The sequence below is a fragment of the Malania oleifera genome, chromosome 3, assembly GCF_029873635.1.
Source record: "Malania oleifera isolate guangnan ecotype guangnan chromosome 3, ASM2987363v1, whole genome shotgun sequence".
In the NCBI taxonomy this organism is placed as follows: Eukaryota; Viridiplantae; Streptophyta; class Magnoliopsida; order Santalales; family Ximeniaceae; genus Malania; species Malania oleifera.
Genome location: NC_080419.1, coordinates 99,121,013 through 99,193,101, shown reverse-complemented (window position 1 = coordinate 99,193,101; position 72,089 = coordinate 99,121,013). Strand labels below are relative to the sequence as shown.

The following is a 72,089-nucleotide window of genomic DNA, read 5'->3' as shown; positions in this document are numbered from 1 at the left end:
TAGAGTAGATGCAAAACAGAGACAACAAAATACTCTAAGATGAGTATAAATTGGTGGTTTTGAAAATAAAACTTTGTATGGTGTTTTATTAGAGAGAAGAGGAGAAGGTTTTCTATTTATTAAGTAAGCTGTTGTGAGAACACATTCACTCCAGAAAACAAGGGGGTAAATTTGCATGGAATCTAAGAGATCTTGCCACATTTAATAGATGTTGATGTTTACACTCAACTACACCATTTTTTTGAGATCTAGCAACATATGTTTGTTGATGCAAGATTCCCTTAGAAGAATAGAATTCAGGCATATCAAACTTAGAACCTGTATCGGTCCTTATAGTTTTGATATGAATATCAAATTGTGTCTCTATGAGTTTAAAAAATATTTGAACTAGAGAACTATTGTTAGATTTATTTTTCATTAGATATACCCAAGTGCAACAGAATGATCATCCACAATTGTAAGAAAATATCTCAAACCAGTAATTGATTCAACAGTGAAAGGATCCCATATGTCACAACGTATCAAATCAAAAAATTTATTTCTAATCGAATGACTAGTACTGAATGGCAATCTTTTATGTTTTACTAATGAATAGACATTACAATTGAATTCTGAATGAGTATGTATATCAGGCAACATCTTTTGTAGTATTTGAATATTATGAAGAGAAGGATGACCTAGTCTAAAATGCCAAAGATCAAAAGAAGGATGATTTACAAAGGAAGTGAAATTTACAACATAAGAAACACTAGAATTTACAATAGATGCTTGCAGCAGACATAGTCCAACTACTTGCTTAGCCACTCCAATCGTCTTCCATGAGTGTAGGTCCTGTATAAAACAAGAATGAGAAAGAAACAATAAACAACAAGAATTTTTTGTGAGTCTTTTGACTGAAATGAGGTTAAAAGAGAAAGATAGAACATACAGAACATTATGAATAACTAATGAATCTAATCTTTTCACAGTTCTAATATGTGTAACAGGAACACATGTTCCACTAGGCAATTTTACTTATGTGTTTTTGACAAAGGTAATTGTAGTGAGATGTGAAATAGAACTGACCATGTGATCAACAGCAGCACTATCAATTATCCACGAATTTGGATGCTTAGAAATAGAATTAGGTAGATTAATCATACCTGATAAACTCAAAGGGTTTGAAGCAGCAAATGATTTGCTTATAACATTTATGGCTGAGGGTTGATGTGTTTGTGAAGAGGGTTTTAGAAAAGAAAGAAGTTGTTGGAACTGTTCTTTAGTGAAAGGAAATTGAGGATTTGTGGCTGCACAATCTAAGTTATTGGAAGATAATGAAACTTGATGTGCAGAAGATGTCTTGGTTTTTGAATTCTGACGATATCCAGGAGGATATCCATGTAAGTTGTAGCATTTTTCAACCGCATGCCCACTGAAACCACAATGAGTACAAAATGGCCCGGGACGTTGCTTTTGATGATTCTTGGCCATTGTTTCAAGAACATTCTTACTGAATAAATAGGCAGTCTCAGTCATCAAAGATGATCCCACCACCTTTCTTTGCTTTTCTTCTTGTAAAAGTGAGAGATAAAACTCTATCAATGGATGGCATTGGATCCATGAGTTGTATTTGTCCTCGAATATATGTAAATGAATCATTTAGACCCATAAAAAATTGAACAACATATTCCCTTTGATGTTGTTAAATTAATTTTTTTAAAGCTCCACAAGAACATCTTGGATTACAAGACCAGCTAAGAATGGGTTTCACAATAGAAAATTAATCTCATACAACTTTCAACTTTATGTAATAAGAACTAACAAAAAGATTGTTCTTGAACTAATGAAGTAGATCTTTCTTAAGTTGAAATAAGTTGGGGCCATTACCTTGCATGAATCTGATTTTCAAATTCCTCCAAACTTCTTCAGCAATTAAAGAGTTGATAACATTGGCAGCAATTTCTCGTGTGAGAGAATTCAAAATCCATGAAAAGAACCATATTGTTGCAATGAAACCATAGAATGTACAATGGATCAGACTGATCTTCATGTTGAGAAATGTTTCATCCACAAAACCTGTTTTGTTCTTGGCATTGAAAGCTGTTAACATTGATCTGCTTTATGTATAATAATTCTCACCATTTCAAGGTTGAGAAACCAAGATTGAACTAGGACTTTCTCCATGATGGAGAAAATATGGATTGGAAAAATCTTCAATCAAAAAACGAGAACTTTGCTTTGATACCATGTTAGAATTGAAAGAAGGGATATATTGTAGGAAACAAATAAATAAAACTGAATCTTGGAGGGAAAAACAACTCTCCAACTTGTATTTATTTCTTGTATATCTTACATGTACATCATAGACCTCATATATATACACACAGGATTCTAACTAACAAAAACTTTAGATTACCACTTTACCTAAAAGCTTAAGCTGTTAGGTTGTGGGCCAACAATGTATATCAAGTTTTAACACTCCCTCGCACGTGCAGCCTAATATCACGTGGAGAAATAAACACATAATAAATAGCACCCATAATAAGGAATGTAATTTAAAAAAAAAAAATTGCGGGCAACAAGACTAGAACCGAGGACCTCTTGGTAACCGGCTCTGATACCATATTAGAGTACTCATCCTCAAAACCTAGGTGTTAAGGAAAGAGAGGTAAAAGGATCTTATATTGACTTTGGAACTGCTCACAAAGACGATGTGGGACTGGACACATAATAATACTCTCCTTGGAGTCCATGGGGGAAATGAGGCAAGAAGAGCCTATGGGGGGAAATGAGGCGAGGAGAAGTCCAACCCACTGAGGAGCCAAGTAGCCCGAGGCCTAGCTCTGATACCATGTTATTACCACATGGTATCAGAGCTAGGCCTCGGGCTACTTGGCTCCTCAGTGGGTTGGACTTCTCCTCACCTCATTTTCCCCCATGGGCTCTTCTTGCCTCATTTCCCCCATGGGCTCGAGGGAGAGTATTAGTGTGTGTCCAGTCCCACATCGTCTCTGTGAGCAGTTCCAAAGTCAATATAAGATCCTTTTAGCTCTCTCTCCTTAACATCTAGGTTTTGAGGATGAGTTCTCTAACAAAAACAAATAACTGCTAAATTAGCAAGAAACTAATGTTGAAAAAATTGAAAAAACCAACTAAATAGAAAGGAAATCGTCGACGGTTATAGGGCAAATTGTCAACAATTTTAGACAGAGAGCAAACCGCGGATAAAATCATTTGTAACCGTTGACAGTTTGTGTCCTAAAACTAAAGATAGACATAGATTTAATAGTTTATTTTAAAGGAGTTAATTAAAGACTACTAGATTTGATTTAGGGATAATTCATAAGTAATTAGGTACCATTCGTAGAACGGGTGTGTAGGGGGTGCTAGTATATTTTTCTTGCATAACTGAATTTTCGATCCCAACTCTGGTAAAAGCAGACTGTAACTATTGGTTCCTTAGATTAGGATTAGTTTAAAGACCAATTAATGAGTAGTAATTAGGTGATTTAACCGCACCTAGATAAATAGCAAGTTAGTGAACTCTCCATCAAATTTTCAATATTATTATTTCTCGTCATTCCAGACCCTTCTCCGAAGTGTTGCGAAAAAAAATTATATACAATCTCATTTTAATTATTCAATCTCTTACCCCTTCTGATATATTCTTATCAATATATTCAAAGGATTTATTATTAAAGTATCTTTATTAAATAAAACTTGCGTTCGAAACATAGTTTTGGAAACAAATTTAAAGTGAAATTTGGTCCATGATTTTAAATCCTGGACTGGTGGACCCAACCACCAGCTAGGTTATGTACATACACGTGTGAAACATAATTACTTAGCATTAATTAGAGTAAAAAATAATTAATAATGCCTAGAATAATTTTTGTATGACTTTTTGTACATGCAAAATATTTTTGAAACTTATTGCATATTAATATATGAATACTAATTATTAGACATCTTAAGGCTTTATTCAAATTAAGGATTTTATTTGAAAATAGAAAATTAAATTAAAGTAAGAAGGAAAATTATTTTCTACTATTTTTTTATCATTATTAAAAAACTATTAAAAATGAAAAATTGATCTTCTCTTATGACAAATTAAGAAAAATTAAATGTTAACATAATGTGTAAAATTTAAATTTTGTTTTATTCTTATGTATTTTAATTTTATTTCTTACCTCTTGAATAACCAAACATGAAAATATAAATTTTTTCATTTTCGTCTCATTTCTCTAATCTTTTACAAAAATGTGAAACATGCCTAAATGGTAGTGAAATATATTTATTTAATCAAAAAATTTTCTTTAAGAATAAATAATTTAATAATTTGATTAATTTGTATGTACGCATATGCATTTGAATATATGTAAAGAGGTTTTTTGATAATTAACTTTTTCAATGTTAATGTTTACAGAGTGAACATATTGAAAAAATCCGATCCCAAGTTTGACTCGGACTATTTATCTACTGATAGCATTTCCTTATTTTATTTTTCGTAAAAGTGTTGCAACCAAAAATTGAACGACTTTCACGAACCCTAATCACGACCACCTGAAAAGAGATAAATAAGTAAAGCTTGGAGGACTTGGGGTGTAATGACCCGAAAATTTAAAATAATTAGAAAATATAATAAATGGAATGGATTAATAAGGGAAAAGGAAGGATTTTTAGAAGGAACAGTAGGCCTCGTCGACGAATGTCCTGTCCTAGTCGACGAGTGTCTTTCTAAAGCTCATCGACGAATCCAGTTCCTCGTTGACGAAGGAATCCCGAGAAAGTATATGTTGAAACTCTAAATTTTGGCAACAAAGGTGACTTCTCGTCGACGAACCCACGTGTCTCGTCGATGAAGCTCTACCTATAAAAAGAGTTTTCTTCATTTTCAGCGTGAAATTTACGAACCTTCTTCACTGTCTCTCTCTAAAAACAGTATCCCAACCTTCTCTCTTCGATTTTGGGCTGGTTTTGACCCGGTTTGACGATCTGGAACTACCATGAGGTTCGTAGGATCATTCTCTGTAAGGTTGTAGGAGCTAATCGTTGGATTGTGAGGTTTGGGAAACATCCCAAAATCAGGGTAAGTGAGTTATTTTGGGATTTCCTTAATGAATAATGTTATTTGGAGTTTAGGAAGTAGTAAATAAGTATTTTTCTTAAGATTTGAGTTAGTTGGAATTTATTTTAATTAAGTTAGGATTTTTGATTTAGGGTCCAAGTGAACACTGCGGGTATCGGTTCGAGGATCCTACCGGTGTAGTTTGAAAGTCAGGTAAGGGGGAAATTTATGTATTAAATCAGGTTTTTATGAATTAAAATGGATTATGTGTTATTTATGTATATATGTTTTAAATGAGTATAAAGTGTCAACCATGAAACTTATGTTTTCTGAGCCTTGAATTGCCTATATAGCTATGTATATGTGAAAGTAAACGAATGAAAGTGAAAGGAATTTTTTGAGGAATTAAGTAAGAAATGGAATATATTTTTAGGATATAAATGTTAATTATGCATTGGCTTATTTTGTAAGGAATGTATATGAATTTTATTGTTAAACTGTGTGACATGAGATTCTGTGCAAATATATATATTAAATGTATGAGATGCAGGCTAAGCAAGTAAAGTATTGAGAATATAATATGATATGGACAATGTTGCTTGTGTATGTTAAATGCAACCATGTAAATGTAAGACAGCTGAAAGATAGCCATATTAGCAGATCTAGTACGTTTCTACGTAGACTAACTGATGACAGCTAATAGGAGCTGTAGTAATGACAGCTAAAAGGAGTTGTAGACTAAATGATGATGGCTAAAGACCAGCTATAGTACGAAGGAAAGAAATAAAAATGCAATATAATGGCAATGAAATGATAAATGAATGAAATGACAAATGTGAACGATGTAATGTTGATGATTACGTAAAGTGAAATGCAATGCAATATTTAAGCTATGAACTTGAACAGATGTGTATGATTGAATAATGACAAAAAGGACAATGCATTATGATATTAGAAGTACCTATGTACGTAGAACATGTTATGACTGGGCGGGGCGTACTTTTCGCTTGAGGGTTTGCTGAGAAAGGCGAGTGCACTAATAGCTTTAGATGTGGTAGTAGCTGCATAACGTACTAGGGCAGAGGGAACCTACTTGTATGGGCGGGTAGATTTTCCTATCCTTAGGGCCTTTGCCAGTAAGCTATTGTTGAACGGTGTGAGTATGAGATCAATCTAACACTTGAGGGCTTACTGAGTAAGGTGAGTGCCCTGGTATGCTTTAATAGTGACCTTAGGGTTACCTAAATATCAGAGTAAAGGGGTGCTACTTGTATGGGCGAGTAATCACCCCTATCCTTGGGTAATCTCGTGGGTTAAATCTTTACTTGTGATTGATTAGGTTGAGAGAATGTTTTCAATATTATGTTAGTGATTTGCAAATGTATTTAAAAAGATATCTATATACCTTATGTTAGCCACACGCTGTTTTAATATATATACTTCTTCCCTTACTGAGATGTGTCTCACCCGAATATGAATGTTTCTTTTTCAGGAAATCCTTGAGGTCGGGCTTAGGAGCTCGAGGGTATTTTAGCATTTTTGAGGACTATATAAGAAAGGGTATAGGTCGAGCATATTTTGGGGATGTATATGTTTATATTTTATGTCTTTATGTTTTATGGCTATTGAGTAAGGATGATTGTGAAAATACTGAAATGTTCTGGAGATGTATGTATTTATGGAAATGCAAGTGATGGTTGGTTTTTATGGATTTATAGATAGAAAATAGAAAACTCTGGTATTACGGTATTATGATATATGTTATATGGAGATTACATTTATGTTTTCCGCTGCGTATGTTATGGATTATAAGGATATTATCTGGTATAATGCACCGGACCCGGGTTTAAGGGTTTGGGGCGTTACATGGGGTGTACTTTGGGGGATCTCTCTGATGCCTAAGTCAAGGATTGGCTAGAGAGGTTTTTTATGCAACAATAAAGTAGAGTTTAGAATGAGATACCTTAACCTCTTCTCTGAATCCCCATTTATAGTAATGGAGTTTGACCCAAGGGTGATATGCCATTTATTGGCGAATTATGGTGCGAGCATGAATAGCTCTGGTTGTTACAGTATTGTCGTAGATTGCTTTGGTCATCATGGCACTGACGTCAATTGCTTTGGCCGAGCAGTTGACTTATGTGGTAACTGCCCTTATCAATGCTGGGCTCTAGTATCCTTTGGAATTATGATAAGTGATATATTTGGGGTATATCGGTTGCCTTCCCTTCAATTTCGAAATTTTGAAGCTTGTTTCCAAAGTTCAAAAGTTGTCCTGTCTACTTTTTTATTATTATTTTTTTAATTTTTTATTTTTGGCGAGCTATCTCCCTATATTTGGCTTTCCGAGCCAGAGGGCTTACCGAGCCAATGTTGGTGGGTAGACGGCTTATCCGAGTCAGTCTTATTGTAATTTCGGCTTAACCAAGCCAATCGATTGCTTGTTACGCGGCTTGCCGAGCTGATGTTGGTGGGTAGTCGACTTATTTGAGCCAAGATATAAGCAGTGTCGGCTTTTACCGAGCCAGTTATTGCCTAGTATGTTGCTTTCGAGCTGAGACCATTGCAATGTCGGCTTATCCAAGTTGGTTATTGATGAATATGTTGCTTCCGAGTTGAGACCATGGCAACGTCGGCTTATCCGAGCTAACTTTTCTGTGTATGTGGCTTCTCGAGCCGATTGGAGCAGAGTCGACTTTTCTGAGTCGATTGTTCCTGGGTATTTTGTGTCGAACTATTTTTCGAGGGGTATTTCGTGCTGAGTAGTTCTTTAAGGGCATTTTGTGCCGAGTAGCTCTTTGCCATGCTTTTTGTGCCAAGTGGCTCTTTGCAAGACTTTTTGTGTCGAGTAGCTTTCCAACCAATTTTACCTTACCTTCGTGAATTTTCGCTCGTCATTTGGGCATATATTTCTTTGCCTAATGAGTTGTGCTCATCTTTTAAGCTGTGCTAATCTTTTGAGCTATGCTCATCTTTTGTGTTGAGCGGCTCTTTAAGAGCATTTTTCGCCAAGCAGTTTTTTGCAATGCTTTTGTGCTGAGCAACTCTTCGGGAGGCTTTTCGGTCTATTTCTAGCTTAATGAGATGTGCTCATCTTTTTTTGCCATTTTTGGCCTAACGAACTGTGCTCATATTTTGGATCGTTTCTCAGCCTCACAAGCGTTGCTTGTTATTTGGGCCAGCTCTTCTTTTCCTATTGAGTTGTGCTCATCTTTTGGACAGTGTTTGGGCCTCATGAGCGTTGCTCGTCAGTTGGGCTGGTTATTCTTTGACTAATGAGTTGTGCTCATATTTTGGGAAGTTTTAGGGCCTCACGAGCATTGCTCGTTAGTTGGGTCAGTTCTTCTTTGCCTAATGAGTTGTGCTTATCTTTTGGGCAGTTTTTGGGCCTCACGAGCATTGCTCGTCAGTTGGGCCGATTCTTCTTTGCCTAATGAGTTGTGCTCATTTTTTGGGCAGTCTTCCAGCCTCACGAGCGTTGCTCGTCAGTTGGGCTAGTTCTTCTTTGCCTAATGAGCTGTGCTCATCTTTTGGGCATTCTTCGGGCCTCACGAGAGTTGCCTGTCAGTTGGGCCAATTCTTCTTTGCCTAATGAGTTGTGCTCATCTTTTGAGAAGTCTTCGAGCCTCACGAGCATTGCTCGTCAGTTGGGCCTGTTCTTTTTTGGTAATTTATCTACTAGAGAACCTTATTGTGATTTTCAAATGATAAGGCAAGTTTCTCTCATTGTTTCATTATTTAATTAGAATAAATGCTGACACCAAACAACCAGTTGTGGGTTCCACAGTGTCGTTTTCATTATAATATTTACTTCATCATGAATTTAATTGTATGCAAAGCATAAAAAATTAAGCTCTTGCTTAAAGAAACCAGCTTGAAGTCCATACCTTGAGAATCAGGCAAGGATGACTGGCCCAGCACTTCAGTACAACCGTGCATGCTAGCTAAATGGGTTATGCAAGGCTCTATTTGAGCGAAAACCACTATGACATGGAATTGAGGCCTCCCTTATCCGTTGTTTCATAATATCAATTAATTTAGGAGTCGGGAATTTTTTGCGGCTCTCAACATTTAGTTCAGACTTGCAGTCCTTATGTGGGGAAAAAGGCACCATGCCATGAAGCAACTTCACTTCCATATGTTGTTTCATACAAGAACAACAATATCTGTGCAAGAAACTATCAATTGCAAACATCCGAGCAACATTGGTATCTTCTAAACAAATTACGCGAGTCTCACTCAAATTCCTAGTACGACTAGATTCTGCAGGCTTGGTGATTTGAGAAACGATTGCATCTCTTAGTAGTTTGAATGCAAGCTTGATATCATTTTGTGTCACAAGAGATGGGCTGTAGTAATTAAACTTTATTTGAAGAAGAGAGAGTTTATGGACTAAAGTTGAAATCTTTCGCTGCTTTAGTGACTCGTTTCAAATCAAGAGCAAACGCCGCATTAAGCCCTTCAATCAATGCCTTTAGCTTTGTGCATTACCGGCTCAGTCCATTCCCTACGAGCGGCTTTTGAAGATCGATTATTGGATTACCTTTTGGATCCCAAACCGCCATGCTAATCTTGTGAGCAACACCTTGGAATTCCTGCCGCTCTCTTCGCTAACCGAGCCCTTGAAGTATAACCTAAAAGGCTCAGAATTCGCCAAACAACCCTCGCCGTATGGCCTCTTGTAGTCATCCCTGCAATCTTCCCACTCATCCTCTGGAATCTGCTTGATTTTGTTCACAACCTTATGGTCATGGATCAAACGCTCGAGATTGGTATTCCCTTTCTTTGTCTCTGTCTCGCTTTGCTCGCGATCGCGACACTCCTGCTTGAATTGGTTGAGTTCTTAGGACTAGTGGGCGACGAAGACAGAGTCTTAACCATTGATATTCGAGGCAGTGGAGGCAGTGAGGACTTGAGTGCTGCTGTCGGCTCCATTCATTCGATAAGGAACACCTGAAAAGGAAGGTCGACATTCTTGCACTTGAGAGAGTGGCATACTAAAGATCTGAAGGTCGTGTGTTTCGTTCATGCTCACCAAAATTTCCTTAATTAAATTCCGCTGTGATGTCGGCCAAAACGATGACAGAAACACAAAAATTTCCCCTTTTAATTCTCAGTTCCTCCAATGGAATCATCCCCTTGTAGCAGATCTATCGAGGTTGAGGTTGTTGTTGGTGACGAAGAAGATTTTATACCCGTTCAGACCCCAAATCGGGTGATCCATCGATTTCAAAATTGAAGATTTTGAGTTTGATGGTGTTGGAAGCTCTCCATGTCATTTGATGAGACTATTTCGGATTGAACGAGCAACAGCTTTTAATATGATGCTTCATAGTTCGACGGGGGTGGATGACTTTATGATGAGTTCCAGTTTATGATGGAGATGAAGATGTGTGAGTTGTCCTTTGTTGTTCAATTTGAGAGGTATTTACAATTTTTTTTTAATTTCGTTGGGATTAAAGTTGTGCATACAAATTTATTTGAATTTAGTCGCGATTGGAATTTGGTCCAGGTGGATTTGTCTTAAATGGTTTGGATGTGTGTACACCAAGTGTTCGACTATTTGCGGCAAAGGATTTTGCAGATGTTCAGTTCCTCTTTCCCAAAATTGGTTGATGCACCATTTTATGGTTTCTCAAATTTTCGTTCTGATCGGAGGATATTTACTGGTCGGAATTCCTTTAATTCCAGTTGGTGTTTCTATTGATTCCATCACAGTTCGGAGAATTGCCAATGGTCTATTGTTCAAATGCAGTGTTGTTTTCCGTAATAGTGTTTTGGAGCGTAATGATGTCTGTTTGGTAATGTTCATTCGTGTCAACAGTTCTTCCAACCATTTTGATTTCAAATTTGGATTTCAAATTTGTCTTGAAGCTTCCCATTGTGTGAGCATTGCTTTTATGGAGTATATGGGTCATTGTACCTCCTGTCAACAAATTTTTTGTTTATTAAAGTTGTCAGCCATGATGAGTCTTAAGAACCAAAATCAGATTGGATTTGTGCAGATGCGCACCTTTTTGGATTTGTGCAGTTGCTAGGTTGGATGCAACCATGATTGGGTGTGGTTTTTTTCTTTCTTGTTACTTAAACTTGACCTTTGTTCAATCAATTAAATGACTTGTAGAACATCCTATTAATTATTATTAGACATTAAGGTGGAACTTTTCAAGCACTGAAACTGTGGCATCCATTTGTTTTTTTTTTTGTGGAACTATTATTGTATAATGGAGAAAATCCATACCTTAAGAATCAGGCACATTGGCTACATAAATCTTGTGCATTGAAACATTCAATTGTAGTTGGATTCGCATTAGACCCGAAATTTCCCAATACCGAAAGCTGGGTCTCAGTTCTTCGTCCGTTAATTTTCTTACTTGGCTTCTTCAACGCGAGCAAAGCGCCAACGACGTGCTTGAACTTGACAAACTTGTTCCCTTTACTTTTCCCATTTAAGGCTACAAATGGAGAGCTTGCATTGGGTAAGGTCCCAATCGGTGGCGGATCAGATGGTGTCAAGTACGTCTAAGTGTCAGATGGCGGCGTTTCGGACGATCTCGATCGAGCCAATGCATCGACTTTGAATTATTTCATGTAGTCATGATCAAGGATTGAAAGAGAAAACCTTTTAAGAAGTTCCCAAAGATGGCGCCAACTATTGCAGCTAAAAATTGAATGACCTTCATGATCCCGGATCATGACCACCTGAAAAGGGATAAATAAGTAAGACTTGGAGGACTTGGGGTGTACTCCGGGGGATCTCTCCGATGACTAAGTCAGGGATTGGATAGAGAGGTTTATTATGTGACAACATTTTTTTTTAAACATAATAAATGTCGTCTGTCTGCAATACTGAAAATAACATCCCAGGCTCAAATAGCACTGAGGAAACTCTGTCTATCATATATATCTATGCAACGGTACATAAAAACTGGGAACTGCTATATACAATACAAAATACTAGAAAAGTATACTATTCTACATTATATTTACAATACAAAATACCCAGTGACGTCGCTAAAATCTGATCATTATCCCATAACACGGATACCTCAAAAATACCTACCCTTCCCACAAGGGCAGCTCAAGTCAATCTCTACTCGCGAGCCTGATCTGCTCGCCTAGTTGGAGAGGATCTCCTGAAAAATGGTAAGTCACTGGGATGAGACAACGCTCAGTAAGTGGAAATATGCTATTAATAGTGTGTGGTGGCTGAGTTAAATAATTAAAATACTGAAATAATATTGTAATCTGAGAAAACTGATAAACTAAACAGAATATATCTATCTACCATGTAATCTTTAGGATATAACTGAGTATCCGAGTTTACTATCTGAAGGTACTGCTAATATTATAATAATATAAGTTGCTGCTATATGATATATCTGTACATAGGAACTTCTGCTATACCCTGGGATCTGTATATCATGATATATCCCCTCATGATAGGGTTGTGTGGCCCGAGTTTTCACTATTTATAGGGTCAGATTCGTCGACGAGACACGTCACCTCATCGACGAGTTCTTCAATAGTTTCGTCGATGAACTTCCTCCCTCGTCGACGAATTTCAAACTGCCCAAAAACCTCTCTCAGTATTTTCTCGTCGACGAGATGTGGCTTCGTCGATGAGGTCCTTTATGCGCTCGTCGACGAATCCCCTGAATTCATCGACGAGACCCTGTGCAAAAATCCCGGGTTATAATCCTCAAAATGCAATGTCGTCGACGAACGCTTTGTGTTTGTCGATGAAGCCTACTGCCTTGTTCTATTCCTGTTTCCATTTCTCTCTTTGTTTATTATTCAAATACCAATATTTTTCGGGTCGTTACATTCTCCTCTCCTTATAAAATTTCATCCTTGAAATTTACTTTCTGTATCTCCATTTATCATCCCATAAAGGAAAAGGGGTCTACTTATTTTATTTTCTGCCCTCACTTGTGGCGGAGGAATACCGTGGTTACATTTATGTTCTGGGAAATTACATATATAAAACTAAAAACTATCTACTAGCTAAAATCAATACATGTACCTGCAAAAGAAACTATCTAACTATTATATTTTACCTGAGTACCTCTATACCTTTTGGAACAACTGCGGGTATTTCTGTCTGATCTGCCCCTCGAGCTCCTAAGAAGCTTCCTCTATAGCGTGATTCTTCCACAAAACTTTTACTAACTGTATTTCTTTAGTGCATAAAATCTAAATTTTTCTGTCCAAAATTTGTACTGGTACTTCTTCATATGCTAATGAATCCTTAAGATTCATATGCCAATGAATCCTTAAGTTCTATCTCTGCATAGCTAAGGATGTGGGATGGGTCTGGGACGTATTTCCTTAACATAGTAACATGAAACATGTCATGAATTCAAGCCAAAGTTGGCGGTAAAGCTAGCCTGTAGGCAACTGACCCTATTATCTCAAGTATCTCAAAAGGGCCAATATACCTAGGGCTCAACTTGCCCTTCTTTCCAAATCTCATAACTCCTTTCAGAGGAGCTATCTTTAAAAATACTTGATCTCCCACATCAAATTCCAACTCTCGACGGCGAGTGTCTGCGTAGCTTTTCTGCCGATTCTGTGCTATACTGATTCTTTCTCTAATTAATCGGACTTTGTCGGACACTTGTTGTATTATCTCAGGACCCAAAGCTCGCCTCTCACCTACCTCATTGCAGAAGAGAGGAGAACGACATCTCCTGCCATACAGTGCCTCATACGGAGCCATGCTGATACTAGACTGGTAGCTATTATTATAGGTAAATTCAACTAGTGGTGGAAATTGAGTCCAGCTACCCCCAAAATCTAGTACGTACGCACGAAACATATCTTCTAAGGTCTAAATTTTCCTCTAAGTCTGGCCATCTGTATGAGGATGGAATGTTGTACTAAATGCTAACTGTGTACCCATAGCCTGCTGAAAGCTTTTCCAGAATCGTGAAGTAAACTGAGGATCCTGGTCTGAAACTATGGATACTGGTACACCATGGACGCTATCTATCTCCTGAACATATATCTCTGCGAGTCTGTCAATGGAATAACTGACTTTAATAGGGATAAAATGGGCAGTCTTCGTCAAACAATCAACAACTACCCAAATTACATTCAATCCCTGCCGCACTGGTGGTAACCCCAAAACAAATTCCATAGAAACATGGTCCCACTTCCACTCTGGAATAAATAATGGCTGCAACTGTCCTGCTAGTCTCTAGTGCTCAGCTTTAACCTACTAGCACGTCAAACATTGTTGAACAAACTCAGCTATCTCTCTCTTCATTCCACTCTACCAAAAGTACTCTCGCAGATCCCTGTACATTTTAGTACTACCAGGATGGACTGTGTATAGTGATCTGTGAGCCTCCTTCAATATAGTTCTCCTAATTTTGGTATCCGCGGGAACACACAGCCTAGTACGGAAATGCAGAGCTCTGTCATCTGATATGCTAAACTCCTCTCCCTGACCATCCTTCACTCTAGCCATCACCTCTACCAACTCTGCATCATCTCCCTGAGCTACTTTAATTGTCTCATATAGGGTAGGTTGTATAACTAGGCTGGTAATAAAATCCTAAGGACTATCTTCTACCAACTCTATGCTGAGTCTCTCTAAATCCATCAGGATTAGGTGCTGAATCTCCATGGCTGCTAGTGCCGGTCCCATTGACTTTCTGCTCAGTGCATTTGCTACTACATTCACTTTTCCTGGGTGGTAATTAATAGTACATTCATAGTCTTTAATAAGCTTTAACCACCTTCTTTGTCTTATATTCAACTCTCTCTGAGTGAAGAAATATTTCAGACTCTTGTGATCTGTATAAATTTCGCATTTCCCCCATATAGATAATGCCTCCAGATTTTAAGAGCGTACACTATTGCAGCTAACTCTAAGTCATGCACAAGGTAATTCTTCTCATATTCTTTAAGCAGTATAGAAGCATATGCAATAACCCTACCGTGCTCCATCAATACGCACCCAAGCCCTTTTAGGGATGCATCACTATATATTACAAACCCGTCCTCTCCTGATGGAATAGCCAACACTGGAGTTGTAACCAATCTTTGCTTCAACTCCTGGAAACTCTGCTCACAGTCATCACTCTATTCAAACCGTACATTTTTCCTTTTAAGTCGCGTCAACGAACTTGACAAACTGGAAAATTTCTCTACGAAACGTCGGTAATAGCCTGCCAATCCCAGAAAACTCCGAACCTCTTGAACATTTCCAGGCCTCACCCACTTAACCACTGCCTCTATCTTACTTGGATCAACAGATACACCCACCTCAGAAATCACATGGCCCAAAAAAGAAACCTTTTTCAGCCAGAATTCACATTTCTTGAACTTCGCATATAACTTTCTCTCTCTCAATGTCTGCAATACCAGCCTCAAATGATGCTCGTGCTCCTCAAAACTCCTCAAGTAGACTAGAGTATCATCAATAAATACAACGACGAACCGGTCTAAGTACTGATGGAACACTCGGTTCATTAAATCCATAAATACCGCTGGTGCATTAGTCAATCCAAATGGCATCACCAAAAATTTGTAGTGCCCATATCTCGTACAAAACGCCATTTTTGAGATGTCCTCTGCTCTCACTTTCACCTGATGGTAACCCGACCGCAGGTCGATTTTAGAATAAACCTGGGTCCCTTGGAGCTGATCAAACAAATCGTCGATCTTGGGAAGAGGATATTTATTCTTAACTGTTAATTTATTTATTTTTCTATAATCTATACACATTCTCATGGTTCCGTCTTTCTTTTTCACAAAAAAGATTGGTGCTCCCCAAGGTGACACAATGGGCATGATGAATCCTTTATCCAGTAATTCTTGCAATTGATCCTCCAGTTCTTTTAATTCAGCTGGGGCCATCTAATAAGGAACTCTAGATACTGGCGCCGACCCCGGTAGAAGATCCAAAGTAAACTTAACTTCACGGTCTGGTGGCAAACCAGGTAATTCCTCTAGGAATACATCTGAGAAATCTCTAACTACAGGGACATCAGGTTGTGTTAGTTCTTCTTTCGGCGACTCCTTAATGTAAGCAACAAATCCTTGGTAGACTTCTTGGATCAATTTTCTCACCTGAACAGCTAACGCAAGCTGTGGCGAAGAACGTACCCGCAAACCAAGAAATCTATATTTTGGCTCGCCTGGAGGTCTGAAAATCACTTCTTTCAAATGACAGTCAACACTAGCATGATTATCTGCCAACCAATCCATACCCAAAATGATGTCAAACCCCTGCATATCTAATATCACCAAATTAGCTGGCAATATCTTTCCCTGAATTGTTATTGGAAATCTCCTGAGTACCCTTCTACATTTCACCACTGACCCAGTCGGCGTGGCAACAGCCAACCTAATATCTAGCAACTGTGCCTCATATCCCGTTAACTTAGCATATACCGCAGAAACAAAAGAGTGGGTGACACCTGTATCAAATAAAACAATAGCTATAAATGAGAAAGCAGTAAGGGTACCTGTAACTACGTCTCCAGCTGCATCGGCATCACCCGGCGTCAACGGGTACACTCTCGCCGGTGCCGTATTCCTCTGCTGTCCTCCACGGGGCACTTGATAACCATCCCGTTATGGTCTGGGAGCTGGTGCCTGAGCTGTCAATCCCTAACATGACCAAGATCTATGCTCGGGACTCCTACATTGATAGCATACATCCTTACCCATCTTGCATTCACCCGGATGCCTGCGGCCACACCTTGGACAGACCGGAGCAGCCCGTCCACCATGAAATTACCACGGCCCGTCATCTGTCTCTAACCACCTCCATAGCGATCTCCTCTCCATGACCCTCGGCTAGAGCTCGCCTGCTAATCCTGAGGCGCAGACCTCTTCCTCTGACCTTGAGCTGCAGCACTCCTCTGCATACCACTCTCAATAACAGCAGCTTTATCCACCACTTCGGAAAACGTCTGATCTCGAAAGCCGATAACTTGCTCAAATAAACTCTGCTTTTATCCCTCTTCAAACTTCCTGGACTTTTTCTCTTCATCTGGTGCTAAATGTGGGGCGAAACGGTATAACTCAAGAAATAGTATAGCATACTGTGTCACCGTCATCAACCCCTGAGTCAGATGTAGAAACTTTGCTGCCTTTGTACTTCGAACGATAGTAGGAAAATATCGCTCAAAAAACAAATCCTTGAATCGACTCCATGACACTGGCACTGGATTCGGCCTTTGCTCCTCAATCATACGCGCTGATCTCCACCAGCGCTCTACCTCTCTTGTTAGTTTAAATGTTGCAAATGCCACTTTCTGCTCGTCTGTACATGCCAGTACGGCTAAAGTCTCCTGGACAACCTGTATCTAATTCTCAGCCACAATCGGGTCAGGTCCTCCAACAAAGGAAGGAGGTCTCTTCCGCGTAAACTATTCAATCGTGCAGCCACACTCTCCTCCACTCCTAGCCATCTTAGCCATCACCTGCCGAGTGATGCTGCGCAGTACAACATCTGTATCTCCACCTCCCATACTAGAGGGTCCTGGTCTGTCACCTCCAGCATCTATACCACTGCTACCCGGATCCATAACTGAAAATACAGAAAACACTATTTTAAAATCCTATACAGATCTACTTTACTCCACCCAACTAAAACCTCAAATTCACTATTAACTATTTCCCTTACTCCTATCCCAAAATCCAATCCTGCGACCCAAACACACGACTCATCGATAGTTTACTATGATTTTCCTGAAATTGTCACCCCAAGAAAAGCACAGAAACCACCACGATAATCTTGTATTCAGACCATTGAACACAACCTCAAATTCTTTTTCTATATTCTGGTATTGTATCCGCTGCATTCTAGAGTCTACAGGACCTAGCAACCTAGGCTCTAATACCAAACTGTAACGTTCCCTTTTCAGGCGTTGTCACTTTCCTTATGGGCCTTGCACCCGTGGAAAAAACGGGTACCATCCCTCAATTCAGTAAGCCCCCGGGCGGAGAGTCTTACTTCGCCACAATCATTCATAAGCGAGAGTTCCCGAGGATCGAGGTAACTAGCCCTTTACTTTGATACCAAACTGTGACGACCTGCTATTAATTCAACATTTTTTTTTTCTAAACATAATAAATGTCGTCTGTCTGAAATACTGAAAATAACATCCCAAGCTCAAATAGCACTGAGGAAACTATGTCTGTCATACATATCTATGCAGCGGTACATAAAAACTAGGAACTGCTATATACAATACAAAATACCAGAAAACTATATTGCTCTGCATTATATTTACAATACAAAATACCCAGTGACGTTGCTAAAATCTGATAACTATCCCATACCACGGATACCTCAAAAATACCTACCCTTCCCATAAGGGTAGCTCAAGTTAATCTCTACTTGCGAGCCTGATCTGCTCGCCTAGCTGGATCTCCAGAAAAATGGTAAGTCACTGGGATGAGACAACACTCAGTAAGTGGAAATATGATATTACTAGTGTATGGCGGCTGAATTAAATAATTAAAATACTGAAATAATACTGTAATATGAGAAAACTGATAAACTGAACAGAATATATCTATCTACCATGTAATCTTTAAGATATAACTGAGTATCCGAGTTTACTATCTGAAGGTACTGCTAATATTATAATAATATAAGTTGCTGCTATATGATATATCTGTACATAGGAACTTATGCTACACCTTGGGATCTGTATATCATGATTTATCCCCTCATGAAGGGTTGTGCGGCCCGTAGGCTGTACTTATTCTGGTCGGCCTTCCAGGTAAGTCAATCTCTATCATCCACCAATTTGTGATGATCTATGTAGATCCTGGCCCATTGCAATCACTCCGGGCTATCGCAAACCTCTGTCATTGTCTAACCGGCTACCTCAACCCAGCATGCTGTGGAGACTGCAAATCTCTACTAGCACGGTTAGACGAAATCCACATGCTATCTGAGTCATGTGGTTGCACGTGTCTGAAACTAGCAACGGTACCGTGCTCTGCTGTAATCATATTTATTTGTAATTTCCACAGGGATCTGATATCACATGATACTGTATACATATATATAATATATACTCATCTTGCTGATTTTAACATGATTTCAAAAACAACCATAACACTATATTTCTAAGCTATATTGTTTGAGATATCTGACTATAATATTTATATAATTTCTATTTGTATCATCTATGCTTTCTTTCTGAACTATCTGTAATATATGTATAAAATATCTGTATATAATATTTGAATATTCTATGTATGATATTTGTGTGCTTTGTATATAATATCCGTATGCTCTGTATATAATCTCTATACTTTGTATATCTGCTGTAGCATCTTGATGTTATCACTGTGTAATCTGTCTGAGTGTTATGGTCTAGAAATCATGATATTATGAAATATCTGAATATCTGTATATTTGAAATACTATAAAATCTATATATGTAGGGTACTATAACAACTCATGCCACACATTTGAACAAACGTAGTCTCATGCTCAATTTCTATCATTTTTGCTATAAAATAATATTCATAATTCTCTGGAAAATATCAAAAATACATGCTTGAAACACTCATTCATAATATTCTGTATACATAATAAAAATTGCTAGCATAGCATATTTCCCTTACCTTAATTCTGAAAAACCCCTATTAAATTTTGGTCCTATACCCGCAGGGTTCCTAACTCAACATCCTGAAAAAAATATTCCCTAGAACAAAATATTAGTATTTCCTTACCTACAACATTTCTCATAACTACAAGGAAGGCATAATCTAAATAAAACACCTTACCTTGGATTTGGGATGAATTTGAAATCGACTCTCCCCATGATCTACTCCGGCAGACTTATAGAGAACTTTGTCGGGAGTATCGTGGTAGCCTCAGATCTTTGATCCGATGAGAAATAGGCCCGAAAACAAAGAGAGAAGTGAGAGAGATCGTATGAGAGAGAGAGAGAGAGAGAGAGAGAGAGAGAGAGAGAGGAATCCTAAAATTAGATAAAAATTTGAGTTTTCACTATTTATATGGCCAGATTCATCGACGAGACACGTCACCTTGTCGACGAGTTCTTCAATAATTTCGTTGACAAACTTCCTCCCTCGTCGATGAATTTCAGGTTGCCCCAAAACCTCTCTCGGTATTTTCTCGTAGACGAGACGTGGCTTCATTGATGAGGTCCTTTATGCGCTCGTCGACAAATCCCTTGAATTCGTCGATGAGACCCTGTGCAAAAATCTCGGGTTATAATCCTCAAAATGCAATGTCGTCGACGAAGCCTACTGCCTTGTTCTATTCTTGTTTCCATTTTTCTCTCTCTTTATTATTCAAATACCAATATTTTTCGGGTCATTACATTTTATGCAACAGTAAAGAAGAGTTTAGAATGAGATACTTTAAGCTCTTCTATGAATCCCCATTTATAGTGATGGAGTTTGACCCAAGGGTGATATGTCATTTATTGGTGAATTATGGCGCGGGCGTGAATCGCTCCAATTGTTACAGCATTGGCGTAGATTGCTCTGGTCATCATGGCTCTAGCGTCAATTGCTCTGGCAGAGCAATTGACTTGGGTGATAACTACCCTCATCAATGCAGGAGTCTAGTGATTTGAACCCACAAGCTCCGATTGCACACGATAATCTGCACATACCAAGCGGACCCATCACAAGAGCTAGAGCCAAGATGGTCAAGGAGGCTATGTAAGGACTAATTGAGAAGTTGCTTGAGCAAAAGTCAATAAGGGCCATGGACACTAAAGAAAAGGACTTTCTTGAAGAGCCTAAGATGGTAAATTGTCTAAAGACGTGTGAAACTGGAACCTTAAGCCAATAAGGGTTGTATGGAGAATTTTTATGGACTAAATAGTGGGTCAATTGTGTCAATTAGGCATGACATGTGACTTGCACATGTTTCATTAAATGACATGACACATGACATGTGACTTGCACATGTTTCATTAAAATGACATGGCATGCTTAAGGTTATGTGGGGTTATTTTATTGGCCAGATTGATGTCATAGCCTATTTTTATTGGCCGAATGTCATAGGTTTCTTTTATTTTCTATAAGTAGCCAACTCTCTATTGTATTAAAGGATGATTATTTTTGGCTGAATACAATTACAAGTGAGGTTTATTTCTCTTCAAGTTCTTCATTGAACTTTCACCGAACTTATCAAAGGTGCTACCTTTGTGGCGTTCATCCATTAATTTGATATTCTTGGTTTGTGCTTCACGTCAAGCAATAGGTCAGGGATCCAGTGCCATGTTGAATCTTATTTTGGGTTTGGGGTTTTGATAAATCTGATTTGGGGTCTCCAGGACGTTCATTCTTGGGGTTTTTTATTTCATTTGCGTCATTATTTTTTTCTTGACTTCTTTTTGTCTTTCCTTCGTTGTTTTGTGTCTTGATTTAGTTGTTTTCATTGATTTAGTTGCGTTTGATTTGTTTGGGATTGGTTCATTAAAGAAGTAAAAGAGAAATCCTGAGTGGTAAAAGGCAAGAGTATGTAAGCGTATCAAAGGGAAAAAGCCAAAAAAAAAAAAATGTGTCAAAAACACGAGCGTTAAGTGTCATTGTTTGGAGGGTAAACACGTAAGGGAGTGAGTGAGGAATTTTTTTTTTCTCTCTAATATCCTTTTTGCAGGTTTGAAATTATGAGTAAAAAGGTGGTTGGCGCTGAAACTTCCAGCAAAGGTAGAGAGAATGAGAACCCTCTACAAGACTCATTCTTCACCTTGCAAACCATTTAACAACAGTTTGAAAGACTCAATACAGTTTTTGGGGAGTTTAGAGATAGATTGGATAGACAAGACGCTGTAATTGATTGACTAAGAAGAGGGCAATCCAATGAAAGGCGGCGAAGGCCATGATGGTATGGGCAAATTTGCTTATCGAGGTGCTAGGCAAGAGCGACAACCTCGATGGGAGCTAAGGGGTCCAGATAACATCGATAGAAACATCGGAAGCATCAAAATGAAGATTCCTCCTTTTCAAGGGAAAAATAACCCAGATGTATACCTTGAATGGGAAAGGAAGGTTGAGCTCATTTTTGAGTGTCATAACTACTCTGAAGAAAAGAAGGTGAAATTGGTAGCTGTGGAGTTCAACGACTACGCACTGGTATGGTGGGATCAAATTCTTCTTAGTACGCGTAGAAACATGGAAAAACCTATTGAGACGTGGGCTGAAATGAAGGCGGTGATGAGGAAGCGATTTGTACCAAACCACTACTACCGTGACTTACACCAACGTCTTCAAAGCTTTACCCAAGGTACCAAAAGTGTGGAGGACTACCACAAGGAGATGGAGATGGCTATGATTCGGGCAAATATTGAGGAAGATAGAGAAGCTACAATGGCACGATTCTTATGTGGGTTGAACCGGGAAATTGCTAACATAGTGGAGTTGCAGCACTATGTGGAGTTAGAGGACATGGTGCATATGGCAATGAAAGTAGAGAGGCAACTCAAACACAAGGGTGGAAACAAGCATGCTACAACAACTTCGGCTTCCCATTCCACATGGAAACCGAATTGGGGGAAATCAAAAGAAGAAATGGTTGTTTCCAAATCCAAGGAAGAGAAGGAGAAAGGCAAAGACAAAGTTGGTAGCCATGAAAAAGGTATAACTTCTTCTCAACCTAGTAGGTAGAGAAATACCAAGTGTTTTAGGTGTTTGGGGACTGGCCATATTGCATCACAATGCCCAAATAAAAGAGCAATGATTATGAGAGATGATGGTACTATTGAGACCAATGATGAAGAGAGTGATCATGAGTCCATGCCTTTACTAGAAGATTCTAGTGATGTTGAGTATGCTGTCCATGGTGAGGCATTAGTAACTAGGAGAGCTTTAAACATGCATGTGGTAAAAGATGAAAATGAGGAGCAGTGTGAGAATATATTTCATACTCGATGTTACATCCATGATAAGGTGTGTAGCATGATCATCGATGGAGGGAGATGCACTAACATAGCTAGTACCACATTAGTAGAGAAGTTGGGGTTACAATGCATGAAACATCCTAGGCCTTACAAACTTTAATGGTTGGATGAGTGTGGGGAGGTTAGGGTGAATAAGCAAGTGCTGATTGTATTTCAATTGAAAAATATTCTAACGAGATTTTATGTGATGTGGTCCCTATGCATGCTAGTCACATCTTATTGGGCAGGCCATGGCAATATGATCGACGTGTCACTCATAATGGGTTCAAGAATAGGTATTCCTTTATAAAAGATGGGAGGAGTGTGACCCTTGTACCATTGACTTCTAAGCAAGTGTATGAAGATCAAGTGAGATTGAAAAGAGCAAATGATGAGAATAACAAAAAAGAGGCTGAGAATAAAACAAAAGGAGAGGTAGAGAGCATTGAAATTAGAAAAAAAAAAAAAAAAGTGGTAAAAATGAGGGAAAAACAACGAGAGAGGAAAAAGTGAGTTTGTATGCAAAAGAAAAATAGTGTATGAAAGCTTTTTATGCACAAAGACCTCTAGTTGTACTTATGTACAAGGAGACATATTTGAGCACTAACGAACTCACCTCTTCCTTGCCTAGTGCTATTGTTTCTTTGCTGCAAAAATACAAGGATGTCTTTCCTGTTGACGTGCCCAATGGTTTGCCACCAATTAGAGGAATTGAGCATCAGATTGACTTCATCCCAAGGGCTACGATTCCCAACCGTCTAGCCTATAGGAGCAGCCCCAAGGAGACTAAGGAACTTCAAAGACAAGTTGAAGAGCTGCTTGCCAAGGGGCATGTGAGGGAGAGCATGAGTCTGTGTGCGGTACTCGTGCTACTGGTACCGAAGAAAGATGGATCATGGAGGATGTGCGTTGACTGTAGAGCCATCAATAAAATCACTGTAAAGTATCGCCATCCTATCCCTAAACTAGATGACATGTTAGATGAACTTCATGGCTCTTGCATCTTTTCTAAAATTGATTTAAAAAGTGGCTACCATCAAATAAGAATGAAATCGGGCGATGAATGGAAAATTGCAGTCAAGACAAAGTACGGTTTGTATGAATGGATAGTTATGCCCTTTGGTCTGACCAATGCACCTAGTACTTTCATGCGCTTGATGGATCATGTGTTGCGTGCATTTATAGGTAGATTTGTTGTTGTCTACTTTGACGACATCCTAGTGTATAGCAAGAATCTTGATGATCACTTGGATCATTTGAAAGGTGTACTAGATGTTCTTAAAAAAGAAAAATTGTTTGCTAACCTAAAGAAATGTAATTTTTGCATGGAAAAGGTTGTTTTATTGGGTTATATGGTGAGTGCTAAAGGTGTAGAAGTGGATGAGGAAAAGGTGAAAGTAATGAAAGATTGGCCAACACCTAAATCTGTGACTGATGTACGTAGTTTTCATCGGTTGGCTAGTTTTTATAGGCAGTTTGTGAGAGATTTTAGCACCATTGCTGCACCTTTAACTGAAGTGATAAAAAAAACGTGGGTTTTAAATGGGGTAATGCACAAGAACATTCCTTTAAAATGCTTAAACATAGGTTATGTTCTACTCCATTGTTGCTTGTACCTAATTTCACTAAAACTTTTGAGATTGAATGTGATGCCTCCGAGATTGGTATTGGAGCTGTTTTGATGTAGGATAAGCATCCCATTGCATATTTTAGTGAAAATATCAATGGGGCAGCATTGAACTACTCCACGTATGATAAAGAATTGTATGCCTTGGCGAGGGCATTGGAGACGTGGCAACACTACTTATGGCCTAAAGAATTCGTGATCCACTCTGATCATGAATCAATAAAGCATTTGAAGGGGCAAGGTAAGCTAAATCGCCACCACGCCAAAAGGGTAGAATTCATCGAAACCTTCATATATGTCATTCAGTATAAGCAAAGGAAAGAAAATGTCATGATTGATGCGCTATCTCGCAGGTATGCCTTAATTACTACACTTAGCACTAAGTTATTGGGTTTTGAGTACATAAAGGATTTATATGCTAAAGATTCTGATTTTTCTAATGTGTATGAGGCATGTGATAAAGTTGCGTTTCATAAATTCTATAGGACTAATGGATATTTGTTTAGGGAGAATAGACTTTGTGTGCCTAACTGCTCCTTAAGAGAATTGCTTATGCGAGAGTCACATAGTGGGGGTTTGATGGGACATTTTGGGGTACAAAAGACTTTAGATATTTTGCATGAACACTTCTTTTGGCCGCATATGCGTAGAGATGTAGAGAGTGTGTTCTAGATGCATTTCATGTAAACAAGCTAAGTCTAAGGTCTTACCTCATGGCCTTTATACTCATTTGCCTGTACCTAGTGAACCTTGAATAGACATTTCAATGGATTTCATATTAGGTTTGCCTAGGTCCAAAGGGGGTATGGAATCTATATTTGTGGTGGTTGATAGATTTTCTAAAATGGCACATTTTATTTCTTGCCATAAAACTGATGATACCACAAATATAGCCAATTTATTTTTTAGGGACATTGTGCGATTGCATGGCATTCTTAGGGCAATTGTGAGTGATAGGGATGTTAAATTCCTTAGCTACTTTTGGAAGGTTTTGTGGGGAAAGTTAGGAACTAAGCTATTGTTTTTTACTACTTGTCATCCTCAAACCGATGGTCAAATCGAAGTAGTTAATCGGACTTTAGCTACCTTATTGCGTGCGGTCATTCAAGGGAATTTAAAATCATAGGAAGAATGCATACCACTTGTTAAGTTTGCTTATAATAGAACTGTGCACGCTTCTACTAATTTTTCTCCATTTTGAAATTGTTTATGGTTTTAATCTTTTGACTCCATTGGATTTGATGCCGCTACCTGTGAATGAGATAGCTAGCTTAGACGGACGACACAAGGCTGAATTGGTGAAAAGGATCCATGAACAAGCACGATAGCACATCGAAAAGAAGAACCGACAATATTCATCTCAAGCTAATAAGGAGCGCAAGTTCGTTACTTTTGAACCGGGAGATTAGGTATGGGTGCATATGAGCAAAGAGAGGTTTCCTACTAAAAGGAAAACAAAGCTACACCCGAGGGGTGATGGACCTTTTCAAGTGGTAGAAAAGATCAACAATAATGCATACAAGTTGGATCTACCGGGTGTAGTTTCAATGCAACTTTCAACGTTTCCGATTTATCCTTTTTTGATGTAGGTGATGGTTTGAGGACAAATCTTTTTGAAGAGAGGGCGAATGATATGAACCCACAAGCTCTGATTGCACACGATGATTTGTACATGCCAAGCAGACCCATCACAAGAGCTAGAACCAAGAAGGTCAAGGAGGCTATGCAAGGACTAATCGAGAAGTTGTTTGAGCAAGAGTCAATGAGGGCCATGGACACTAAAGAAAAGGACTTTCTTGAAGAGCCTAAGATGGTAAATTATCTAAAGACATGTGAAGCTGGAATCTTAAGCCAATAAGGGCTGTTTGGGGAATTTTTATAGACTAAATAGTGGGTCAATTGTGTCAATTAAGCATGACATGTGACTTGCACATGTTTCATTAAATGACGTGACACATGGCATGTGACTTGCACATGTTTCATTAAATGACATGACATGTTTAAGGTTATGTGGGGCTATTTTATTGGCCAGATTGATGTCATAGCCTATTTTTATTGGCCGAACTGATGTCATGGATTTCTTTTATTTTCTATAAGTAGCCAACTCTCTATTGTATTAAAGGATGATTATTTTTGGCTGAATACAATTACAATTGAGGTTTATTTCTTTTCAAATTCTTCATTGAACTTTCACCGAACTTATCAAAGGTGCTACCTTTGTGGTGTTCATCCATTAATTTGATATTCTTGGTTTGTGCTTCACGTCAAACAATAGGTCAAGGATCCACTACCATGTTGAATCTTATTTTGGGTTTGGGGTTTTGATAAATCTGATTTGGGGTCTTCGAACGTTCATTCTTGGGGTTCCGTATCATCTAGTCTCTTATAGACTTATGATAAGTGATATATTTGGGGTATACAAAAAAGAGACAAAGTCAGTTGGTCCATTAAGTCTGATCGAGTTTGGCTAAGTTACCTGGTTTTGACTATAGTTGAGTTGAGAGGGTTTGGTCGAAGTAACGTGAAAACAATTGTATTGTCATGTGTGGCATTATGCCGTCATTTTTCTATTTAGTGTTAAGTTCAAGAACACTTTTTGTAGATCAATTCTTATTCCAACAAAGAAATTTTTGTTGCTAATAAGTTCAAAAGTAATGTTGGATCACCAACTCTTGATGTAAATGCCATATTGCATTATTTGATTATGTTGGATTGATTTGAAAAAAAATTATCGTATTTGGTTTAGGAAATGAAATGGATATAAAAGGAGTAAAATGAAATTTTAAATGAGGGACAAAATGAAGCCTAGGGATAAATTATTATAGTTCCATTCATATCTTCCAAACATGTAGTTAATTGATTGTTTGTCATGGTTTCCATTCCATTGGTATGACTATTGGTATGACTAAGCTCAAGCAAAGGTTAATAGTGCATATTCTTCTGTCTTTCTTTTGTCATGGTCTCTTGAACATGTTCAAATTTATAATATTCTAAGTGATTTCTTTTATATTATTTGATTTATTGGGAAGCTTTAAAGAAGTCCCTTTTTTTTTCTATATTTTGTATTTAATTACTCCTTTTTTTTTATTTTTTTTTTATGAGAGTTCATATTTGTAATTTTGTTGGTTGGGTATTTGAGCTAGGCTTTGCTTTTATATAATTTGTCAATAATTTTGTGGGTTTAAATTATTTAGAAGGTCTTTCTTTTTTAGTTGTATACATCTCCGTGCATGAATTTAATAGGCTTGTAGAATTTTGAAATACCCAAAAAAAATATCCTTCCAATTTTTTTGACAAGCCCACTAGTGTTCAACAATGTCACCGAAATTAATGTACGACATATTCATTGAAGTAAGATCTATATTTTAGATTTTTTTTTTTATTTACAAAAGTTTGTCTAATATTTATTTATTTATTTCTTGAAATTTGAAATTGAGCACGAGTAACTTGATTAATTAGAATTTATCATTGAACATTATGAATTTCGAATTTGAAATATATATATATATATATATATATATATAACCTTATTAAAGTGTGATGTGAAGAAAATTAAGGAGGTATTGCCAAATTTTTCAACATGATAAAAGTTGCACATTATTAGTAATATAGATTAAGACACATATTGATGAATTGGATGATCTTCTTAGGAATCATTCTACTATTGAATTGACATATTTAATTTTTATTTTTTTATCAGTAAATGGTAAATATATTGATCTTCTTAGGAATCATTCTACTATTGAATTGACATATTTGATTTTTATTTTTCTTTCATAATCTCGTGTGTTGTCTAGGTACACCTTATAGATTTATTTGTTGATAGCATTATGAAAACATAAATTTTTAAAATTATCTAAAAGTGAATTAGTTGAACTTAACTAAACAAATGGATTTTGAGAAAAAATGCGAGATTGAAAAAATATTATGATTTTCGTAATTAATTTTGATATGTTTATATTTAGATTTTTCCTAATATTCACAAGAAGAAAGTATACAAAGTGTGAATTGAAAAATAGCTAGTGGATCATACAATTCCCATAAAAGGTGGGGCTTATCAAAACTCTTTCGTATAATTAAATGACTAAAAAATTTATTCATGAGAATGACCCACATAATCAATTAAATAAAAACAATAATCTATATATATTTAGTAATAAATTTAATATCAACTTGAAGTAATAATTATTAATAGTAATATCAAATTAAGCAATCTAATCACATCACATTTTAGATAACCAAACACGTCATTGAATTTTGAATGGTTTTGGGTGATTTTAGGAAAAATTAAATTAAATGATTAACTTTTGATTTAAAATCATTCAAAATCCAATGACCTTATTGGTCTTTTAAAATGTGACGTGGTTAGGTTGCTTTCCACGTATTTTACAAATTAATCTTCACATTCTCCCCCGATTCAGTGTTGCCCAAGGGCTCATCTATGTAAATATATATCTTTTTTTAGATTACGCACTGGGTTTCCACGTGTCCGTTTTACGGTCAACGTAACTAATCTCGCGCCTCTTGAAGCCGACCCCACAACTTCAAAGGGAGGTAAATTTTAGGATCCCAGGGGCGGAAATGAATCCGGGAGGGTTTGAACACCTGACCTCGTGAGAGGCACTGCCACAACCCGCACTACCACCTGAATCACATCTATAAATATATATCTTGACACTATATATACTTGTAGTTTGAACTTTTCTTAAACACAGTTTTTGGTTTACCTAGTTCAATCATTAATTCTTTTCTTGCCGGAGTCTGCTTATTAATCTGGTTTCTTAATTTGTCAAGGTTGGTTTTGGTTCTCATACGTGCCTAACTCAAAACGCTCCACTGCAGACCCCACCATACAAACTATCAATCAAGCTTTTTCCAGAATTCTGAGATGTGAGGTAGGCCGTAGGCGCCTTGGATGAAAGCATATAGCTGGCCCTACCCACAGTTGACAAACAGAAAAAAGAAAGGATTGTGTTTTTCCCATCATTGTTGCAGAAAATGATGGCAATGTTCAACAGCATATCAGCCTTTTCTTCTTTTCAATGAACTTCGTAGCCGCAACTAAAAAGCAAAGTTTAAAGTAATAGGGGAGCTGATGGATTGTGCAATGAGTGAAAGGTGGTTGGGTGAGTGCAGATGCTGTCAATGGCCAGGCGCGCCAAGCCAGTGGGTGAGTGAGACTAAGGAAGATGAAGGTCATGACTCATGAACATGGTGTAGCTTTTGTTTCTCTCTCAAGCTTTGAATGTACTATAAGGAAGTTGAAAAGCCCATGCTTACCTCATTTGATGGACAAGGCATTGGGTGATTTTACTCCTGCAATTACTTCATGAAATCCTATTCCCATGACGTTCAAAACTTAAAACATGGGCTAGCTAGCTATATAATCTCATCTTGACAGCCACTAGATATTGCAAGTCAAGTGATTTTTTGATGCATTTAGAAAGATCTTAAACCCCCTTAGAATATTCTCTATCGGGTTTATCCCGTCCTTGTGTTTTGTTCTTTTTTGTTCATTTTCTCTCGTCCCATGCGCGTTGCATGGGATGATTCCCTTGGACTGATCCCTATGTGCCATGCAAACTATTTATTTTGAGGAAGCCTAACCCAGAAATAGGTTAATTGAGTGTGAGGCATAGTGGAAAGAGGGTATAATCAGGACTTCCTAACACCATTATTAATGATATCTTCTCAAGAACTCACTTCGAATTGTGGAAGTGAATAGTCTTCCCAAGTTAACTGAAAAATTACGACAAAAATAATATTACTTCCGACAAGTGAATAGGGATTAACTGTTTTGCACAAATTGGCCCCAATCTTGGCATGGAAACACTTTGTAGACTATGAGTATGTCTTTTCCAATCATCCATTGGAAAATATATAAAAGTAGGATATATAAAAATTGCTTTGTTGAACTTCCACACGTTTTGACTTCAGCAATCACATCTTCCAAGTAAAAAAAAACCTGTAAGCTTTAACTTTACTTTATTTTTGGAAGGATAAAATTCAAATTTTAAATTTGAATTTGTATGAATTTGAGCCTAATATAATATAAAACTGCGCTGAATTTTACATCTAAATTTACACAAATTTAAATTTGATGTGAAAATTATTCCCACAATATAGTATTACGGTAATGGGTTCTTCCACATCTCAATGCTCATCTCCTTTCAAGATTTCACTGTGTGCGACACGAACCACCGGTTAGTTTCATGTGCCACACATCCCCAATTGTTTAATGGCGCCCACAGAATATATGCTCAAAAAGTAGCTATACATTTGGAATGTAGAAATAAAATGAAATTGGGCAAACTAAATTCAAGTTTATTATTTAATTTTTTTCATGTCCTCCAGTTTCCATGCCATTCAATTCTGCAAATCAAAAGGCTTTCAAATATGTTACTTTTTTTGCCATAAAAATCCCAAGGCCTTCAAGGGTTCAAATAGATGAGCTGATGATCAAATTGATTCCCTTCAATTATTCATCAAACTTTTTACAAAATGGCATTATCATGATTCCCCATAGAACCTCAAATTGCTAAACGCAATAGAACAAACTATTTCTGTAGTGCATGTGCAACATATTGTACAAACATTACCAATAAAGTATGAGAATACAGGGTAGATGCACACCCGGTATGCTTGACTTATGCCTCATGCTCCATTCTTCCATAGAAAAGTATTGGTTTTGGTTGTTGTGAACAGGTAGGGGTTTTAGTCACTTCTTCCACTGGGGCAACCTCTGTACCACAACCTGAAAAAATAATGATTATGAAGAAAGAGATTTGCATAACTTTCTTTGGAAGTTCGGAACAGAAATCAAGGATGCTAAGATTAAGCATAAGCCTGTTTAGTTTTTGGGAACTGTGAAGGTTGAAAACTTGTTCTTACGCTGACTGGGTATCAGTTGAATGCACAGAAAACTAAATTGTTTGTTTAGAAGCCAAGCATCAATATATTAAGGCCTTGAAATTGGGACTCAATATAATATGCGCGCGCGCACACACACAGGGAAGAGGGAGGGTTGCTGATGAAGTCCACAAAAATAAAATAAATAGCTCTTGAAGGGGAAAAAAGTGACAGGCATATAAAGACATGATGGAAGGGACAAAATGGGGTGCTAAAGAAAGTTTCTCCTGAAAAAAAATTTCCCAAAAGTCCATCCATACAGACACAAACAGAGAGAGATTATAAAAAATAAAAGATATTAAATTTCCTGTAAAAAATACACCAGCTAATGGGATTGTTCAACCCTTTGCCAAGAAACATTTTTCCTGAGCGGCAAACAAAAGTATAAATAAAGTTATGAGTGTTGGGTTTTTGGGTTCCCTTCTTATGTGGGGAAAAGCCCAAAACTTATTCCTTACTTTTAAGGATATCTAGACAAAGCCCATAACTTAAGCCCACTACAGATCACTATGTATTATCTTAAGTGCCCCAGGGTTTTCAGCTGCCGTTGATAGAAGAGACAAGATGTTTGGGAGAGGAAAACAGATTTTTCATAGCCTTCATTCATCTCTACACAGTTCCATTCAAACGACCGGTTTGTAGCGATCCACCGTCAAATCAAGCTGAAAGTTTAACTGAATGTTCTTGATTTGTCATTCTTTTATCTGAATGATGAGATCAGTAATTTGGGTTCTGTAGCTATGGATTCTGTGGCCTAACAGCAGGCTTTGTTTTGGTGATATTTCTCCAACCTTCGTCAAACTCTATTGTTTCATGAAGCTTTATATATGTTGAAATTTGTGCACTAATTTTTCAGTGCCATAAATTGGTGATTGTAAAACTGGAATTGGTGATAGAAGAACTCTTTTGATGGACCTTTGGTCCCATGGTTTTTACCCATCACATTGAGGGGTTTTTCCATGTTAAAATTCTTTGGTATGGTTGTCTTTTTTTGTGCATTCTTGGGCAGATTATTATTATCATTATTATTTTTTGGCTTGGCAGATTATTTGTGTTGAATATTTGTGAGATTTGCTGGGCATTTCTTGTTCCTCACAGATTAACACGAGCAGGAAAGACTAGTCCAGATATTGTTACTGTGTTCTTTCCAACAAGAGCGTTCTTTCCAACAAGAGCTGGCTGATTGCAAAACAGAATTAAGCCAAAATCATTATATTCGAAATATAAGCTAAATACAGTACGAGCATATTTAGAATAATGAATGTGATACCACACATTTCAATATGTAGGCTAGATCCAGATCCAGTATGTTGGCATTGGCAGTATATGAACACAAGAAGAGGAATTTCTAGCAGCATACCTTGCCATAGTTTTCCTTGCTTCCAACTATAGTTTGACAAGCAAGCCTCCAAGATTCAGGTTTCTGAACATTAAAACAAGAATTACTATAGAGAAACCGTCTCCAAAATGATGACTTCCTCTGGTGAAGATACATGCACACCTTTCTCACTTTAAATTATCAAATTTGCTAAGTGTCTCGAGTAAAGAATAGAGAAAAGAATTTAAATATAAGCACTATTCTGTAGCATGACTCATTTGCATACCCAATATCATAATTGTTTTTTTTGCAGTTTGAGAATGTAACCTATGTTTGGGAGAAGAAAGCGAAAGAAAGTGGTACAAGAGCATGCCTTCTTAAGATATCGGAGCTCTGTATTAGTCTTATCATTCAAAAGCTCCTTTCCCTCAATTATCTGCACAAGGAAATGTGCTTGATGAATAAAATTAGAATGTTAGAAGTGTACATGAATCATGGACTAAACTAGCCTTCTGCTGGATGGATCAGCCTAAATATGCAGTGCTCTTTCAGGAATAGCTTAATATGTCAGTTTTGTTTTTTTCAGTAAATATTGTTATAGTGCTTTATGCAAGATAAAATTCCATTAAAGATCTTGAAAGCAGCAGTCAAGCTAGTACTGATGTAAAAACACAGTAGTCTTTACAAGAATCTGATGAGGCATTTCGATAATTGGATGCTCCATGAAAATTGAGTTACCCCAATGTAGAATGTTCTACTGAGGACATGAAATGAATTGAATGTGTTCCATAACTTGAGTTCATTTATTTTCCTGAACACCTAAAAAGAAAGCATTCTAGACTGACCCCCAAAGTTATTTTGGTGGGTATTGCAATGCCTCCCATATTAAATTAGGAACTTGCTATTCATGGTAGCATTGGTAACTTGTGCAACAAATGCTCTGGGAGCTCCAGTGTAACTGATTTTCCACAGGATTTCCTAGCACCCTTGATGGAGTACTGCCTATTGATAATTCAAGGCATTTATATCCTACTCAGATTTGCAAGTTAAGGATTTTATATTAGTTTGAGGATATTTGTTCATTTCAGTAACTTTTAATTACTTTTGATTGTTTTGTGGTAATTTTGTATCAGTAACTCTTCCCCATCCCCACTTTCCCTTCTCTTCAGCCTTCTATTTATCTCCCTTAATTCTATCTCTTCTCTTGCTCCCTTATTGTCCTGCATCAACCCCTTAATCAAAATATTAAATTCATCTATTGACAATTCTAAATTTGTTCACTATTAAATATTTAACATACATAGCATATTTATATATACACTAAGATATCAAATTGAAGACTTTGACCGTTTCTACCTTTTGATTAGCATAATAGAGCCAACTAAATTTCCAATGTTTAGAGAATCAATTTTTCTCTTTTGAGAAAATATATCTACCTTAGGTCCTTAGCCTAAGAGTTTCTATATATCAACATTGTTTTGGAAAATTCTCAAAAGCTATTCTCATCCAACTGGTGCAAACTTCATATTCAAATATAAAAGTTTTGGGCCACTGCAGAGCACAGGCACAAACCCATTAGATAATTTAAGACACCAAAATACAAAGACAAATGCTGGAACCATACCTCCACAATGCAAGTTCCACAGCTTCCACCACCCCCACAGTTCATCACTTTTCCCTGTTAGAGGCCAATTGTATCTTCAAAACTCAAGCATAAATCTTAAGTTTATAAAAGGATGTGATTGGATGCCCAGTCAAAAACACAATCATGCATTTTAGTGTTCACATAATTTGGAGACAAAGTATCACTTCGCACACAAAGATAACCTGCCACATAAGGGGTCTACAGAGGCCATAATGCATGCAGCTTCAACTCCATATTTTACAAGGTTGTTTTCATCATTTGACCTATAACCTCTAGGTTTACACCTTTTTTTTATTGAATGAAAGGATCACAAGGAACACATACAGTAACCCACAATTGGTACAACCAAGAGCTAACATAGAAACCCCACACATAGACAGGATATGATCTTAGATATACTGCCAGTAACCTAGCGTTCTCGGGGCCTTAGCCTTGAACATTTCATTGTTAGCCGGAATTGTAACTATGGACGACAATGACAATGGCATTTGAATCGCAGGCCAAGCAGTGTACCAGTGAGGAGTGAGTTAGGTATTGTTAGTAGACCTAAATAACATGGAATGAGATAGTGAGAAAGGATTTAATAGCTCTTAAGCAAGCTGAGGAAAATGCCCTTGGTCGTGTGAATTAGCAAAAAATATTCATGTAGCTGACATCTCCACCTAGTGGGACTTGAGGCTCATTTTTCTCCTTTTTCTTCTTGTACAGCAATGAGAATGGCAATGATATCCTTCTATATCTAATATGCCATTTTAGTTAAATTTTGTATTCAATTTAAAACGTGTCATTTGATACATGAGTATACTGTTTATATGCGTCCATCTGTCTGGGAGAGCTTTTATATTGATTCTCTTAATATTTTAACACAAGCACTGATCAATCAAACAAACAGTAGTCTCTCTCCATCCCCCATATTTGTCACAGTTGGAACTAAAACCAATTATTTAATCTCAAAAGCTTAAAAATCAACAGTCTCCAATTCTGGACCAGCATCTGTATGAAAAGTGCTTATTTTGTAATAAAAAAATGAAATTAAACAATGCCGAATATTATGGCAGTAGTTTTGTTGTCTAAAGAATTACCAAAGCCTTATATAATAGATTATGTAAAAAGGCCCAAAAGATATGGATCAAAGAACATAGTAGCTAACCCTGAATTACATGTCTAAGAGACATTGAAGATGGAATCCATACTCAAATTGCGGGTCAAGAAGTTTCATTTGAATTTATTGATAAAATGAAAGAAAAGGAAGTCAATACATTAAAAGATTTAGCAGTAAAAAGAATAACATGCTGTACTATAACGTGAAGGGAAGATCTCCGTTTGTGAGTCATGTCACACTGAAATATTTTCAGATTTCTAATGACACCTATTCTCTAACTTCTATATTATTGTTAAAGAAAATAAATGAATAAGGTGATAAAGAAAAAAACAACTGCAGTCAAGGAAAAATTAGTAATCTGAAAACAAAAGAAAAACTAATCTTGTTATCCAACTAACAAATTCTCTATACTCTCTATCATGGCATGGTATGTACTGAAGAACACGCTGATGTGCCACCTCTAGTTTTCACCAAATTGAATAACAATGCTAATATTATAGATAAGCAGAACAAACCTTTGCCAGGTTGTGTTTGTCTGCTTTGTGTGTGCACACACCACTCTTTTCTATCTTTTCATTTTAAATTTTTTGAGCAAAATTTCAACTTATCACAGCAACAAAAATGGCGATCATTATTTTCTTACTACCAGCCCGATTTTATGAACAAATGTGAATGTCTGGTTGGAGAGAACTGAAAAGAGAAGAAAAACTAGTTCCTCTCCTCTTTGTTTGGTATAACTAGAGAGAAACTTGAGGAAATTATCATTTTTGTTCCTGTTTAGTCAAACAAATGGAAGAGAAGAGAAAAGAAAATATTAGGTCATTTACACTCTTATAATAAAAATCTAGAATAAAGAAGCTGTGACACCCTAACAATTCTCAGCAAAGAAACACAGCACTACAACAACCATCAATAACTCTGTCATACCACAACAAAAAATGAGATTCCAATAATTCATGACTAATTAAAAATAAAATGGCAATTTTTCCTTTTGCGTACATTATGAATTCTAGGAGCTGGCAACTACCAATAAGATAACACAAGAATCTAGTAAAGCAAAAAAAAGAAAGATTAAATTACAGCACTGGGCAATGCATCCATCCAATTTCAGACAATACAATCCACAAGTTTAGTTTCAACAAAAAACAAAAGTACCTGGTAAATTTTAACTAGTAAAACCCATCTCCATGGTCATAGTCATCAAAACATAAAGTTTATCCATAGTCCTAGTCACCAAAAATATAAACTTCGCCATTACACTACTATATCAGCCTTCTTGTAGTAAGCCATCTCCATCTGCTTGGACAGCATGTCGTCTATCACCAGGACTACCAAAAACATCTGAATCCTCTTAGGATCATCAGGAAGAAAGATGTTGGTAGAATCAATTAAGTCATCCCGGATCCCTGTCCTTAGTAGTTCTTTCCAAACTTCTTCTGTGCAAGGATTTCTCTGTTCAAGTATTTCATTGATCGCTACTGCTATTTCAAGAATATCGCAATTTTTGCCTCAAAATCCACACTTTCAGCTGACAACTTTCTTTCCTTCCCCGTTGAAATTGATTTAGATGGAGCTCCAGAAGCTGCTTAAATCGATGCTAGTTTTGATTGACCCTCAGCTACGATGTCAAGGCCCTCCAAGAAAACATCATTAGATGCCATTATTTGATCACTGTCATCAATTGCATGTCTACCACCCATTTCCATCACCTTTGCCTGTTGCAAGATTTTTTGTAGATTGGTAATGACAAACACTGATTCCAAGACCAAACCTAGGTTCACAACAATCTTATTCTTTTGGCACGTCAACAAAGAGATAAGGTGAGCAACCTAGATCAAAGCCCAAATAATAACATGAAAAATATAAAAATTAATTATTAGAAGAAGAAGAAGATACTATACAAAGAAGAAATAGGGGATAATGATGTTGTCATTCAACGGACAACAACAATCACCTTAAATAAAGATAAGGCATCCCTTTATGTAGGGGATAACTAGAAAAGGTACCTTTTAGAAGGGAAAAATTGCAAATAATGAATGAGGGACTTTATGAGAAATTTTGTAACTTACCTTAAATTTATAACGACTCCTCACAAGTTTCAAAAACTTAAAATCAATAACACGGACATTTATATATAAGAAAATAATACAAGTGGGCAATAGATATCGTTCAATGGACAATTGGACATAGAAGTTGAAATTTACTTGGTATTTCCATTTTCCATTGGAGGAACCATAATGGACTATGCTGGAATTTGGTCCTTTGCCAAACTTCAATGACTCATGCACAGTACCAGCCATAGGACTTGTTTGTGATATATTACCATTCAAAGTCATACGCTTGATCTTGATTTTCATTATAGTCATTAGGGAATAGCCAAATACCACAAATGCAGCCCGATGACCACCATCACTAGATGAATCCTCCAAGGATGTGTATGACATGTACCCTATAAGAATTATTGTCTTGGGCTCATTCAGGGATAAATCCTTCATTATTGTCACAGCACAGGAACAACTATCATTAATATGGGCAGGAGAAGCTCTTCTCTTATAATAGTGCTTCTTTTATGAACTTGATTGTGTCATCCTTGTGCACTTCCTCAAAATGTCAAGGTGGTTGTTCAATCAAGATAGTTGCCTTAAAAAAGAGGTTACCTAGGTAAGGTAAATCATGTGTCACCTAGTTACCCAAGTGACTAAGTAGAGAATCACCTAGAAGAGGCATGATTCAAACACTATAGACGAGGCACAAATCACCTAAGGGATGGAATCACTTATCACTTAGGTGGCACAGAAGTTGTAAGTAGCCATTTAGGCGACAGAGATCATGTAGTCATCAGGCAACAATGGTTGTCTAGGTCATCAGGCGAAGTTTGCCCCATTGTCAAGCGACAAGGCAGATAAGCATTGGGCAAGCATATCAACTATAATAAATTGGACCTTTAATGTTAAGAAACGGTCCCAATTTATAATTAAGTTTTAAATGTTTTATAAGCATCCTCTACCATTAGGATTTATTATTTTGAATTTATGCTTGTAATCATAGAATTAATGTAGGTTTAACCCGAAATAGGTATAAATACTTGTAATTGTTATTGTAAGGGGATCTCCAACTCAACTCAACAAACATCATGCAATAGCCTAGCACTAAATAGGCTCCGGTGCTTTTTATCCCTTTTATCCCTTTATCTCTTTCTCTCTCACTTTCTTTTCCCCTTAGTCTCTTCCCTCTCTATCTCTCCTTATCTCTTCTAATCTAAGTCTTTCCACCTCCCTCTTTTCTCCCTCCTTGTACAATTTCTACGATTTTTACGATTCTTACTATCGCTATCCTTGCACTTTTAATGGGAGTTGATATACAAGTTCTTTCACAATCAATCCATCATTTACCCATGTAAATTCACACCATCCCTTTAAAGGTACTTTATTTTTTATCAAACATCTTTTTGACATGTCCATACGGGACCTTTTATGTCATCAGTTACTCGGGGTGCCAGGTAAGGTCATTATGTTGTAGAAGCCAATCGGATTTATCAATGCAGACTTGACGATGATTCGGCAACAATTGACCATAGAAAGTATTCGAACCGTTACTCACACTTCTCACGAGGTGACAACCGTAATGAAAACAATCATGGTTGATCCACAAACTAAGATGAGATCTTGGATGGAGAGCATGCAAAGAGATATGTTCGGCAATTCAAGAATCACAATTGAAATGCTCAAAGCCTCCACTACCATTCGCCCATAGCACTCCTATGTGTATGGCTGAACCATTACCTATAGATGCAATGATGGATTCGACCAACATATTCTTTCGCAAAAGGACACTGGGGTGAAAACCCCGTTCCCACCACAATAGCCACATGGTCGTGTTGTTCATGATGACTTCAGCTAGACTTAGCAGCATGGGGAGCAACATAATCTTTTCCTAGAGACTATCAATTATGAAGATCATGCAAATGATTTATTGGATATAGAAGAAAATGAAGAGATCGAGCTCACCATCGGCAAACATCACAAAGACTCCTCATTGGTCGCTTACATTACAAAAAAAAGGATATTTATTCAGCCAAATATGAAAAACACCAATAACACATGTTTGGTTGAGGACTTAAACCTGCCTAATGATGAAGGCCAAGATGATACTGTGAACAAAAATAAGCTCAAGATCGATATGGAGGTTGGCAAGTTCATCGGAAAAAACCTTTAGCTAGGCAAGGACCATCCCTTGACCTGACCAAAATCTGGTATCGGGTGATCCTCTTTCATCATCCACTCTTGGTCGGTCAAAACTTGTTCTGTGTTCAATATTCAAGAGGTATCGCTTAGAAATAATTTGACCGACCACTATTTGGCTTGGGAAGGGTAATAAACTCTTTAGGCCAAAATAATAATAATAATAATAATAAAATAAAAAAAATTGAGCACACTTGCTCATTAACAAATGATAAGGCCACTTAATAATGCAGTGCTCTCAGAAAATAGTCATAATTGCTCAATCCCAGCATTCTCCTAGAGGCTTATACGATGATCACCAAATAATGTGCATGATGAGCATTGCCTAAGCTAACTTCGCCTAGCATGAGGCAAATTATTTTGAGGTAAGGCGAATTATTTGCAAAAAATATCATCGGAGTGAAATGCGCGACAAGCATTGCCTAGGCTAAGATGGAAAACGATTTGAGATAAATTACCGTTTAGCAAGGCAAATGGAATCAGTCGACCAAATGAGGTTAAGTGAGAAGGGGGGCAGCCGGGTGCATAAAGCTCCCGCATATGCAGCATCCAGGGAAGGGACGGACCATAATGGGCCTATAGAACACAGCTAGGAAGCACCAATATTGATACAAGATACAAACATGGCGATACGACAATTTTTTAAAAACAAGGATACGATACAACGAGGATACGTTAATTAATTAATATTAATATATATATATATAGGCATGCTTTTCCTTATAAAAGAAAAAATATTTAAGTAATAGGCAACATTTATGCTCAATTATGAATTGCATAATCATTAAAGAACTCAAAGAAACGTTCATCATTCATTAACAATCCAAAAGTGGTCCAAACCTCCAAAGCTTCCAAGCAAAATGCAAAGAGTCATAATACATCCATCAACTATGACAAATCTAATTAACATAATAAGTCATGAGGCATCCATCAACCATGCATCATTATTTTCACCATCACCATCTCTGAAAAACACCACTTCCATCTCTAGTCCATCAAGGGAAAGACTTGCAATCTCAAGCACCTTAGCACCTCCAAATGGCTCATCCCAAGTATCTCCTCCAATATCCCATAACTTGTTTGGTCCTTTCTTGTATTCTTCAGTTTTTCTTGATAAAAGTAGAAGATTACCAAATCTTAAGCACGTTTTGCCGACATCTTGTTCCTCTTCAATGGGTGGATAGGACTACCAAACACATCCATGAAACTAGAAAATTTGGCTAATTCCACATTTACTTTCTTCCTATCGTCAAGGTCAAGAAAAAATCTTCGAATACATTTGTTCCTTTCTTCAGAAATTTCACTATCTACATGTGGAGCAGCACAATTTGTACCCTCTGTAAGCCATTGTTGGCTATAAAACCTATAGCAATTTACATAGGTTTGTTAGAAAAGGGAGTACTAAGCATATAATTTTTGGAACTTCATAAAAAAAAAATAGAAAGATTACCTCGGAGTCAAAGAGTGAGCCAAGCAATGAAGTGGTGTACAATTTTTAGTCCATCAAGCAACTAATATATTATACACCACCTCATAAAAGGATGATGAATCCCATGCCACCAAGCCTTCACATTGATATATTGCCTTCCTCACTTCTTCTAATCATGGTGTCCCACATTTCATTTACCAAGTGCAAAATAGGTTTATCAGTATCAGCTGCTTGAAGCATTTCATAGATAGGATTGGTGAAATATAAAATATAATCAACTTTTCCCCACCGAACATCATTTAAAATGATTTCCTTCACATGCTTCCCAATATCATCTTCTCTATATAAACCCCACTCATCACTAATGGCCATGGCTTGGAGGATTCACCTTATTAATTTCATCCTTTTGAGCATAACTACTACCGAAGCAAACTTGGTATCAGCTATAGCAAGCAATTTGGGAGGCACAAACTCATTAAAAATTGCTAATCTCATGGAGTTATTTTTGATGAAAGTGTGAATGAATGAAGCATCCTCTGCCACATCAGTGATCCAACTACACTCACGCTAAGCAATTTCATTTTGTTCTGTATTTTTTGCTGCACATTACTCTTCAGAGCGAGATTAAGTGTATGCACCACACATGGAGTCCATAAATAAGTGGATAATTAGACTCCACAATTGACCCCGCAGCCTTCATCACTGGTGCATTATCACTTATCAGTAATAATTTGGACCACATTTTCTTACCTAACATCTCTAACAACATCCAACATCAACTGGGCAATGTAATGTTTATCCTTGTATTCTTTGGTTCCATAAACAGCCTTCAAGAAAACTGGACCCCCTCCAATTATAGCCATAAAATTAATCAACGGCCTTTTTTGCCAATCAGTCCACCCATCAGACACAATGCCCACTCCTTTTTCTTTCCAAGTCCCTCTAGTTGATTGCAACTTCCTATCAATGTGTGCGTTCTCGAAGCATTATTACTAGAGGAACAATAACTGAATGCTTCCACATAAAATGGTTTTCTAGCAAAGTGAAAGGATAGACCATCGACATAAACATCCTTCCAAACAAGCATTTCAAATGGTCCCTCACCTCCATTTGAAATGCCTTCCCCAATGGAGAATTTCCAGATGTTTTTTTCCTCTTAAACAAAGACGAATTTGAGGAATTAGATTGACCAAGTGGTGGCAGCATTGGACAAGACAATGACACTTGCTTAGGCTTTTTCCTATTTTTTGCCTCGCTTTCCAATCTTTGCATCTCAGCAAGATACACCATAGACACCTTAGGAGACGCTCTTATTCCAACCCCTGAAATTTTCAATAAATGAGCTCTTACTCTAGAATACGAACCCTTTTAAGATTGTTGTAGTAGTTGCTGTGAAAGTTGGAGTTTCCACCTCCCTCACCCAATTTCCCTAATTTAGTAACATAAGCCCAAAGAGAAGCATTATCATCCAATACTCCAATTGCAAATTTACTTGTAATAGAAGTAGATGATGAAGAACTCTCTGAAGCCATTACTGTCACAGAACATATAGTAATTTAGTACACTGTAATCACAAATTCACAATAAAAAAAAAGTAAAGAGATGAAAACAAACTCCTAAGTTTCCAAGTGATGTTTTCATTGATGGAAATTTAATTTGTTATATATAATAATAAATTAATAATATTAAATGAAGCATATTCTAGGGATGTCTAGGACTCCAGGGATTAGATTAGATACTATTAAATTAATAATTAAATTTGTAATTGATAATAATAAATTAATACTAAATGGAGCATATTCTAGGAATATTTAGGGATTTACAATAGATAACTAGATACTAATAAATTAATAATTTAATTAGTAACGGTGCTAGTAGATAACAATAAATTAACAAAATAATACTAGAGATGTGTAGGTCTTACTCAATTGATTCATTCTACTATAACAGCAGATACTAATAAAATAATAATTTAATTGATAATGGTCCTAATTGGCAATAATAAATTAATAATATAATTAATATTGAATGGAGCATGTCCTAGAGAGAGTTTTTTCCGGAAATGTTATGAAAAAAAAAAAAGATAAAACACAAATATAAGTGGGTGGGGGAAAATTTACGATTTTAAACTCAATCGACTTTTGAAAATAAAAATAAAAAATAAAAAGCAACAAAACCGACTTTCCAAAAGTCGGTTTTGGTGTCTGAATGACAGCCCACTGACACTTGCACACCCTACGCACAAAAAAACAAAAATAAAAAATAGAAGTATGCAGAACTAACTTTTGGAAAGTAAAAGTAGGTTTTGCTTGGTTCTGCTTCCAAGGTACTGACACACCTGCCCCCTGCACAGAAAAAGCCAAAAAAAACAAAAAAACAAAAAATAACTAGAACCTACTTTTAAAAAGTCGGTTCTTATACAGCCACACTACGTGGCCTCCCCCCCTTCGCACAGTCCATCCCCCCACATGCCACCCCATTGCCCGCCCACCCACTGCATGCACACTCCCTACACCCCCTCCCCCCAACCCCTATTTATTCCCTCCATTTCCTTCTCCCTCCCACTTGTGCTGCTTTTCTCTTCTTCCTTTCTCATGCAGCCACCCTACCACCTTCACAAATTTCAATGTTTACTTTGATTTATACATCCATTTCAATTAATATTGAGGCATGGATTTCGGCCTGACCGATCCTTCCGTCTTGACGTTGGGGGGCCTTCATTCCTACTACAGGGCATGGGATAAGGATAATTCTGACGCCTTTAAAGGACGTCAATGTGCGCACACATTAGAGACACAGTGGCACACTGATGCTAGAATCACTCCATGAATTCAATGAGCGGGATTTTATTCACTGTACCAGATTCGGTACATTCGACTTGACCACCATTTAATTAGCGAATTGCTGAAGTGCTGGAGGTCTGAGACGCACGCATTTCACCTTCCCTACGGCGAGGCGATAATAACGCTGCAGGATGTCACCATCATTACAGGATTACTTGTAGATGGCGACCCTGTTACAAGGACGACACAGCAAGATTGGCCCAGCCTGTGTTATAGACTACTTGGATGCGACCCCCCCCCCACTGGCTGAAGCAGACGATCTGGCTCCTCCTTGTTGATGGCATGGATGGACAGCGACCTATCGAGGCTTGCTAATAATGCATCATAGGAGGAAGTAATGCAGTACGCTCGGGTGTGCATACTATGACTCATGTGCAGCTTGTTGTTTGTGAACAAGTTGCAATACTATGCGTCGTTGATGTTTCTACCTCTACTCAGCGATTTGGCATTACGTCTAGATATAGTTGAGGTAGCGCTACACTTGTATGACTCTACATAGAGATGTGTCAAGTTGGTCATAGGGGGGCACAGTCAGTTGGAGGTATGTTGCTCCTCCTGCAAGTTTGGGCATAGGAACGCATGCCCTTTCTTACTCCAATTAGACTTGGCCTACCACATCTTCCTGCTGATGTCGGCGATAGGCCGTTCCCACTTGTTGTCAGGTTAGTATGTGTTTTACTTTCCATATATTTCCAAAATTTAAGTGTCGTTATATTGGTAAATAATGATAAGCTCTGTCTAACTTGATATGAATATAATATATTGCAGATGACGAGCTTCATTTCTTGCTTTGCATGTCCCCATGCATACTCTGTGGTCATATCGATATAACCTTGATATGATACGTGAGCATCAAGTAATACATTTTTATTTTCATTGGAATCGTAAAATGTGATTAAGTAATATTAAGTATTATTTTTACATATATAGTTTGTTAGCATTTTATATGGATGTCATACACAACGGATGTGTACGCTAATCTACCGCGTATCTGCTTTAGTGGAGTACAGGTGTGGCATGTTCGCACTCCCCTAATCTGTTTTCAAGTCATGGAGTGGCACCTACCAAACTGAGTTCTGCGACAGTTCGGGCCGAGACAGCAAATCCACCGTCCACCTCAGACAGGGTACGACCTAGACAGTCATTATGGTGATCTGCACAAATGTGACCAGCGCGGGAACTATTAAATCGACTAGCGTACATACAATAGTTGTACCCTCTAGATATGGCAATGGCGACTGGACTATGGCATCCACATACTGACTGAGCTTCCACTCCTTAGGCCTACACCTTTGGGCCGAGGATGGATATAGTCGGTGATACCGACCAATCACTGTTCGCCGCATCAGCATGACTGCTGGTCAACATATGATAGTGGTGAGTAAATAAATTATTCAATGCATATAGTGAACATTCAATAATTTTCAATAGCTTATTAGTAGTTTTATAACATACTCTTATAGAAGCATATAATGGGGGAGATCCAGTTATCTGAGTGAGTACTGACAAGTCCGACTACACCGATTGCAGCGGCCTGTATGTAGTTTGTGGCTAATGAAGTTAGCTTATTAGTTCACAGGTCAGCCCATGCCAACGATGAGGGTGCACAAAATGCTGAATGGGGTGATGACGCTACAACTGCTGAACAGGCATCACATAGGAGATGTCGAGCTGGACCTCGCCGGAGTGGTGGGGGGGCTTATGCTCGAGTTGAGGGGGGAGCACCGGCCCAAGCGGCACAATGCACAGAGGGTGATGGGGGAGCATCGGCACAGCAGTTTATACCTCCACATACCTACCTCTAGCACGCTTCGGCTTCTTCATCCTATATGCCATATAGGATGTATTAGGATCCATATAGGGCGTTCAGCAGTACACCATATGTGTTGGGGCCACCGCAATCCATTCCATCCTACCCACCCCCAATCTACTGGGAACAACAACAATACCAACAATTTTCGATTTCATCACTAATCCCATTCAATCTGTGCGGTGATGCTAGCTTGCAGCAACAGATCCCCCAAATATCACAAGTTAACGAGGGCGCAGAGGGTGCAGATGGACGTGGGAGACGGAAACATGTGCAAGGTGTCCCCTCAGAGCATCAGGAACGACATCAACAACCATAAAGATAGAGGAGACCGCGACCATGTAGGACTTGATTGTACTTTTTGGTTCATTATAGTATAGCTATATGTTCATTTTTTTTTTTGTACAGTTTGTTTGTATACTGATTTAATTATTATTTTCAATTAATCAATAAAGAGACCATACCTTACCTTATTTATATCGAGAACTCATGCAAGTAAATAATAATAATAATAATAATATTATTATTATTATAAAGGAAGATGCAAATGTACTCAGTTTCTATGTACCTATTTAATAATTACAAAACTACCACTTTATTTTGCAAATGTATCATTTATTAAAGTGCAATGAATTCAGAAATCAGAAGAAGGCAAAAAAAATATATTACGCGGTACACAAGAATTTACGTGGTTCGGCTATGAAGCCTACATCCACGGGAGGGGTTATTGTTCCAATATTAAGAAAATAATATAGGAGGGAGATCAATACATCACATATACAACAATGACAAATCATAGACAAACAGTATGCTACTAACATGTACAAAGATAAACAGGCAAAATCATACTATACACATCAAGTACGCATTAATGTGATGGTCCAACTCCGTTATGACCCCAAATCCTCCTTGGACACCAATTGCGGTTGTGACTTTCTCCGTGGCAAAAACCGCATCGCATCCTCCTACTGCCCTCTCGTACGTCCATTTCGTTACGCAATCTGGAACTCTTCCGCCGTCCTCTTTGCCTAAGCAATTGTCGACTTTCGTATAATGTTGGCATCACTGGATTTGTCCAATATTGTTCATGGAGGATGGGGATGTAATCCGTTGCATATGTAGCATAATGCTCAGCCACCGTCAAATAAGGGTCAACATAGCGAGTACCCCAATCTCCTCAAGTCACAGACAGCTAACAAGTGTGAACAAGGGTAGTGTAGATTTTGCCACTTCCCACATGTTCACCAACGTCCCTTTATGTCAACAGTTTGAACATTCTGACCCTTATTTGGCTGGCACAGTGCAGTTTGAAAACCGAACAATCCCCTTTTAATATTAAAGTTTATAACCTCATGTCTAGCATACGTAATTTCCCTCCTATGCATTTGCAACAACAAACGTGGCGTGTAACCATTCCCCGACTCCATCGCTTGGCGAGATGCCTCCCGCGGGCATTGTAGTATTCCTTAAGGCGATAAAACATCATCTGTACAATAGTAGTTATCAGTAAACTACAAATTCATTTCAAGACGACATTAAAATATTCAACCAGATTTGTGATCATGTTTCCATGCCTTCAACCACCATCATGGCATTGCAACCACATGTGAAGAGGGATCTCTTCAAAAAAAGATTTCGCAATTAGCCCACCTTTTGCTAGGATCATTTCCATCAAACTATTGAATTTCCTAACTTGGTGTTCCCTACCAACTATTTCAACCATCCGCTTCAGCATGGTATTGTGCACCCTCTTCTTGAAGTTAGACGTGACGCGCGCAAAACCTATCGTGTGCATGCGGCGGTTGCTAGTCAACATTAACAACACCAATAATAATGGGGTGTCTGTCTGATATAAGACACAAATTATCGCGATCAGTCACTTCATCCCGAATGCACTGAAGAAATCAGGACCATGTTCGCAATCTCTCCTCCTCAACAATTGTGAATGCTATAGGAAATATTTGTTGGTTTGCATTAGAGGCCGTTGCAATTAGCAATTTACCTTTATATTTCCCCCATAAGTGCATTCCATCCACAAAAAAAACTAGAGGACAATGAGTGGATCCCTTAATTGATGTTGCAAATGACCAAAAAACATATGTCAAAATAGCAGAGTTGTTGGCATCAGAAATTTCTCTCCATACCCACTTCAGCTTTGTACCAGGATTTGATTCACACATAGTATGCATCCACTTTGGCAGCATTTTATATGAAAGATTCCAATCTCCAAAAACCCTTGCAACTGCCATTTCCTTCTCGAGCCATGCCTTTCTATAGAATACATGGTATTGGTACTTTGACCTCAGGTGTGCTTGCAAAGTTGCAATCGAAGCACCAGCATCACTCTTGATAATTTCTATGATTTCATTTGCAACTAAGGTCAACTTCAATTGCAGGTAGTCTTGCGAGAGAGTCTCACTGATGCACATATGTGGCCCTTTGTATTGTGTAATTTCAAAGAGCTCATGCTTTCTGCGTTGACAAGCATGCAACCTCCAAGCGCAGCTCTCATCTGCCTTGCGCCTAACCATCCATGTTGTTGGGCTGGATTGCACCAACTTGAAATTGTGGTGTGTTTGTGCATAGTGGACGTGCTTAGAATGGATCAGATCATCCTTTGTGTCGAAAATCATACCCTTACAAATTTTTGAGACCCCATCCCATCTATTGCCCTCAAGGGAACTTTCAAATTGAGTTATGATATAACCGGCTTCGACATCAATCATGTACACTAATGGCGGCACATTGCGTATCCATCCCTAACCCACAGTTGTGTTCTCAAGAGGCATGACAACTTCTTCATGCTGAACCCCATAATCATTCGGTCCACCGACCTCATTTACCTCTACGTCTACCTCTTCAAAATCCTCTTTTAAATCATCTTCTTCCCACAGTCACACTCTATATTAGGTTGCATTGGCTAGACTGTATATGCCCCCCTCTCGTTCATAACAGTGGATGGAATCATTTGGAAGTCTGGTATAGACATAGCTCCAACTGAACTTTGGTCATGCCTATACTTAGTTGATTGTTGCGGTTCGTGATGAAAACTGCATCCCACATTGAATCCTTGCAAATCAGCCTCCTCGTGTCCAAACTCTGCTGACAAGAATTCTGGCTAAAATAATGTACCAGGGACTTCATTCAAATCTAAAGTTATCATCACCTGTGAAAGGTGATCAAATAGTCTGCTCATCTCAACAATATCATATTCATTATATGATTAAGGATGGAGAAATGTTCCCCTCTGCACAGTTGGAGCTCCACCCATACTCCTGTTTCAAGGAATGCATTTAACAAAAATCTCAACTATATACACGTCAGGACAAGAACTTTGCGGGTCCAATGCAATTAGGACATCTGCATCATCTTTTGTTGGGACGTTGATATACACTAAATTTCCACCACCCCCTCGTTGTATATATCTCGAAATCAATTATAACATGTACTCATTCGGATCAATATCTAATCCTTTATATATTTTCCGTTTCAAATTTTATAACTTCATCCTCCTTCTAACTCGAATCGCCTTCGTTGGCCTTGTGTTGTACTCAATACTAGTCAACCCTTGTATAATCTCACTGTCGACGTATAATAAGACCATAACTTTGTTAGCTGACAAACTTGAAGTCGTTCTGAATTTTTAACACAAATTAAAAAAGAAAGTAGTTGCAAGAGTACATCTGCAACAATTTCACGCAACACTTGAAGGTGGTGAGGGAGGCTGGAGGAGAAAGGAAAAGGAAGGAAAGCAAAAAAGTAAGGTGAAAGGATGAATGGAAAGTGGGAGGATGAAGGAGAATAAATAGGATGGGGTGGGGGGACATGGGCATGCAGGTAGCTAGGGGGAGGGGGGTTAGGGAATATGTGCATTGTTCTACTAGTACGTGCATGTCAAAACCAACTTTCCAAAAGTCAATTTTGACTTGTATTAATTTTTTTTTCTACGCAATTGCCTTAGGAAGGAGCGAGCAGGCTTTGTTCATAACAGACTTTTGGAAAGTCAGTTTTGCATACTTTTTTTTTTCCTTTTTTGTGCCCAGGGTGTGCAGGTGTTAGTAGGCCGTCATTCGGACACTAGAACCAACTTTTGGAAAGTCGATTATGTTGCTTTTTGTTTTCTTTTTAAGAAAAATACTCAATCGACTTTTGAAAAGTCGGTTGAGTTTAAAACCATAAATTTTCCCCCACCCACTTATATTTATGTTTTTTTCTCTTAATATTTCCGTAAAAAACTCTCCTAGACATGTCCCAAGATTACACAATAGAATGAATATATATTAATAAATATTGAGTAGCAACAAATTCATAATATAAAAATAGTAGATAGATAGCATCATGTCAATCATGGTTTCTGACTTTTCTAAAGGCTAAAGCATACAAGGAGTACGGACTCTAGTACTCTACACAGTATAATTATAATATTATATTATACAAATTGTCATGGCCATACAAGGAGTATTGAATAGGATATATTATAATATACAGAATATAATACACATTATAATATTATATTATACAATATAATATAGTATAATATACAAACTATAATATACATTATAATATTATATTATACAAACCATCAATCATGATGGTCATTCAAAATCAAAGTGTACTTCACACTTTTCAAATTTTACAAGGAGTACAGACTATAGAGTGCAGTATATATTATAATGTTATATTATACAATCTGTCATGGCCCATGGTCATTCAAAATTAGTGAACTTCCCACTTTTCAGACTTTCAATCATGAAACATGAGTCATTCCAAGACTCTCAGAAGAGGAAGGGAAAAGGGGAGGGAAAGAACAAACCGCAGGTCTGGACTTTCAGCATGTTCCTTCAAGTAATTTTGAAGAATTGCACCGCAATTTGACTACAAGACAAATAACTCCCTAGTCACTGTTTATTGCAGTCCAGCGACAAAGGTGGGGGAAAGAGGCTGGCGACAAAGGCTAGGGAGGGACGTTCAAAGGTTGGGAGGATGAGGAAGTTGTTCATAGCGAGGAAGAAAGGTAGGGCTCAGACTACTCAGTCATTCGAGTCGATTGTTCGTGTTCTCTCCTTTCTGCCTCTCTTTTATTTATTTATTTTTTCCGGTTAGGAGCCCTAAAATGTTGTGTTTTCTAGCTAGCAGTGTCCCCTGATCCCAGAAGTATCCTAACGTATCTCAACATATCTTGGTGTATCCGAAATTACCAAAAAATTTTAAAAAACTAAAAAGGCTACAGATACGTGTCTAACACATATCTGACCATATCCAAGGTGTATCTGATGAGTCCCTAAAACATGATTTTAGACTCTCATTTACCTTTGTTTACCCTCATTTTATTATGTATTTACCCAGAGTTATCATTGTTCAGAGTTATGCAAGGTTTGTTTGTCTTTTCAGGAAAAATAGGTTAAAACCATGGAGTTGAGCATTACAAGAAACCAAAGAAGATTTGGAGCATTCAAAGCTCGAATTCAGACGTTTAGCCAAGCTCTAGAAGCTTCAAATCATAAATAGACAAGAAGATGACACTCGACCATGTGGCGCGACCAGCAAACCACAGGAGCAACTTAGTCTTCCACTGCAAACTCCAAGGTTCAGACTGAGATCCAAAAGTTGCAAGGTTCGACCAAGTGACACCCTGGAGCGACCACGTCGAGATACTAAGCCAGAACTGAAATTCAGAAATACCAAGAGTCTCGACGAAGTGTTCGACCAAGAGACCTTATGGGGCGACTATGTCGAGATACTGAGATTTCCTGAAGATCGAGATACTGCAAGTTTCGACCAACAAGACCCTGAGGCGCGATGAAGTCGAAGACATTGAAGATTCGAATCCCTAACTTCTCGCGCGATCCGACTAGGGCGCGCACAAGAATGTCAAAGGAGCGACTTGGTCGACAGCGATGATCTGCTGCGCGAGGTTTGTTGCAAACTTTCCTAACTTGTAAAACAACCCTTATAAACCCTCGAGCCTATAAGTATTCACTACGAACACAAGCTCTAGGTTCCTCTTTGGCCTCTCTAAGGTTAGTGACAGACCTAGGAAGTCATTGAGAGCCAAGTTAGAATAGGAGTAGAGTAGTTTCAGTTCGTGTATGGAGTGTCCGACGGCCTATGACAACCGGCGGCGTTCATACAACAGCCGTGTATATTAGGATCTTCTTTTGTACTTCCTAGCGTTAGTGACAGACGTGATGAATGCGAAGGGATGATCTTTTTACATGCTTTCATTTACAGCTTTCCTTTACTACTTTCATTTATGGTTTAGATTGTGATGATGTTTAGTGACAAGATTAGCACCTCTATTGCTTCAGTCAAGTACACATATTAAGCTACAGTCTCCCATAGAGGTTCTCATGATCGTTGTGCTAGAGTATACTCCGGTTCCTGACCGTGCTCCGGACGATTGGTGCACCCTTGCTACTCTATACCCTCGAACGGCTCCTTGGATTGTTTAGCCGGGTTTCGATTAGTTTAGTACGGTAAACTCATTGAACTTGGAGTAAGTAGAACAACATCCTAAACTATACTCATGTCTAAACACTGCTTTGTAGGAGTAGAGTTAATATAGATTTACTTGCTTTCATTTAATTGTTTTCCAGTAGTTAGTTAGATTTCACCCATTGAAAAATACCACATTTTACTTCTTTTTCATAACAAGGCTATAATAAACTAATCTGGAAGTGGTTTGATAACTGCGCTTTAAGTTTCCGTGGATCGATACCCGACTTACCCACTTTCTACTGAACTTCAGATAGTTAGGTTTTATAAATATTATTTTTGGTAGTTAAGGGCCCAAGCCTCAGCGAGCCGACCACTATCCATATCAGATATGTGTCAGACACCGATACTTCAGCCCTTTGGAAGTATCCATGCTTCCTTGGTACACAGTCTTACACGAGAGATTATTTCCACGCCTTAAATTCGTGACCTTCAGATCACATAGCAACAACTTTACCGTAACACCTAGGCTCCCCTTCTAAGGTTAGGCGAGAAGATTGGGTTTTATTTAGGTTTATTAGAATTTAGTTACTAGTTAGTACTTCAAACTTAGCCAAAGAAATATAATATAAAAACAACCCTAATATAATTATCCCAACATCTTAGCTAGGGTGGACGAATCTTGTAGACATTGAGTGGAGTCCTCATGATCAGCCAATGTCATCTTCATCTCGAAACTATCGCAGCGCGCATCATCGATGTGATTTTGGACCACCAATCGCCTCACTATTTTTTCCTTTGTCACCTCATTGTATTTGGCGATGAGCACAAATGAATTCTAAATTCTAGCACAAGTGGCATTAACCTCAACCTCCACCCTTACCAGCTCCTTAAAATCCCTATGTTTCTGATTGTTAACCTTATGGTACTGGTCTCCAAGGTATTCTAGGTTGCACCTTAGATTATTATATTCAACGAGATATATCTCTTCTCTAGCCAGGCCAGGATCTCACACGGGCATTATGCTTAGGAGCCTCTAGAAGGAATGCTTTTAACTTGGTGATTCACCGGCTAATGAAAGGAAATTTGGTTGACATCGCTTCAATTACTTAAGCATTAGTGAGAAGATATTCTTTTCTCCCTTCATTGGATAGAACCGAAATCCCATGGAGGAGCAATGAAGATAACCTCTGGATTTCCTCCTCCAACATTGCCTTCGAAAAATCAGCCGATGGCTAAAAGACGACCTCTTCCCTGTGGTGGAGGGAAGCAAAGAATTCGTCAGAGATTCTGTAGCCTGCATATTGTCGATCGTAAATGAAAAGGGAAGGGACAAGGATATTTAAATAAAGTAAATCGAAACAGAGAATTCTAGGAAATTAACCTCTATATCGTGAAGAATTCGTCGTGCGATAAAACTAGATAGGAAAGAAGGTCGCTTAACCGTTTTAGCAACTAAGCAATAGTGGTCAAGTCAACGATCATTTAACAAAGACCATCGCGAGAAAATCGTCTAACTATTATAGTAACTAAGTGGAGGGTCGCCAATGTGAGCCACAAATATCACCTTTTTAGCCTAATGACACGATTAATGTATGCCTCAAATGTGTGATTTGTCGCCTCGTGATGTACGACATAAGAAAAAGATGAAGAATATTCCAAGTGTGAATTGCCCAAGAAAGGAAGGGTAAAAACCTTGTGATCTACTAAAACTAAGGTTGTGATTTACATGAGCTCATTTATAAACTTTACAAGTAACTAAATGGAGCAACCAAAAGCGATATTGATTATGCCATCTTTGTGCACCTCCTCACTGTGATGATGATCATATAGTCAAGATAGTCGCCTTAAAAAAGAGGTCACCTTGGTAAGGTGAATCACGTGTGGCCTAGTCACCCAAGTGATTAAGAAGTGGAGAATCGCCTACAAGAAGTGTAAGTCAAACATTGCAAGCGAGACACAAATCGCCTAAAGGATGGAATCACTTATTACCTAGATGACCCAGAAGTTGTAAGTAGTCCCTCAGGCGACAAAGACCATGCAATCATTAGGTAATGATGGTCACCTAAGTCATCAAGCAAAGTTCACCCATCATTACGCAAAAAGGCAAATAAGCATTGGGTAAACATATCAATTATAATAGAGTGGACCTTTAAAGTTAAGAAACAATCCAATTTATGATTAGATCTTAAATGTTTTATAAATGTCCTCTGTTATTAGGATTTATTATTTTGAATTTATGTTTGTAGTCATAGAACTACTGTAGGTTCAACCCAAGAAGAGTATAAATACATGTAATGGTTATAGTAAAAGGATCTCCAACTCAACTCAACAAACATCATGCAATAGCCTAGCACTAAATGGACCCTTGTGTTTTTTTTTCCTCTTACTTTGTCTCTTTCTCGCTCACTTTCTTCTCCCTTTAGTATCTTCCCTCTCTATCTCTTAGCTCTTCTAATCTAAGTAATTTTACCACTCTCTTTTCTTCCTCCCTTTACAATTTCTATGATTCTTACTACTACTATCCTTACAGTTTTGATGGGAGTTGACATAATAAGTCCATTCATGACCAATCCAACATTTACCCATCTAAATCTACACCCTCCCTTAAAAAATGCTTGATTTTTTATCAAATAGAACTCATTGATATAAGTTACTCTTCCCGTTGAACCTCCTTCATATGATCAATAATCGTATGGAATGGGTTTTTCATGTTGGTGCATTCCCATGAGCTCATCCCATTTCTTTTGATGAATCAATCAATGCCCCTTTTGGGCTATTGCAGCCAATTGCCCCTTGTCTATTAGTAAAGGAATCACACCCATTTTGAGTTATTTGCAATGAGTAGCTTCTTATCTACTAGAACTACACATAGTATGAAGTAACCGAAGACAAACCACTTGAACAGCAAACAAGCATGGCACTAGTCACTCTTATCCATCCACCAAAAATTTCCAATTTTGTTTATTATCTATCTAGCATATGATACGCATTCAAATTAGAGGTTCACATTGTTTTTTAACCAAAATGGCACCAAGTAGGGCTGCAAATAAGCCAAGATGAGTCGAGCTTCAACATACTCGGGCTCAGCTCGGCAAAGTGAGAACTTAGCTTGGGCTTGGGCTCAACTCAATTCAAGCTCAAAAAGTTGGGCTCTAGCTCGACTCGAGATTATAAATATTGCCTTGGGCTTGACTCATTTGCAGGCTTAGGTTCAAGCTTGGGCTCAGGCTCAGGTTGAAATTTTATAAATGATCTCATAGTAACAATTTCATCCATCTATTTTGTTTGGGTCGGGATTTGTGCCTTTCTCCTTGGGCAATTGGGCCAGTATTGGACTCTTAGGATTGGGCCAACTTAACGAGCCTAATAAACAAGCCCATCAAGCTAGTTAATGAGCCGAGTCAAGCTTCAACACGCTCAGCTCGGCTCGGCAAAGTGAGAGCTCGGCTTAGGCTCGGACTCAACTCGATTCGAGCTCAAAAAGTTGGGCTCTAGCTCGGCTCGAGATTAAAATTATTGCCTCGGGCTTGACTCATTTGCAGGCTTAGGTTCAGGCTCAGGTTGAAATTTTATAAATGATCTAATAATAACAATTTCATCCACCTATTTTGTTTGGGTCGGGATTTGTGCCTTCCTCCTTGGGCAATTGGGCCAATATTGGACTCTTAGGATTGGGTCAACTTAATGAGCCTAATAAACAAGCCCATTTAAGCCAGTTATCGAGCTACTCATGAACCAAAACAAGTCGAGACTAGCTATGCTCACACTCGGCTCGTTTACAAATCGAGCCTAATAAATTGGGCTTGGGACTCACTCATTTAGATAATAAATGAGTCCAAACGAGCCCTTACCAAGCCAAGCTCCAAAAGAAGAAGAACAATGTACATTAAAAGAAAATTCCATAAATGCATCAATCAAGTTTGCCTGTCCAAGAATTTTATATAATGTTTTGTTCTTTGAGCCATTAGTAAGTCTAATGCCTCATTCTTCAAGTCAACAATAAATATGATGCAAATAGCAGTGCAAAGGCAGAAATTCCTCTCCCAAACTTATTACCAGTCACATAGGCCACATATAGAGAATAAACACCCGATCATTTCCTTTCATAAATACCCAATCCCATCAAACCTAACACAAGAAAATAATTTTAAAAGTACCAACTACATCCAAACAGCAAAGACCCATTATATTTTTTCTTAAGAAATAACAACAAAATCCAGTTCAGGTGCTAAGAAAAAAAAAATCAATCTTTTTTCTGGGGCATAGACAGTGACAGTAAAAGGGAATAAACGGCAAAGGTGCATCCATTTTTTCTTATTCTTTTTTTTAGCATGTGCAAAAACAACAAACGGAAAAGGGGAAACAAAAGCAAGATTGTCGTTTTTTTAATGCTCAACATGTGTTTAAAACAAAACAACCAATGAATACATGGTTTTCTAAAGAAGAAGGAACCAATTTGAACTGAACCAAATTTCAAGCATAATTAATTATTTTCTGGGTGAAGTACAATTAAAAAAAGGGAGTGAGGGGGGGGGGGGGGACAAGTCGCAAGGGGAGAAATCTTGATATACTCAAAAGAGAAGCCAATGAATGCTGAAAAATGGTTTTCAAAAGACGAAGAAGAAGAAGCTGTTGGGTTTGGGCTCACATCCTATGTGGACAAAGGCCCAAGTTATTTAAAGGCACACTTGTGTCTTTTAAGTGATGTGAATAAATTAGGCTTCTTTGCGTGAGGTGTGACAGCCCTCAAAGAGAGGGAAGAATGTGAGAAGTGAAGTGCAGAAAATTCTGCTTGTTTTCCCATTGCACAGTCCTGATCAAACTGACAATCAGAGGGTCATCCGTGGTTCGATTTGGCTGAAATTTTGACAGCAGGTAGAGGACAACTGGTTCTCAATTCTGAAGAGTGCGATTTTCACTTGGACACCTCTAGGTCAGTCATTTCTGTTCATGACAGCAGCTCTGTTTTGGGGAAATTTCTCTGTTTTCTCATCTTCCTTATCAAGTCTCTGCTTCTTTGCCATTTATGCGATTATTGCTAAGTTATTAGTAACTACTGGTGATTGCTGAAACTTATCATGTAAACTAAAATTTTTTCATAGTGAAATTTTTTGTTGGGCTCCCTAGCCCCATGGTTTTTACTCTTAAATTTGAATAGGTTTTCCATGTTAAATCTAGTGTCTATTACTTGTGATTGTATTCTTGTAGTAGCAGGTTCCATTTGTTGTATTGGTTGTCACCTCACAAGTTCTTACAAGCAGAGGATTGGTTCATGTTTCAGTCCCATCAGACTAGTATTAGAGCTCCAGGTTTTACTGATTGGGTTTAGCTTGTGAAATTGAGACAGATACAAACAAAACGTTCTGCTTGAATGGTACAAATTATCATACAAGGAAGGGTAAAATGAAGGATCTATTGTTTATTAAAAACTTGCATCTGTCTGTATTTGCTGCTCAAAAACCTACATCTGAATGTTATGAGGAATGGAAATTTGAGCATCATCAAGTGTGCGGTTTTATTTCAGAAATTGGTAGACAATAACAAAATCATATGGTAAATGAAACAAATGCTAGAACCTTGTGGGACAAACTTGAATCATTGCATGCCTCAAAAGCTGGGAACAATAAGTTGTATTTGCTAAAAAAGATGATGAATTTGAGACATAGAGAAGGGTCTTCATATCTGACCACTTGAATGAGTTTCAAGGAGATTTGCATTAGTTGTTAGGAATGGGCATAAATTTTGAAGATGAGGTTCTAGGACTTTGAGTGCTTAATACTTTGCCTAATTCATGGGAGACATTTTGAATGTCGCTAATTCTGCTCCTAATGGTGTGGTATCCATGCAACTTTCCAAGAGTGGTGTTTTGGATGAGGAAGTGAGAAGAAAGGCTCAAGGTTCATTGTCACACTCTGAGGTTCTAGTTGCTGAAAATAGGGGAATAAAAAAACCAAAATAGAAGAGACAAAAGTCGAAGCAAGTCTAGATCAAGATACAAGAATGTTGAATGACACTACTGTGGCAAAAAGGGGCATATCAGGAAGAATTGCTTCAAGTTGAAAAAAGAGAACAAGGATAGTAATGCCAAGCAAGACAAGAAATATCAAGATGATAGTTATTGTGTTTCTGCTGCCACTTATGATGATCTTCTCATTGTTTATGATGAGAATGTGGTCAATCCTAGTGAGGAAGGGATCAATATTGTATGTCATAAGACAAACTGGGTGATAGACAGTGGCACTTTACTACATGTTATACCAAAGAAGGAATTCTACACATCTTATACTCCAAGAAATTTTGGAGTTCTGAAGATGGGAAATAGTAGCTTGACAAAGTCTATTGGCATGTTAGATGTTTGCTTGCTTACTAACAATGGTATGAAGTTGATTTTTAAAAATGTTTGACAAGTTTTTGAGATTCGTCTAAATTTTATTTCAGTTGGGAAAATTGATGATGAAGGGTTTTGCAAGAGATTTAGACCAAGAAAATGGACTTTCCATAGGCAGCTTGACTGCGGCTTAGGGACAGAAGTGCTCAAATTTGTAAAAGATGCACATTTCAATTTCCAAGGATAGTGTTAATGCAGTAGGGAGTGAAGATGCATCTAACCTATGGCACAAGAGACTTGTCACATCGGTAAGAAGGGGCTGAATTGTTTAACCAAGAAAATTTTGCTTTTTGGTGTGAAGAATGTAGAACTAGAGAAATGTGATCATTGCATAGCAAGAAAACTATCCTTTAATAAGAGTTCTTCAAAAAAAAAAAAAATCAAATTTCTTACAACTAGTGTATTTAGATGTTTGTGATCTTTTGAAGGTAAGGTCTCTTGGTGGTGCACTTTATTTTATCACCTTTATTGGTGATCATCTAGCAAGCTTTAGTAGGTCTATGATTTGAAGACAAAGGACCAAGTGCTTGATAAGTTTAAACAATTTCAAGCTTTGGTCAGAAGAGAGGCAAGGAAGAATGCATTCGTACAATAATGGTGGTGAGTATTCTAGGGCATTTGATGCATATTGCAGACAATAGGGTATCAGACATCAAATAACTCCTCCTAATTGGTTGGCAAAAAGAATGAGCAAGACACTGATTGAGAGAATCAAGTATTTGCTTTTTGAAGCAAAATTACCTAGATCCTTGGCACTAAGCACAACAGCATATGTGATCAACTTAAGTCCTACATTTGTTTTGCAAGTTGATGTTCCGAAAGAGGATTTGGTTTGGCAAGGATGTATCCTATGACTACTTATGAGTTTTTGGCTGCAAGGCTCATGTTCATGTTCCAAAGGATGAAAGGTCAACGTTAGATGTCAAGAGTTGTCAGTGTATTTTTATAGGCTATGGCTGGCTACAATTTGTATGGTCCAGTTGAAAAGGAGCTTGTGAGAAGCCGAGAAGTAGTGTTCATTGAAGACTAGACCATTAATGATATTATGAAGGCAGAGAAGATTGAATCCCAGAGAAATTATGACTTAACTAATACAAATCCAATTCGATTGCCACATTCACCAAAACAAGTTGAAACTGATGTTCATAATGATATGCAAGAAAACAATAAACCAAATGACCTATAAGATACAATTGATTAGAAGCTCCAGCAGATGGACATTGTTAGTGATCAATCTGAGACCCCTACAAATCAACCAGCAGCTCCACTAAGGAGGTCTACAATAGATCAACAAACTTCTCCAAGATATTCTTCTAATGAGTATGTGCTCTTGACTAATGAGGGAGAGCCTTGTGTTATAAAGAGGCCATTGAAAGTGAGCAAGAAAAAAAATGGGTTGATGCAATGCAAGATGAAATAAATTCTTTGCATGACAATCATACTTCTAAGTTTGTGAGGTTGCCTAAATGCAGTAAAACATTGAAGAACAAATGCTCGTACAGGATAAAGCATGAAGAACACAGTTCAAGGCCTTGGTATAAAGCCGACTCGTTGTTAAAGACTTTGGTTAAAGAAAGGGGATTGATTTTGGAGACATATTCTCTCTTGTTGTGAAGATGTCCTCTATTCGCGCAATGTTTGGTTTTGCAACTAGTCTTGACTTAGAGATTGAGTAGATGGACGTGAAGACTGCTATCTCCTTCACCGTGAATCCGCGATTTGGGAGAAGAAATCTATATGGAGCAACCAGAAGTATTTAAAGTGAAAGGCAAAGAGGAGTATATTTGCAAGTTGAAGAAAAGTCTTTATGGGTTAAAGCAAGCTCCAACACAATGGTACAAAAAGTTTAATTCAGTTATAAGAGAGCATGGCTACAAGAAGACTACTTCAGATCATTGTGTATTTGTGCAAAATTTCTTTGGTGATGATTTTATCATTCTTTTACTTTATGTAGATGATATTCTCATTGTTGGTAAGAATACTTGCACGATTGATGCTTTGAAGAAACAATGAAGTAAGTCCTTTTCCATGAAGGACTCAAGTGCTACAAAACAAATGTTGCGGATGATGATCAATCGAGAGATAGCTACAAAGAAGTTGTATTTATCACAAGAGAAGTACATTTGTAAAGTAATTCAACGATTTTGCATGGACAAGGCTAAAGCAGTTAGTAGTCCTCTTGCACCTCATTTCAAATTAAGCACCGAGCATTACCTCACTACACATGAAGATATAGAAGAGATGAAGAGAATTCCTTATGCTTCAACAGTTGGATGTTTAATGTATCCCATGGTATATACTCATGCGATTGGTACAATCAGTCATTTTCTCTCAAATCCAAGTAAAGAGCACTGGAATAGTGTGAAGTGGATTATGAGATATCTCTGTGGTACCTATACCTTGAGACTTTCCTTTGGTGAAGATAAATTTATGTTAGTTGTCTTTACAATTGTAGACTTGGCAAGAGATATTGATTCTCACAAGTCTATTTCAGGATATTTGATCAGGTTTGCAGGGGGAGCTATGGCGCAGTCAAGGTTACAAAAGTGTGTTGCACTTATAATTATAGAGGCAGAGTTTATTAGAGCAACCAAATCGATGAAGAAGTTTCTTCAAGAGTTTGGTTTCAAGCAAAGAGGTACGGGTAGTTTTGTGACAACTAAAGTGTCATTCACCTTGGTAAGAATTTTACCTTTCATTCAAGGTCTAAGCATATTAACATTTGGTATCATTGGATACATGATGTGTTAACCTCTAAGTTGTTAGAACTTAAGAAAATTCACTGTTTCATACAGATAATAATGGTGTTGATATCTTGGCAAAGCCACTACCGGGAGAAGCTTGATACATGTCATTTAATCGCAGGGATGGTAAATTCCTCCACATAGTCGCAACAGGGAGATTGTTGGGTTTGGGCTCCCTTCCTATGTGGATAAATGTCCAAGTTATTTAAAGGCCCACTTGTGCCTTTTAAGTGATGTGATGAAATCAGTTTTTTTGTGTGAGGTGTGGCAGCCATCAAAGAGAGGGAAGAATGTGAGAAGTGAAGTGCATAAAATTCTTAACAATCAGAGGGTCATTTGTGGTTCAATTTGGTTGAAATTTTGACAGCAGGTAGAGGACAACTAGTTCTCAATTTTGAATGATGCAACTTTCATTTGGATGCCTCTAGGTCAGTCATTTCTGTTTATGACAGCAGCTCTGTTTTGGGTAAATTTCTCTATTTTCTCATTTCCTCATCTAGTCTTTGCTTCTTTGCCATTGATGTGACTAGGTTATTAGTAATTATTGGTGATCGCTAGAACTTTGACATGTTAACCAAAATTTGTTTATAGTGGAAGTTTGGGCTGGGCTCTCTGAACCCAAGGTTTTTATTCTTCAATTTGAAGAGGTTTTCCACGATAAATCTGGTGTCTATTATTTGTGATTCCATTCTTGTAGTAGCAGGTTCCGATTGTTGTATTGGTTGTCTCCTCAGAGGTTCTTACAAGCAGAGAATTGATTTATGTTTCAGTCCCACCAGAAAGAAGCGATCAAACAGCTGAACAAAATATTTTGATAACAAAACAAATCTATTAATGAGAAGAAATAATTACAACGGAAGGAGGATAAGAAATCTTCCCAGAAAGAGAGCAAAAAAAAAAAACAAACTAAAAGCTGCTGAACCAAATATTCAAGCCTTATTGATTCTATTTCTAGGGGAAAATAAAAAGCAGTAAAGGAAAAAGACATATCATATGGGGAGAAATCTTAGGATACCCAGAAGAAAGTGAAGGATTTGTCGGACTGATCGAGTGGGAAGAAACCCTGCAAGCCCAATTGCGCTAGTGGGTGGTGTGTGCGGGCAGAGACGAGAAAAGAGTGAGATAGAACGATTTGTGTTCATCTCGAGTGCTTAATCTTCATAAGGTTGTGGGTATTTTGCAGTTTGTTCAAAGGTACTGCTGCCATTTTCTATAGCCCTTTTCTCCCATTTTCTCTCCCTCCACTTCTCTCTCTACCAAACTGGAGAAATGAAGAGAAACTTTTTAAAAATCCTTTTTTTTTTTCCATCTCCATTTCTCCCCAATCAAACCAGACGGAGTGAAGAACTAAAACTAAAAGTAACAAATTGCTGAAATGCATACAAATTGTTAATGAACTTACATAGGTGGCGTAGAGCTCTATCTTATTATCCAACATTATGTTCCTGAGTAGCTTCTCTCCACTAACAGCAGCTGCTCTCTCCACTGTATAAGACCCATCTTCACCTGCTTTCGGCTACCCACACCCACCACAAATTGCTAACAAATCAGTTTTAAATTTCAATAGAGAAAACGAAGATAGCACAATCTAGTAGTACGCATTTACATGTGTATGCAGATATGCATATGAGTGTGTATGAGTGATACCCCAATGAATTCAAGCTCGATTTCAGGCGCCGGCGGAGAAGATTCCGGTGAATTGACAGCGGAGTAAACTGAGATGGGTCTCCTTCTGGGAAGAAAAGAAATGGGTTTGCTGCAATTTCCAGTGTGTGTGAAGCTTTCTTTGGGGCAAAGAGATATGGGAACCATATGCACGGCAGCCATTTCCGCCCCGTGGCTTGCCCTTTCTGCTCTCTTGTTTTTTTATGACTACTAGCATTAGAGGTAGTTTGAGACTAATTCCTTTGGCCAACCGCCAATACATTTTATAACTATACTTCTATTTATTCATTAATTTAATTTTAGACATTTAATAAATTTATAACCATTAAAAATATAATTTAAGAATTTATAAAATTAAGTTTTAAATTTAATTAATAAGTTGTAAATTTTTTAAAAAATTAATAAATAGAACTAAATAAATGATAATAATAAATTATCAAGATAACTTTTGAATCATTTTGTTTATATTAGAGAAAAAATTATTAATTTATTTGCTTGTTAGTTTAGTTTTACTCCAGTTATCCAACCACACACACACACACACACACACACACACACATATATATATATATATGTAACTAATGTGCATATGACTTTGATTACGTATGTATTGTTCTATTTGTATCCATCTGGCAGACTTGTGTGTCTAGCGGGTTCTGATCTCAAATTATTATTACATATACTGATGTGAACATATCACGATATATGTGTATTTGCATTCTAGATGTTAATGGTAAGGACAAATTTGGTTTTCTGGAATGACAACGGAGTTTTTTAAATTTATCTTTATATGCATATTGTAGTTCTTGTTACATTTATTACCCATTTATTGAGTGTAATCTCATTCCAACCACGGCTATTTCTAGTTCCCTTCCACTCCTAGCATCAATATAAGGATCGAGCTTACATTGTTTTTCATTTTATTATCATTTTTAAAAGTAGTCATTGTTCTTTGAATACTATGACTTGTCGAGACTCTTAGTTGGACTATGTTGATTTTGGGACTATATTACAAAACACACATGAACTGGCTTGGTTTTTTTCCCCAACCTTATTAGTACCTTGTTACATTATTTCGTAGAGAATGTCTTCTGATTATCAATATACGCTTTACGCTTAGAAGTTGATTTTTTCATTTAGTCCATCATGACTTAGTTAAATGGGATTCGTCAGGTCAAGATGTAATTATATTTAGATCAGATGTATTATAAAATTGTCTTGAAAATTTTTAAATTCACACAAATTCAGATTCAAAATTTTAAATTCATGTTGCATGTATAAATACATGTCGAGTTTAATATTAATTAAAGACAGAAGAATATTGATGTAAGTAAAGTCAAATTATGGAATCTAATTTCCTTTATACTTAAACATGGAGCATGACATGAAGTTATACTTCATGCTTCTTCTTCTTTTTTCTATCAATTGGAAGTCCAAATTGAGCTTGGGCTACACAATGGGAGGTAGTTCATCTCTCATCACAAGTTCCTTTCTACCCCTCCCACAATTCAAACCTGAGACCTTCATCGAGGATGTCTCAAAATATGAAATGCTTAATGTAACGTCCCCCTTAACTTATCACATAATAGACATAAATAATAATAACATCAACCTGAACCCGTGGGTAGCAGGGATAGCCTGACATAAATAGCGGAAACCTAAGTAGCAGTAAAAATAAATTACATCCATCAAACCATTAATTACTTAATGCCAGAGTCTACTACATTCCCAAAATATAGTATTCGAATACAATCTCCAAAACGTCAAAATAGACTTAGGATCTTACAACAAAAATCTCCTGATCCTAGATCAAAGCTTACCCTTCTAGTAGGGAAGCTCAACTCACTCAAAGGCGACCACGACCCGCCGGTCTCTCAGGGTCTCTTGAAAAATTAATTAAGTTCGGGGGTGAGACACATCTCAGTAAGTGAAAATAAATTAAATACAATTGTGTGGCAACATGAATATTTATTGCAATTATACATACTCAATACATTTCATATATCTAAAAACATACATCATAACATGGTGGAATAATCATATACTTCATATTTTTCTAATAATTCATATTGATCATGAAATGTCTGTCATAGCTAATAATACTGAAAACATACCAGGATGTATAACTAGCTGATGTCATGTATTACCCCCCATAACGGGTTGTGCAGCCCGAAGGCGGGACCCGATAATGGCTGACCGACTAATGTCGAGTCAAAAATGTCTGTAAGTACGATGGGCCCTCCACACCCTAATCCGAACTGCCAGGTGGACATCCACACTCTACTGAAAGCCACATCGACTATCCATCTCCCACCCTTTCGTGGGGTGGTTAGCACCAATCTAATCATAGATATCTGATCTATAAGTTACGGTACTGAACTCCTGAACTGAACTAAACTAACATCCGGGTTCTGATAACATATAATACATGATAATATAGCATCTTTCATAATTTCATATATACGGTCTCGCGCCGAACATTTCATAAACACGGCCTCGTGCCGAACATTTCATAAATACGGCCTCGTGCCGAACATTTCATAAATACAGCCTCGTGCCGAAATCATTTCATATATACACGGCCTCACGCTGGAATCATTTCAGGTATATACATTATGAAAATAAATCAATAATCATGTATTTGTCAAAATCATCATAACATACTGTATCATTTCATAATACCTGGAAACATGATTTACTCGTAAAATCTTCCATATCATAATACTTTTCATGAAAAATAACTTTCATGCCACACAAAGTTTGGTAAATCATACATTTCATTCTAAAATCATAATTTTTGTACAATAGCAGTATTTTCCCAAATATGCATTTATTCCATAATATTCAAATATTGTACATATTTTTCAAAAAATCAATTTGCTCATAAATAATAGTAATTTGCGTGAAAAATAACTACTTTAGTTTATTCCCTTACCTGACTACTGAGAAAAGCCCCTATAAATTCTGGTCTCACACCCATAGGATTTCCTTATCAATACCCTGAAAATGAAAACTTCAGTATTTTCACATGTATATCATTTCCTATAACTACCGTAAGATCAAATTTGGCTTAAAAAGCCTTACCTCAACTCAGCTCTACTGACGATCCACTCCGGCAGATATAGAAAGAACTTCTCCAGGAGCGTCGTAGTGACTTCAGATCATTGAACCGGAATAAATCCAGCCCAAAATCGAAGAGAGAGAGAGAGAGAGAGAGTCGAAGGGAGGAGAGAATGGATAAGATTTTGTAAATTTTGACATTTAAATTCGAGTTTTTGATATTTATAGGACTGGATTCGTCGACGAGTTCTTTAATAATTTTTTCGATGAAACCCACTCCTCGTCGACGAAATTCAGACTGCTCAAAACCTCTCTCGGTATTTCCTCGTCAACGAATCCTGTCTTCATCGACGAGGCCCTGATAATTTCTCTCAGTTATTCCTTCCAAAGTGTAATGTAGTCGACTTCCTCCTTCTGTTACTATTTTCATTTTCCTTCCTCTTTATTATTTAAATCTCATTATTATTCGGGTTGTCACATTCTCCCCTCCTTATAAAATTTCGTCCTCGAAATTTACTATTCATAAAATATATCATCCCTTAGTAGGAAAAATGGTCTACTTATTTTATTACTTACCCTCACTTATGGCGGAGGAATACCGTGGTTACATTTCAAGTCCTGGGAGATTACATATACCAAAAGAAAATTTCCTCAAACTAAAATACCTCTTACTACTAGAATATTACATGTACCTGCAAAAGAAAAATATTACATATTTACTCACATTTCTTATTCACATATGGACTTCTTAGAATAATTGCGAATATTTTTGTCTGATTTGTTCCTCGAGTTCCCAAGAAGCCTCTTCTACTTTGCGATTCCTCTATAGAACTTTTACCATATGAATCTTCTTATTACGTAGTTCCTATTCCTTTCTATCCAGAATCTGCACTGGTACCTCCTCATAGACTAGCGAATCACTAAGCTCTAACTCACTGTAGCTAATAATATGAGAAGGATCTGGGACGTATTTCCTCAACATAGATACGTGAAATATGTCGTGCATCCTGGATAGTGTAGGTGGCAAAGCTAGCCTATAGGCCACCGGCCCCACTTTCTCTAAAATCTCAAAAGGACCGACAAACCTAGGGCCAAGTTTACCCTTCCTACCAAACCTCATAACTCTTTTTAATGGAGCTATCTTCAAAAACACATGATCACTAGTATCAAATTCTAAATTCTTGCGGCGATTATCGACATAACTCTTCTGTCGGCTCCGAGCTGCACTGATTTTTTCCCTAATGAGTAGAACTTTATCGTACGCCTGCTATACCAACTCTGGCCCCACAACTCCCCACTCACCCATCTCATCCCAATACAATGGAAATCGACATCTCCTATCGTACAAAGCCTCAAACGATGCCATGCCAATACTGGACTGGTAACTGTTATTATACGCGAACTCTACCAGCAGCATGAACTGAGTCTAACTACCCCCAAAATCTAATACACAAGCTCGGAGCATATCTTCTAGTATCTATATCGTCCTCTCAGTCTACCCGTCTGACTGAGGATGGAATGTCATACTGAAAGATAGCTAAGACCCTAAAGCTTCCTGCAAGCTTCTCTAGAACCATGACGAGAAACGCGGGTCTCGGTCTGACACTATGGATAATGGCACTCCATGAGAACAAATTATCTCCTGAATGTAAATCTCTGCCAATCGGCTGAGGGGATAGTTGATCTTGATAGGGAGAAAATAAGTGATCTTAGTCAACCGGTCTACTATCACCCAAATCACATTCTGGCCATGCGATATCGACGGCAGCCTTGAAACGAAGTCCATGGATTTATGATCCTACTTCCACTCTGGGATAAATAACGGCTACAACTGACCCGCTGGCCTCTGGTGCTCAGCTTTTACCTGCTGACACATCAAGCACTGGGCTACATACTCAGCAATCTCTCTTTTCATACCACTCCACCAGTAAAACTCTCACAGATCCTTGTACATTTTTGTATTGCCGGGATGAACCGCATTCAAAGATCTGTGAGCCTCCTCCAAAATAGTCTTCCTAATGTCAGTATCGGCAGGAACACATAATCTAGTATGGAACCATAGAGCTCCGTCGTATGAAATGTAGAATTCCTCTCCCTGACAACTCTGCACTCTGTCCATTACCTCTACCAATTTTGGATCTTCTTTCTGGGTGGTTTTAATTCTTTCTTGCAGCGTAGGCTGCACCACTAAACTGACGATACATACTGGAGTATTACTCTTAATCAATTCAATGCCGAGTCTCTCTAAATCCATCATGATCGGACGCTGGATCTCCATAGCTGCCAACACTGATTCCCTAGACTTCCTGCTCAGTGCATCAGCTAACACGTTTGCTTTCCCTGGGTGGTAACTGATAGTACAATTAAAGTCTTTAATCAACTCTAACCACCTTCTCTATCTCATGTTCAACTCCTTTTGGGTGAAGAAATACTTTAAGCTTTTGTGGTCGGAGAAAATCTCACACTGCTCGTCGTATAGGTAATGCCTCCAAATTTTCAATGCGTGTACCACTACAGCCAACTCAAGATCATGGGTAGGGTAGTTCTTTTTATATTCTTTCAACTATCTGGACACATATGCCACCACCCTGTCATGCTGCATCAGTACACAGTCAAGTTCCTTCAAGGACGCATCACTGTAGATAGTATAACCCTCACCCCTAGACGGGATGATCAATACAAGCGTTGTGACTAACCTCTACTTCAGTTCCTAAAAACTCTACTCACAGCTGTCGTCCCATTCAAATCTGGCATTCTTTCTAGTCAGTTATGTCAGAGGCCCTGATAAAGCTGAGAACCCCTTAACGAAATGACGGTAATAACTAACTAACCCCAAGAAACTCCTGATCTCCTGGACGTTCCTCGGTCTAGCCCAATTCACTACCGCCTCAATCTTACTATGATCTACAGAAATCCCATCCCCTAAGATAACATGCCCCAAAAAAACAACTTTCTCAAGCCAGAAGTCACATTTACTGAATTTGGCATACAGCTTCTTTTCCTTGAGCATCTGTAAAACCTGCATCAAATGTACCTCTTGCTCCTTATAGCTCATCGAATAGACGAGTACATCATCAATAAAAACAACCACAAACTGATCTAAATATAGATGAAAAATCCTATTCATCAAATCCATAAATATCGCAGGAGCATTCTCAGACCAAATGGCATAGCCAGGAATTCATAATGCCTATACCTGGTCCTGAAAGTTGTCTTCGATACATCCTCTCCTCTTACCTTTACCAGATGGTAACCTGATCTGAGGTCAATTTAGAATATACCCGTGTACCCTGGAGTTGATCAAATAAGTCATCTATACGGGGTAGAGGATACTTGTTCTTGATTTTCACTTTATTAATTTCTTTATAATCTATACACATCCTCATAGACCCGTCCTTCTTTTTCACAAATAGCACTAGAGCTCCCCACGAAGATACACTAGGTCGTCTGAAGCCCTTATCAAGTAAATCCTGTAACTGATCTTTCAATCTTGCCAACTCTACTAGCGCCATTCGGTACAGTGCTTTAGAGATCGGCGCTGTACCTGGAAGTAGATCAATAAGAAAATCTACCTCACGATCAGGTGGCAGACCTGGTAATTTATCTGGGAACACATCTGTAAATTCTTTCACCACAGGTGTATTGATAAGCTTCAATTCATTTTTTGGCATTTCCTTCACAAAAGCCATGAATCCCTAACAGCCACTCTAGAGCAGTGTCCGCGCCTGAACAGCTGAGACCATCTGAGGTAAAGATTGCACTCATGACCCTGTAAATCTGAATTCTGGTTTCCTTGGAGGTTTGAATATCACTTCCCTTGCACGACAGTCTATAATAGCAGAATTAGCTACTAGCCAATCCATACCGAAGATGATGTTCAACTCGTGCATATCCAACACCACCAACTCAGCAGATAGAATTTTTCCTTGAACATCAACTGGACAACCACGGAGTACCCTACTACATCTCACCACTGACCCGGTCGGTGTAGCCACTAATAACTTGACATCTAGTGGTTGTGTTTCAACCTCACATAATTTAACACACCCCAAGGACACAAACGAGTGTGTGGCACCAGAATCGAAAAGTGCAATAACTTTAAATGAAAACATATTAACCATACCTGTCACCACGTCACCGGCCACCTTAGCATCGCCTGGCGTCAAAGAGAAAACCCTGGCTGGGGCCATATTCCTCTGCTGGCCTCCACGTGGCGCCTGGTAGCCTCCTCGAGCAGGTCCATGAGCAGGAGTAACACCAATTTGTGTCAGACACTCCCTCATCATATGTCTTGGCTCCCCACACCTGTAGCAAACACCTCGCCCGACACGACACTCCCCCAGGTGTCTTTTCCCACAAGATGGGCAAGCTGGAGATGGTTGCACACCCTAGAAACCGCGATTCCTAGTCTCTTGTATCCGGCCTCTATAATAGCCACCTCTCTTCCACGAAGCATGGCCGACTCCCTACTGGAAACTGGAAGGTGCGGATCTCTTCTTCTGTCTCTGCTCCTCGGTCTCCAACCGATCACCAATTTCTACTATAGTGGCTCGATCAACCTGCTCGGTGAAGTCCTGCAACTTCAGTATCGATACCTGCTTGTATATTTCTCTCCTCAAGCCTCTTTCAAATTGTTGTACCTTCTTCACCTCATCTGGAATGATGTACGGGGCAAAGTGAGATAGCTCAATGAACCTTGCCGCGTACTACTGCACTGACAACTGCCCCTGCTTCAGATTCTGGAACTCCTTAATCTTAGCCTCCCTGGACGAGGCTGGAAAATACTTGTCGAAAAATATTTCTTTAAACCACTCCCACGTCATCTCCATAGGTACAGTCCTATGCTGCTCTAATAATCTTACCGCCGACCACGATCTCTCGCCCTCTCCAGTCAGTTTATATGTGGCAAATAGTACCCTCTACTCCTTCAAATACTGTAGTACTGCAAACACTTTCCCTATCTCCTGCACCCATTTTTTAGCGATTGCAGGATCTGTTCCTTCTGAGAAAGCTGGAGGATTCATCATTATGAATTTCTCTATAGAGCTTGTAAGAACTCGAACCATGATAAATGGGTTAAATAAATAAGAGAGGGGTAAAATTTGTATTTGAACAGGCTTTGTCGATGAAACCAGAGTTCGTCAACGAAGGCCATGCATTTCTCATTGATGAAATTCAGGGGCTCGTCGACAAGGAGAAGCCGAGGAGTTTGAGAAACCGAGAATATCAGGATTCATCGATGAGAGGACTATAAGGCCTCGTCGACGAGGGCACCATTTCGTCGATGAGTTTGCCCGGGTCAAATGACTATAAATAGGAATTTTCTTTACTTCTCCACTAAGAAATTTCAAATCTCTCTCTCTCTCTCTCTTTCTCTAGAACTCTCCCTACTCTCTCTCTCTCTAGATTTCTTCGCTGATCGTTGCTGGAATCAGGAATCTGAAGTTACCACGAGGATCATGGAAGGATTCTCTACAAGTTCTACGGATCGGAATCCCGTTTCAGACATTTTTGGGTTCGGCGTAAAATCGAGCTAATGCTCGATTTTCATTTCTGATCCGATAGTTTTGTAGGGAACTGTCTTATGAGTATATTTTGTACTATGATTTATAGGTTTTGGAACTCGGTTCGCTGTTTAGGGACTTTGGAGTTTGGGATTTAGAATTCGGGGAAAAGGTAAAGGGAACTGTGTTTATATTGGTTAATTTTGAATTCGGACTCAGTGAAACTGTGGTTCACGGTCCCGTGTGTGTTTTGGCTACTCATTTGGGGGGATCTAATGGGGAAAACTATGGGTTTTTCATTATTACAGTTTTGTGAAAAGGGGGCGACACGCTGCATCCCTGGTTTTGTTGAAAACCGCTCGTATATGTTGATTTATACTAGATTATTGGGATGGTCGTGCCTTGACTTGTTTAAA

The 72,089-nt window shown here is 38.0% G+C and overlaps 1 protein-coding gene across 3 annotated transcripts; it reads right to left on the bottom strand.

The window, feature by feature from the left end:
- Positions 1-31,033: 31,033 nt before the first annotated feature.
- LOC131151903 (photosynthetic NDH subunit of subcomplex B 3, chloroplastic) lies at positions 31,034-63,364 on the bottom strand. 3 transcript variants are annotated; one of them, XM_058103377.1, is made up of 6 exons: positions 63,092-63,364; positions 62,847-62,960; positions 34,429-34,482; positions 33,178-33,240; positions 32,847-32,909; positions 31,034-31,331 (listed from the first exon to the last, which is right to left on the bottom strand). In XM_058103377.1, exons 1-6 carry the CDS (start codon positions 63,269-63,271, stop codon positions 31,296-31,298), a joined length of 510 nt encoding a protein of 169 aa, XP_057959360.1. In that variant the 5' UTR covers positions 63,272-63,364; the 3' UTR covers positions 31,034-31,295. The 3 variants fall into 3 exon arrangements, with proteins under 3 accessions (XP_057959360.1, XP_057959358.1, XP_057959361.1); XM_058103375.1 differs by lacking the exons at positions 31,034-31,331; positions 32,847-32,909; positions 33,178-33,240; positions 34,429-34,482 and adding an exon at positions 36,601-37,380; XM_058103378.1 differs by lacking the exons at positions 31,034-31,331; positions 32,847-32,909; positions 33,178-33,240; positions 34,429-34,482 and adding an exon at positions 36,601-37,266.
- Positions 63,365-72,089: the final 8,725 nt, after the last annotated feature.

What these genes read in the sequence shown, in the direction of transcription:
- LOC131151903 (XM_058103375.1), bottom strand. Translation starts at nt 63,271, where the DNA reads ATGGCTGCCGTGCATATGGTTCCCATATCTCTTTGCCCCAAAGAAAGC. An exon ending in TCGAGCTTGAATTCATTGGG is followed by an intron (nt 62,961 to 63,091) that starts GTATCACTCATA and finishes GGGTGTGGGTAG; the next exon opens with CCGAAAGCAGGTGAAGATGG. An exon ending in TAGAGCTCTACGCCACCTAT is followed by an intron (nt 37,381 to 62,846) that starts GTAAGTTCATTA and finishes GCTTTGATCTAG; the next exon opens with GTTGCTCACCTTATCTCTTT.